The sequence below is a fragment of the Castor canadensis genome, chromosome 12 (assembly GCF_047511655.1).
Source record: "Castor canadensis chromosome 12, mCasCan1.hap1v2, whole genome shotgun sequence".
Classification (NCBI taxonomy): Eukaryota; Metazoa; Chordata; class Mammalia; order Rodentia; family Castoridae; genus Castor; species Castor canadensis.
In genome coordinates, this window is record NC_133397.1 from 49181966 (window position 1) to 49254054 (window position 72089).

Here is a 72089-nt window from a genome sequence, read left to right on the forward strand (position 1 = left end):
ATCACTTCTGTTACCTCCTCCTACCCTGAAATTCCTTAACACTTATTATCAGTGCCATAAGTCCAAGTAAATTAATTAACTGATTGATGCAACAAGCACAAATATCTTCTATGACTTAAATGCATGAATCAACATTACAATTCCATTAAACATTTAAGAAACATCATTTGTTCTCTAAAAAGTATGAGCAATTATAATAGCTATAATTCCCTCCTTTGGTGCTAATGAAAGGCAGCAGGCCATGCACTCTTCTGAACTAACTAAGCTTATTCTGATTCTCTTTGAGGTAAGATATACTATCAATAAGCTTCTATATGGGTTCTTGTATTTCTTGCAAGAAATATGGCAAACAGTCAAAATTTTCTATGCATATATAGCATGTTTCAAACTGCCTGCTCATCTCACAGTTTTAGTCAGGGTTTATTGGACTCTTATCTATACATTTGTTTACCCAAGCTTTTGGGATTAGGATATACCATTAGTATTTTTTTTATCTTCTTATGAATTTATTTATTTTTCATTTTGGATAGTACATCTTGTTTTCATTCCACAGCACAGGGCTTGGATCAGAGAGCTCAGGTGATGATAAAATGTAGCCTCTTTATGACCAGTTGGTTATTAATATAACTATTGCCACTTGATTTTTCGTTATATTTCTCTTTACTACCTGCAGAATAAAATCTTGAGCTATTGTTTTCTGTAATTTTTCCTTATATGAACCTGGAGAATTTGAATAAATGAGATTTACTAAGAATACCTAAAATGATAGTATTTTTTTCTTATCTTGTTCAAGATTCCGTGTTTAACTCACTGCTAATAACGTGTGTAGGTATGCAAATGTAATGTTGATGTGCCATATAAACTCATCTCTCAGCTACAAGGTCTCATTGGCATAAATAAGTGTAACGCTGCATTGTTAGAAGTCAGGACCGGGACAGAAAGATGATAATAGAAGCTGTTTAAAATGAGGTCATGCACTATTAATTTTAAATGCTCTCTGTCAGATAGGTGACACTGTTTCTTCTTCCTGACAGAGGGAAGAATATTGATAATATTCTACATTTTCCATGTTTTTAAAAAATGAGAGTCATCATTGAATGTACTTTCTCCATATTTAATAATTTCCTTTCTCAGCTCTTTGAAAAATGACAGCAGCCAACTTTCATTGGGAAAATTTATTCCAAAGTGTATTTGAATTGATTGGATCATGTTTTTGAATAAATGACATATTTTATGTATTTCTTCCATAAAGTACTCATTAACTTTTCTCTAGCAGGAAAAGGTCACAGTAGGAGACTCTAAAATTTCTTGGAGATACAAAGGAAATTTCTGGAATAATTACAGATCACATTACTCTGATTGGTAGCTTCTGCACTCCTGACTACAACAAAGTCAGGAAATGCATTACTGTCTCTTCAAAACTATGAAGCTGTTAGACTTTTACATAGAGTAACTATGGCAGGTCTGATCCCATCGGAAGAATTGTCAGTAGTAAACAAAATGAATTCACTTATCTTGACTCCAATAAAGAAGCCTTCTTAGAAATAGTCTAATGTGGTCTAGCCACCTAATTCAAAAGGGTCAAAGACAACTAAGAACATAGGAAAACACAATCATAGAGAGAAAGCACTTGTACAAAATGTAGAAGCATTGCTTTGGTGGTCCCATGCATTCTAAGCCTGCTCTTTTGTCTTCCTATTTGTTTAATCTTCTTGTGCTTAGAGACTTTGCCTTGTGGTTGAAATTAGTATACTAAACTTTGGTCTCAGAAAGTAAAGCATAAAAGAGGCTGCATAGAACAATGGTAAGATTGCTTGGAGAGAGACAGTTTAGGATCAATTCTGACTCTGTCATTTACTATCTATGTACCCTGAGAAAAGTTTATTACTTCTCTGCATTAGCTTATTCTTCAGTTCAGTAAACTGGTGGACTTATAGAATTTTGTGATAATTAACAGATTAATCCTTTTGAGGGTTGTCATATAAATAATAAGTGTGCAATGAATGTTAGCCATTTTTCTTATATCTGTCTTTTATAGATTATGAATTTGTGATAAATTTCTGCAGGATATAGTGATTTTAAATCTTACCTTTAATGGTGAAATAATTTGATATTTCCTTAAGCATCAAGGAACTGGGAGTAGGACTGTTTTAAGAGAAATACCTTTCTTGGATACCATGGTATGACAATCATCAGTTTTCAGGTTTCTGTGATTAAACATACATTAATGAAGTGACATAGCTATACGTTTCATTTTGTTTTCTCAGGATCTAAGTGAATCATGAAAATAACTCTTGTATGTTTTCAAAGAAAGCATTGTTTCCATTAACTATAGGCCATAAGGACTGGGGAAAGCCCTCAAAAGCATTCAAGTTGGTTATCATTTACACAAATTTATATTCCCTTTTGCTACTGTCTCTATGATTACTGTCCATAAATTCTTAGTTATATCTCTTCCCCCTCACTATGTAACTGACTTCCTGCTGTTCTTAAGAGTATTTAAGTTCCATATTTAAATGGTGAAACATTTGTTTGTGACAAATACCATATGTCCAGAATTCTTGTACCTGTTTCAGAGAGGCCTTACAGGACCTGACAGGTGGCATATCTGCATATGGGTTGTTCTGGCATGATCACTCATAATGATTCTCAAAGGGAGTGTGAGCAATTTACATATCAAAGGTCTTACTTCAGGACTGTGTCTTAAATAAGAAGCTCAGTATTAACTTTCAGGCCATGAATCTTCTTCAGGGACCATATCTCAATTTTAAGAACATATCTTGTGAAGACAAGTAATAGTTTTGGATGACAGTATCACCTTTAATATTTGAAGATGATATTGCTGGCTCAGATTCAAACCTTATGAAATCTCATGATAACTGCACATTAAATATTAGGGTTCATATCTCATGTCCCACATGCTGTCCACCCATGTGATAAATCTAATGTGCCATTATCCTACATTGCTTTAAATATGACTCTTCTCTCAGATATTAATTTATACAACACTCATTGTAGACTAAAAGGTCTTGTCCTACTTAAGAAAATGGAGACATACAGCCAATAAGAAGGAGGTGCTTTGTGGTAAAGAAGTGTTTGCCTGTGGCCCTGAGATGAAGAGTGTAGCCTGCCCACTCAGGTAAGATTGACTCCATACACTACCTTGGTTTAGGAATCAGTTTTGGCATTTTCTAATGTGTATTCTGGATAAAAAACAAAACTCTTTATTTCAAACATCTAGACTTCTTAGAACATTTACTATTATTAGTATATATTGTGAGCGTAAATGAAAAAGTCATAAAATTTTTAAGATTATCTAAATTTATTTAATCATGGAATTTTTTTCACAAAGACAAAATAATTCATGACAACAAGAATCTTTTTCTTTATTGTCTGAATTTTGTTGTTTAGCATACCAAAAGCTTGTCTTTCCATACTAAACTTTCAAAATTATGGATTAAGTTGAATAGCAGTATGGAGGATAATTTATAAAGTGAAGCAAATGGTGGGAAAAGCAGCATTTGCTACAGCTGGTTCCTATTGGCTCACTGGAGCCAGGTTTCAGGTTTCTGTGAATTATGAAACCTATTTTTAAGCATAGCCAATATTAAACATTCATTTATATAAAGTTATAATTAAATAATTGTAATTAAATATACCAACATTTATTTAACTCATATTAAAAACAAATGAGGCAACTATTAAAAACTCCTTACTTCCTAATTGTTTTACTAGGTGCTGACATTTTATATGATCAGAGATATTTATGTCTGCTCTGTCCGTTTGGTGAGAATATGCAACAGTATGTGATAGTGTACCCTTCCCCTAACTCCATGATCAGGTTAGTTGCTTAAAATTGGCTATTGTGGGAAATTACCATACCATGGAAATCTGCAAATGCTAAATATTCAGGCTTGATTTATGGTTTTACTGATTGTCTTGATCATAAGTTGGCACATTTTTCTGTACCTGTGTAGCAATAAAACCATTTACCAAAAACAGGGGACTGCCTAGATTTGGTCCATAAGCCAAGGTTTGCTGGTTTCTTGTTTTAATTTAAAAAAGTGAAGGTAAACTCTTCATAACGTATTTCAGTGTATCTTGTCTTATATGTGTAACATTGTAAATAGCAAAAACAAAAATCAGAAAATACTATTTGAAAACTGTTACACAATTTAGTGACAACATCATGCTTACCATCCATGAATGAGTTATATTCTGACATATATTTTCTTTATTTTATTTTTCATGTTGCTCACTGATGTAAATGAAAATATTATACAACATTTAGGTTGTTGCTAGCTTGTTAGTCAGTTAAATTAATATATTGCCTACAGACACAAGAATTTGGCAAAAATTAGCCAAAATTTCTATGAGAATTGGGTGGTTACACGGAGTTATATACTCATTATTATTATTATTATTATTATTTATAAATGATGTGCTTCAGATCTTTACATTGGTAAAGGATTTTGTGTACATGTATATTTCTTTTTCTGAAGTTGAATAAAGAAATCCCATGTGAAAGGAATGAAAAGTAGCAATGGGAAAGGAAGTAGCTGGGTCAACTTCTGCAACCCTCAAAGGAGGAGGGTGTTTAGGACATGGGTCTTGCTGTTTGGACAAGAACTCACTATCCCTTTGGATCGAGGTGAGCATGTTAAACACAAAAATGTTCAGGATACTTTTATATGTTTATTATTATTATTATATTATTGTTGTACCGGGTTATCTTACAGCATATTATAATTGAATTCACCATGTCCATTATTCTCCTTTACCCTCTCCTCCCCCATTTCCTAGAATAGTTTCAGCAAGTTTCATTTTTCCATTTTCAAACATGAGTACATAATATTTTCACTACATTCACCTACTAAACCCTTTCCTTATATCCTCTCCCCTCCCACTGGTACCAACCTCCTGACAGGACCTGTTTTACCTTCCTATTCTCCATTTTTGAAAAAATGCTGGGCTTTCCACATGTCTGATTATCACCCAGCACTTTATAAAACAGAGCCTGTGTATCTGACCCTTTTCCCATTCTGTGTCATAACATTTCCAAGTTCAAAAAGAACCATTTACTATTCTCTCTGCACAATTTTCAACTTCTATGTTGCTAGGAGTGGCAATGGCAGCAGCCTTCTTCTGTAGAGACATGGTAAGAGCAGTTTTGGAAGTGTGAATGGTGTTTATGTAAGGTGAGTAAAACAAAGGGTGCTTTTTGCACTATTATTGATAATGAAAATAAAAATTTTCTATAATAATTTTATTTCTAGTTCAATGAATGACAGTACATATAAATGAAACACTGTGAATCATAATTTCAAATAAAATTTAAGCAAAAGAAAAAGTAATCACAATATAATATTTAGTGAAAATGGAACTAAAGTATGAATAGCTGATCAAAATTTTATGCTTATATCTATACATCATATATGAATAAAATGTTTAAAGACACATTAAGTCGTTATTTTTTCTGACAGGGGTAGGATTATGGGTGATTTCAAATTTATGCTTCAGTCTTTTACGTACAGTTCAAATTTCCATGTCATTCATGTCTTATTTTTTAATAGTTAGAATTCAAAATACCATTAGTACAAAAAATAAAAAGAAAATGCCTAAATTAATAATGACACCTCTCCCCCCTATATATATACTTATATTTGCTAAATGTAAGAGGAAGTCTGTTGAAATTATTAAAATTTAATGTCTGTGTTAAAACTATGGATTATTTATGGTGCAGAAAATCACTTCTAAGTCTTGAAGATATAGAAATGAAAAGGAGGAAGAATGGAAGATTATGAAATATTTATAAGGTAAATGCTATTGGACCAATTGGTAAAATCTCTGGAAAAGTATGGGAACATTAAAGTGAGCTATGTTTATGCAGACCCAGCATTGTGACTAATATATGTAAAAATAGAGCTTAGTCCATAATCATGAAGAACAAAACCTTCCCAGCACAGTCAGAAATATTGCTGGTATTCAGAATTTGGTGCTATGGCCATGATGTCTTTTCTCCTTTGGCCTCTAATTTCTTTTCCTCCTTCTCTCCTGTCACAGTCCTGCTTTATCTTACACTTGTGCTCAATCTTGCAAATCGTGTTTTCATGCCACATCATTTGAAATTGCATCACCAAGTCTCAGACTGTTTGATTGTTCACATTTTTCAACATACAGTAAAAACATAATGAAACCATAAAGAAATATCTTCCTTAACAAAGAGGTACATCAAATAGCCTTGCTTGTATTTACCATTATGCTGAAAAAACTCTTCTGAGTAGAGACAAGGAGGGGAAAAGTTGAAGAGAATAAAAAGAAAAGGGAGGTCCATTTTCCCTTATTGACAACCTCATGTGACCATAGAAGTGGGCATTTCATTGCTTTTTAATTGTGTGAAGCAGAGATATGAAAATGGAAAAATGGAGATGAGGATGGGGTGATGTCTGCTATCTTCAGCAACTCTAGTCTTAGCTAACTCTTGGTGTGGGGTGTTCTTTCCTCAGGAAGAAATTATTTTCTAGTAATTTTTTATTTTTCTTTTAAGAATTATCCTGTCCTTTCTTGGCAAGCAAGATACATTTATTTCTCAAAGACCTTTCTTTGAAAAGCATTTGATATTATTAAAGACTCTTTGCTGCACTCCTTATTTGCACTAATTTCTTAGGAAAGGCTTCTCTACATGGGGTTTAGAGACCACTAAATATCTGACAGCAAAAGTGGGTGATGTGATAGTAAATAAATATATACAGGCTTTATAATTCTCATTACATGTGTGTAGTTATTTTCAATTCTGGGGATTGTACATATATATATATTTATGTGTATATATATGTGCATATATATTGTTTATGTATATGTGTATATATGTGTATGATTTCCAGTCTTAGCTATAGGTCTCCTGTCCCCATCTGCTTTTCTAAAGACCAGATTTTTTTTCTCTCATTTTTAAATATCCCTATATCTTTCTTTGAATTTTTGTTGTTTTGTTTTGTTGGGGTGACCTTAAATATTTGTTTGCAAAAACTCTAAGAAAATTATATGAATACATCTACAAATATCTTAATTTTGTTTACAGTTGAATGCAAGTTTTAAGTTATTTTCCCCAGAAGACTGAAGATATGATTCTGTTGTTCTTCAGTGACTACATTATTGATAAAAATTCTGATGCAAATTTGATTCTCACGTGCCCATAGTTTCTATTTTTTCTCCAGGTAAGCTGTAAACATTTTCTCTTCAGTTTTCTGAAGCTTCATGATGGTGTGCTTTAGGGTTGGTTTATTTTACACTTACCCTACCAAATTTGTGATTTTATTTAGGTCTAGAAAGCTGAGATTATTAGTGCATTATTTCTTCCTTTCCATTGTCTTGGTATTTTCACTCCAAAGATTGTGCTTGACATGGTCTGGATCCTCCTGGATGTCATTTCCTTGTTTCTCAGCTTTTCTCTCCTGTTCTCCTCTTATAGAGCCTACCTTTGTGCATTGTGCGAGAAATGGGTTGTGTGCCTGGGATACTTTTCTTCCTGGTGTGAACACCGTAGGTTTGATGGGAAAATCTATTCTGCTTCTTTGTTTCCTGAACATTCTCCATGTTTGAAGTTCTACTTCACAGAACAGTGTTTGTAGTATTAGTAGGAAGATAGAAGTAAGTCTATCCGCTCCTGTCTTGTCTTTCAGTGTCCAGGGGCAGACATTCCTCTCATCTGTTCTTCAGGTTGATAATTGGAGAGCTCAAGAAGCCTGCTCTGCTCACTTTGTTCCTCATCTTGGTATTGTGATGCCAAGGTATATTATTTTTCCTTTGCTTTTTTTCTACCAATCTTATCTCATTTGCTTTCTGACTTTGAATTTCTAACATTGTAAAGAAATGAATGGCATTAGATATTATTTCCTTGTGATGTTACAGAGTGTTTTCATAGATTTTGTTTGTTTTAAAGTGATTTTAGTGGCTACAAACATTTGGGCTTATTTCATTATTCAGACCATAGAAATTCCAAGACAACCAGTTGTGTGTTCAATGAGCTTTTCTAGTATTACCACCTTGACTGAAGGCAGACTCAGGGTTGAAGATTTGCTCCCAGAAAAATCACTGTTGATCTCTCTCCCAGAACCTGGTTCTCAAATCAAAGTTCAGTTGCTTTCCTGGATTAAAAAGAGAAATGTCCAGGTGGCATTAAAATTACCTAGAAATTTTTGTCCCTAATGCTTTTGCATTTATTTTATCCACACACTTCCTGAATTGTAGAGTATTGCCATTTCTGTTTTGTGGGAGGGTAAATTAAGACCCAAAGTGACTAAACATCTTGCATTCATAAGGTACAGGAGAAGATTATACATAGAACTCAATTATCCTCATAATTAGGCCAATGACTCTTGCTGTATCTGTAGAGCAATACAGGGGATAGATTAAGCTTCCACATTAACCATATTTCTCAGAGTTTCCTAAAGCACTGAATTAAAACTCCACTCTGACTTTATATTTAAAGAGCCTATTAGAATATATTACAGGGTGCATTAATTTCTATAGTAAGATAAATTACTCTGTTTACAAAATGATAGTGAACATGTATTGAACACTCACTGTCAGGCAGGGTTTTGGTGCTTTCTCCGTGTTAACTAAGTAACATTCATAACCACCTAATTAGGATGGGGTGAACTAGTAGCTAAGTTATGGAAACAACCAACATGGCCCACAACTGCTGAATGAATTAAGCAAATGTGGTATTTATATACAATGGAATTTCACTCAGCCAAAAAGAAGAATGACATTTTGTTGTTTACAGGTAAATGGATGGAATTGGAAAACATCTTATTAAGTGAAGTTAGCCAGGTTCAGAAAGCCAAAGGCTGCTTGTTTTCTCTCATATGTGGAATATAGGCCCAATATATATATAAGTAATACTATGAAAAACAGGTCATGCTATGGGGAGGTCATTAATGGTAAAGGGAGGATAAAAGAAGGAAGTTTAGAAGATGAATATGGTTGATATACTTTCCACCTAAGAATTAATATAGAATTTTTAAATTCATTGACATTACTATAAGAAAGGGACGAAGGTAGAAAGAAGAAAGAGGGCATGAGCTAGTTTGGATTATAATACATATATAAGTGGAAATTGTCACAATGAAACTCCCTGTATAGCTATCTTATTCAAACAAAAATGTCTTTTTTTCAAAAATGGAGAACAGGAAGGTAAAACAGTTCTTCTCTGGGAGTTGGTACCAGTGGGAGAGAGGAAGATATAGGGAAAGGATGTAGAAGGGTGAAAGTGATGGAAATATTGTGCACTTATGTATGAAAATGGAAAAATGAGACCTGTTGAAACTATTCCAGGAATGGGAAAAGGGAGGATAAAGGAGTATAATGGAAGGGGTGAATTCAACTATGATAAATGTCAAGAACTTTGGTAAATGTCACAATACTCATTACAAAAATAACAAAAAAAGATTCACCAGAAAAAGGAAGGGGTGAACTATTATAACCATTATTTCACAGGTGAAGAAACTGAGAATCCAGAATCCTTATTCTAAAGCAGACATTGATGAAGTAAGACCTGAGGACTGTATTTGACCAGTGGTTTGTTTTTCTTTTCATTCCTTAGTGCCTATGAACTAAGAAGTGAACTTAAAATTTTAATTATTTACATTTTAATGGGTATAAAATTACCTACATAATATCTTTGATTTTTACCTTTGCCTTACAGAGCCTAAAACATTTACCATCTGGATCATTAAAAAATGTGTGCCAGCTTCAGGAAGTCTAACCATCAGGCTGTAATTCACATTCCTGCATTTTTGTGATTAGTTACAATTAGTTGTGGCACAGCTCTGTGCTTGTGGGTTGAAATGTGTACTTAGGAAAGCTCTCTAGGACACCATATTGGGTTTAGAGAGTAAAATTAGGCAATTTGGGTCTTTTATTGCTTCTGTTGCCCCTTTCCTCCTGCTTCATAAATATGATCTTTATAGGCAGTGCTTGTATGTATGTTCTCTCTTTACTATTAGCATGAATTGGTAAAAATACTCCTTCTCTCTTCACTGCCTTTTTTTTTATTGTTTTATTATTCATATGTGCATAACAAGGCTTGGGTCATTTCTCCCCCCTGCCCCCACCCCCTCCTTTACCACCCACTCTGCCCGCTCCGTCTCCCCCTCACTCCCTCAATACCCAGCAGAAACTATTTTGCCCTTATCTCTAATTTTGTTGAAGACAGGGTATAAGCAATAATAGGAAGGAACAAGTGTTTTTGCTGGTTGAGATAAGGATAGCTATACAGGGAGTTGACTCACATTAATTTCCTGTGCGTGTATGTTACCTTCTAAGGTTAATTCTTTTTGATCTAACCTTTTTTCTAGTTCCTGGTCCCCTTTTCCTGTTGGCCTCAGTTGCTTTTAAGGTATCTGCTTTAGTTTCTCTGCGGTAAGGGTAACAAATGCTAGCTAATTTTTTAGGTGTCTTACCTATCCTCACCCCTCCCTTCTGTGCTCTCGCTTTTATCATGTGCTCAAAGTCCAATCCCCTTGTTGTGTTTGCCCTTGACCTAATGTCCACATAATGTGTCGCATGTATGATGTTCATGGAATACTAATAGCTGTTTGGCATTTGAGAGGCAAGGCATCTGCGTGCTTCAATAAACTTGAACATTTTTCAGTTAAATATATTACTTGGTCAGAAATTCTCCTAGAGCTCATCATATGTGAGTGTCTATTTTCAGTACATAAGTAGAGTATATAGCTTATATTGTTTCCTAAAATTACTAGATGATAGAAATTTTTTGGCTTTAATCAAATGACTTGTACTCCAGGGAACATAGTCTGGGAAAAACTAACCCAATGTAGTGTTCATTTCCACATTAGGATAGTTTTGTGCCTAGTGACCATTGATAAGAGTCTGAGCACCATTTCCCCTGGATAATGCAGAGCATACTTGTAAATCCCCATTTGCCCATCCCTCTTTCCCATTTCAGTTTCCATGCAAACCCCAGCCTTCTGTGTGTGACATAATACTATTCTTTTCCATTCTAACACAATTTTATAACCATACAATTTTCAAGTTGACAATTTTTTTCCTCATTGTAACTCCTTTTGATTTGTCTCCTGTGTACTCAAAGAATTTCGTTAATCAACCTGCTATCTCTAAATCACAATGTAAAAGAGTGACGGTTAATTCCAACAAAGGTGGTGACTTTCTGCTAACTTAGACCTCAGAGGTCTTCTGTAAATCACTGGTTTGGTGGTTTATAACACCTTACAGGGAGGGTGTGAAACCTTTTGGCAACTCACCACATTGTTCATCCACAGCCTACAGTGTCACCTAACAAAAATACATGGCTCTTACTTTTGAAGTTCTATTTTATATTCTGCTCAGGTATTGCCTGAAATGAATTTTAGTGGTTATCTTTTTTTTTTATAAACAATCTTCAGATGAGAAAAAGTTACTGAGTTCTCTAAATAAAGATCAGTTTCACCTGCCCTGAAAACCTTTGGCAATCCTGTCCTCACCACTCTGTGGCAGAAATCAGCATTCACTGTTTACAGCAGAGCTCTGAAGAAGACAGCAATTTCCTTGTGCACACCAACTTCTCCTGAGGATGGGCAGCCAGCCCATTGCTATAATCAGATCTGTCAGCTCTTTGCAAAAGAATTGGAAAGTGGCCTTACTCATGTGGAAATCTAAAAGCAAGTAGTTGTCACTCTTTGGCAGCACAGTCCCAAATATCAATGTGGAGTCTTGTGTGAAAGTGGGGCAGTGTCCTTGCCTGAAGATATGTGCTGACTTGTGCCACTTTTCTCCCTTTTGCAGAATTCATGGTCTTCACAGAGGTGTCCTCAAGAGTGACTTTAAGGAAATGAGGTTGCCAAGTCCTGGGTGTTTTAATCTGTTAGTTACAAATTCTAGTATAAATTTTGGTGTCTGGTATTCACACATTAAAAATTAATGATGATAATTGAGGGATTGGTAATAAACCCACTATGGTTTATCCTGGTTCTGTGAAAAATATTGGCATTCTGTTGTACTTAAGTGTTTTATCTTCCTTTATCATTCTGCTTCTGAATGAGCAGTAAAATTTTTTTAAATGAATTTGAAAATATTGTCCCATCACTTATTTTCTCAGACACTAGATATCAACTTATTGATTTTTAAGCTTTAACTTTTCAACTCCATTATGTTTTACACCTCAGTATCTTTTTGTACTTTTTCTTGTTGGGATATCAGGTTTCTAGCTTTCAGTAGGACTACTGAATATATTTATAACTGTTAAACACAGTTGTTAAATATTGCAGTCATACTGTACATTAACAGAAATAAATTTTTCAACTAAAGCAAATCTCTGAATGAGGGTGGTGTATTTTCCCTAAAAGGAAGGGTTAAGAGAATTGTATAAGCAGATCCTGAGGAAATGAATTGAATTTTCTATGGAACAGTTGAATTATGAATCAATCTTTCTAGCTTTCTCAAGTGCCTTAAAAGTAAACTACACTTACTACAAGTTCAAAGATGGAAGGAACAGGTAATAGATTTTGAAAAAAAATGACTTTTGTCTGATAGCCAGTCAGTTGTCATTGGTCTAGAGCCAAATGCAGCTGGAATCCTCATTCATTTCTTCAAATCAGGAGAGAAAAATAAAGTTGAAATATATAATGTCCTCAAAACAATTAGCATATTTTAATTAGCATGTGGATGGATGGACAGATCTTACAAGTTTTGAAATACTGAATATTATAAACTTTTTGAAAAACTACATCGACTACTGGACTGTTGAAAGAGTACATTTTAACCTTATATTACCTGGTTTTCTCCTCTTTTTCATTCATTTCTACTCAAGAGTCCACTTTAGTAGATTTTAATCATTAGTTACATTTTATTATTAGATAAACATTTCTTTTAAATTTATATTTAATTTTATCTACATTTATTAGGCAAAAAATTCTCAGTGGTTGACTGAAGTGAATTTTGGTGGCTTTCTTTGTAGAGACAAACTAAGAAAAATGTTAAGCTTTATGAAAGACTAGATTACTCCATTCTTTCCTATTTTAATGGAGCAATAAGTCTAATTACCATGTATGTCAGACATTAGATATTATACCCAAAACATTATTTCTACTCATAATCATAGAAAAAAATCTCTATGAGAGGTGCTGTATGGTGTTAGTTCTGCAGTGAGCCGACAGGGTATCCAACTGAGAGTGAGGGTAATTTGGCTTATAAAGTCTTTTCTTGTAGATCTGGCAGGAGGATAATCCTGTGGAGAGTTCTCATGTCAGAGACATAGTCTAAGTACTCATAGGGATGACTAACTCCACCTATTTCCAAGCTATATGCTAAAAGTCCAACAATGAATGATCTGATTTGGAGGAATAGAAAACAAATCCCTTTTTAGACTGTACCATAGAGACAATTGTAGTGTCACACAGGTTAAATGAAGTGGAAGAATCTTTGTCTACAATACACAAGACCTATATCTTCAGAAATAGCACTGACAGAAGAAAGATGGAACACACTGACCTTTGAAGACAATTAAGAAACAGAGAAGTATTATTACTTTCCCGAGGACCAGTATTCTGGAGGGAAGAAGTGCTACAGAATGGAGAAGTGTTGATATTTAGGAGGCTCTGGCACAGGACACTTAATATAGTTTTCGAAGTGAGTGGGAGCAGCAAATACCCTGATGCTTAATGAGATTTCTGTTCTATTAATTCAGGGAGTATCAGTTTGCCAGGTAAAATATGGTATAGCCAGTTAAATTTTAATTTCATATAAAAAATGAATGCTTAAAATTATTACTATACCTCAAATATTATATGGGATATCCTTATTGTAAAAAATATTATTTATCTAAAATTCCAGTTTAATTTAGCATCCTGTATTTTTAATTGTTCAGTCTGCTAACCATCAGTTGGTAAGGGCCATTGCCACTGTCTATTGACATTATTACTGGTTCTGTGAAATTGTGTGCAGCTTACTGCAAGCATTATTCAAATGTCTGAAATCAAGCTAAGATTGGCACCTATTGGACCAAGCTTTTGGTCACATCACTTAAATTCTCTGAGCCTTTGATTCTTATTAGTGTGAAGTAAGGAAATCCACTCAATGAGAGTAATGTCTGCACTACCTTGAAAGTCAAATGTTATAACTACACAGGATTTTAGTTATTTTCTACCTAAAGCTCTTATTTTTACAGAAGATAAGACCATCCTAGAAAGGTAAGGTGATTTTTCCCATAACCCCAGTTTCTGCCTGTGATGACATGACCATTTCTGGAATGTGGGGATCCAGCTGCTCTGTGCAATGCTCCTTTCCTCTGCATTGCACTGTCTTCTGAGACTATGGGAAATCATGTACATTAAAGTGTTTTATACACTTTAACATGCCAAATATAAGAATATAGAATGATTGATTCTAGGCTTATGTCAGATCATGGAACTTACCTTCCTAATAATGCTGATTCACAATCCTACTTTTGGAAAAGTGATCAGTTACCAGCTCCTCAACAATCCAGTCTTAAACTTCTGGGATTCTCTCTGAAAAGCACAAGTGATAAATGAAAAGTAAAGTTATCTAAATAAGTCACCCATTCTAGATCTATTAAAATTCATCCCAGTGAGAACAGACCATAACTATCTGAGGAAGGCAAATATCCTTAGAGGCACACTAACTAGCCTTTTGCTTTTCAGAATTGACAACTCTGGCTTGATGTACAGCTTGTGCATTGCTGTTGGCCTGTCAGGAGGCAGATTTTTTATCGCAAGGCAATTCACATCCCTGCTAACATTTATAAATGCTCTGTCAATAGGGTGATGAGGACAGATACCTCACAGATGCTTGCTCTTCCCCATTTTAATCAAGAGTTTGGGTGGGGTGGGAGCATGGGGTGATAAAAGATTACTGACCAGGCAGTTAATGCAAAAGAATCATTTAGATAAAGGAGGGGCTAACTTGAGCAGAGAAAGAAATAGACCAAAGCACTGAATAAGATCAAAGTCTCTTAACTTTTTTAGAGGTCCCTCCTGAGAGAGGAGAGATTAGAATTTCTTTGGTTGTGCTACTTATGTTATCAGCATACACTAGACCCTCACCTTCCCTGTAACTGAATTGGCTCAAATTTGGCTAATCTTGGGAAATTCTAGTCTTATATTGAAGTGTATAACTGCTTGGTGATACAACTGGTTTATTTTCCTTTGAATGTGTTTTCCTCCTCACAAGTGATTCTGGGGAGCTGGGCTTCTTTATATATTGCTGAAGGCTGTATTACATATGTAAATGAAATTTTGGTTGAATACATTGTAATGGAAGTACTTTAACAAATGTAAAACTTCTAATCCAACAAATTATTTTGGAAATAAAGGAATCTTTCCTCCTGCGTGCTTATTGTTTGCTCTAAATTATATATGCCTTACATAAATACCAGGCATATAGACTTAAATAGTTTGTGCATACATAAGTAGCCCACAAAAAGACTTAAGACAGTCCCCAAATTCTTCATTTCTTACAGAAAAAAATTTAAAAGCTCAATTCTGTATATTCTCTTGCATACAACAAATTGTTTTTATAATTCACAGAAGTCTAGACTTTAGTTTTGATCTACATTGCCTTGAGTGGTAGTATCTCATTCTTTAGAAGTTTTCAAGTAGATTAAACATTACTTTTCCTTACCCTTTAACAATAGAGGAGCTGTTTTCAATTTTCAAAATTATATGCATATGTCTTCCTCTTTAAGTTACCAAACCCAGCTGAAAATGACTAATAAAAGTTTGCTTTTCTGAACCCAACTATCTTATTACAAAGAATATCTTGACTTCTGAGCTGAAGAATGTTTTGGGATGTACTCCTTGAGCCCTATTCAGAGCAGAGGCACAGTCTACAAGCGTAGCTGCCTGGTCTAGTATCTTTGGTCAATTATATTAAAGTAAGTGTGTTAGAAAATACAGTTAAAGAAAACTTATGTGTACTTGCAAATACATGTACACACACACACATACACACATAACCACTCAACTTTCATCTGAAACAGAAACAGTTTGTGTCTGTTGGTTTCATTTTATGGCTATAAACACTTACTTTATGCAAGCCACTGTATTGAATAACAGTATTTGAATTGATCAAATGCTTTGCTTGATTGATTAAAGTCACCATCTATTCAAAGTTTGATGACTTTTATGGCTCTTTATCGAGTTGGTAGACTAGAATTATATTTAGAATATTAACACCTTAGGAACTTGAAAAAGCATGTAAGTTCTAAATTAGTTGGGAAGAGGTAAGGTATTACTCATCATTTAAAAAGAAAGGAATGGAGCTGCTGTTTAGCATTTTATGGATTTGTTCCTCTCTTCTCCTTCCCTACCTCCATCCACATTTTGAACTGTGTTCACCTGGATCATTGCAAAATCACTGTTAATAAATATCCTGCAATTATACCCCTAAAATCAATCAAATAAATAATCAATCATTCCTTCTCAGGACTGTGATAAAATAATGGATAAAAGTTTTCTCACAATTCTTCCCGGGATTTGTGAACATTCCTTCCACATTTTTTAGAAGCAAAATGAACTAACCTTTCTTATCATAAAAAAGCACTTAACAGAATCTCGGAGAATTCTCGGGTTTCATGGAGTACTGACTTTTAAATTGCATTCTACAAACCTCCACAGCAGGACACCTTAAAAACTGATGTGAACATGTTGCGTGTTCATTTGAACCTAGCCCTGACCACAGGGGAATTCGGGCTTCCATAAAAAGTTTTAAAAAAATCACTACTAACAATAAAGCTGCAAATCTCTGTGTTAGTTGACTGAGGTATGATAGAATTGTCTTTATTTTGCTGATGAAAATGCTAAGAATTAGTATTATTTATTGTAAGACCTTGTTAAGGAGGGAAAATACACATTATATAATAATGACTAATGCAATGTAAGAGGAGTTATTTTGGCATAATGATAATATGTTTTTCCTTTGCAGCTTTGTAACAGTTTTTTAGCTATTAGTTAACTTTGTCAACAAAGTTACATTTGAATTGACTTCCAAAAAAATTAAAACAGCTCACTAGTTTTGTTCCATTTGTAAAAGCAACCCCTAACTTCAGCTTTCAGTGAAAATGATTCTCCCTACATGTTATTATTTACAATTGCACCAAAATCTGCACAGTTGCCCAAAGACCCCTGGAATCAGTTTGACCACTATCCAAGAAGACTGTCGGTCTTCCTCTGAGATTTCTTTTTCATCTGTTCTCTCCCTCTATCATTGCTGCACGCAAGCTCAACAAAGCCCCAGTCTTTCCTTGGCTGCATGGTGCTACAAGCTCACCACTATCTCCTTGCCTCAATTATCTTGCACTCCCACTTATTCCCCACATTATAAGCAGTGGTTTTTCTAAAATGCAAATGCAAGCCCTTCTGCTCCTCTCCATTCCACCTCCCTCTAGCCCTTCATCTTAAGTCTAAGCTCCTCAGAATGTTATGTAAGGATTGACAGGTTTGTGTAATTGCTCATCTCTCTGGTTTCATTTTTATTCACTTATACTTTTATATTTAGGTCTATGGAACTATTTCTAGTTTCAACATTCTGTCCTGTTCCTGTGCCTTTACCCAAGCTGCTCTCTTCCTGAAACCCTCTTGCCCAGTTCCTTTGTTTCATATCCCCATTGACCTTGCTAATTAATCATCCAAAACCTCTCATGTATCACCTCTTCTGGGAAGTGATGAGTCATTCTCTCCTCTGTGTTGAGGTATATCTTTTTTTTCTTTTGAATTCTTTAAAAAATTTTTTATTATGATATTATTGTTGTACTGGGTACATTGTGAATTTACAAAAGTGCTTACAATATATCTTAGTTAGATTCACCCCCTCCATCATTCTCCATTATCCCCTCTCCCCTCATTCTTAGAACAGTTTCAACACTCATTTTTCCATGAACATGACTACAATTCTAACTGAAAATGTAGAAATGATAAATTATAGAAAGTCTCTGTCCTTATGGGAGCATAATCTATTGTAGGTGCATCATCTTTTTTTAGTTAACATATAATAGTTGTACAGGGGGATACATTGTGACATTTACTATGTGCTTACATATATTTTAATTAAATTCATCCCCTCCATCTTTCTCATTCATGCCTGACATCCCCCTTCATAGAACAATTTCTATAGGTTTCATTGCTTTAGTTTTCAAACATGAATGCAAAATACATCTACCATAGTCATCATCCTTCATCCTTTCTTTCTGCCCTCTCCCCTCCCACTGATACCCACTCTAGGTTGTTTTATCTTCTTGTCCTTCATTTAAAAAAAAACCAAAAACATTTTGTTAGTATATGATTGTTATACAGGGGATTTGATTGTGACATTTTCATATATACCAAATTGGTTCATCCATCCATTATTCTCCCTCCAACTACATTCCCCTTCTTATAGTAACTTCAACAGATGTCAATGTCCCATGTTCATACTTGTGTAGAAAGTACATCAACTATATTCACTCTCCTTTTTTCTCTCCTTTTATCATCCTCTGCCTGTTAACAGAGCTGGTTTAGTCTGTGATGAGAAAACTTCCAAATTCTTTGTGTCTCACAGGAAGAATCCATAGCAGGACATATGGGTGTAAATGGAGTTTATTAAAAGTTAGGAAAGGAAAATACAAAGGGGAGCATGTTGTGGCACAGATGGAATCTGGAGACTGGGAGAGAGAACTTCTCTTTCTTTGGTACTTTTAAAACTTAATGCTAATCTATGAGAAGGGAGGAACCAAATCATTCTCATTCAATAATCAATGAGTGGGAAGGGGCATGGGTGGTTCAAGGCCAGTTGAGGGTCATCCCTGATCCAGACATGGGCAACCTAAATATACACAAACTTTCCCTACTTCTAGCCTGCCTCATTCTCACTATGACTAAGAGCAAATGCTCTGATTAAGAGCCAGATTGCTTTGAATCAAATCCTAACACCATTCTGTTTCTATTTTCTTTATCAGTACTGGTGCTTGAACCCAGAGTCTTGTACTTGCTAGGCAGGCACTCTACTACTTAAGGTGTGCCTCCAGCCCATTTTGCTTTAGTTATTTTATAGATATGGCCTCCCAGTTTTGTCAGAGTTGGCCTTGGACAGTGAGCCAGTCCTCCTACCTGTACTTTCACTGTAGCTGAGATTATAGATATGTAATGCCACACACAGCTTGTTCTTTAAGATAAGATCTTGCTAACATTTTTGCCCCAGCTGGTCTCAAACCATGGCCCTTCTATCTCTGCCTCCCAAGCAGTTAGGATTTCAGGTGTGAGCCACTGTGTCTGGCCTATCTACTAACACCATTGTCCCTTCTATAAACTATTTTATTTCCCTATGCCTCAACTGAGACCTTATTTTAAAGATAATAATAATATAATGCATACTTGTAATATGCATTATAATGCATGAATACACATGAATTATATGCATGAATAATGTATAACTCACTGGGTAGTTATTAGGATTATAATAAAAAATAAGAATGCTAGTAAAAGATCAGTGAATAGAACTATTATTATTATTACTGTCAGTAATTTGTGTATTTAAGTATTATCATATTTAAGACTAAGTTATAATTATTTTTCATACTCTGGTATCTCATACTAGCATTTAATGGTGACATTGAGGCAAAGGCAGAATTTTATTTGTGTTTGTATCTTCAAAAGTTGCTGTTAAATCAGAAACCTAGTAGACATTGAATAGAATCTTGTTTACTATGAAGTATTTTTAAAAATCAAATATCTTGATTACACCATGAGGTAGAAAACACAAAGAAAATTCAAAATTAAAAATATCTTAAGAGGAGTTAATAGCTGGTGGAGTGGCTCAAGTAGTAAGAGCACTTGCCTAGCAAAAAAAAAAAAAAAAAAATGAGCTACAATTGATATTGGTTTAGATTTTAAGATACATATTTTTTAGGCTAATATCAAAATATGATTACATTTTTGAGTTACATGCCTCTAATAGTAGGAAAAAGTAGAGTGTTCTCCTGAGTGTGTCAGTAAAACAAAATCAATGTATATTTTTGTGTTAGCTAACACAAAAAGCCAATGAATTATCCCCCAAAACTCCAGCTGCTGAACACAGAGCAGGAGTTGTGCTCCAAGTGCCTGGCTCCCATTCCCCCTCTCTCTGGCTCCCTCTCACACTGCCATTGGTGAACTGCATCTGTGAACTCATAGGACCAGCCGGGAAGGACCCCCGCACATTTCCACCCTAGCTCCAGAACATCCACTTCTTAGATTCTTTCAGCCCCTGGTGGTGACCTGTATCCCAATTTTCCAGAGTCCTTTTCTCCAACCATGAATTTAATTTGTACTTCAAGTGGGGTTGGATAGAAGCAGGAACTACATCTAGAATTACAAATAATTGAGTTTAAAATAATTTTTCAAGCTGGGTACAAAGACTTATGCTTGTAATCCCAGATACTCAGAAGGCAGAAATCAGGAGGATCTCAGTCTGAGGCCAGACTCGGAAAAAAGTTAGTGAGATCCCACCTCAACACATTCAGCAGCACATGCTTATCATCTCAGTTATGTGGGAAGTGCAGGCAGAAGGATCATGGTCCTAAGCATGAGACCCTATCTGAAAAATAACTGAAGCAAAAGGGGGCTGGAGTCGAGGCTCACATGGTAGAGTGCTTGCCTAGGAAGTGCAAGGGCCTGAGTTCAAACCCCAGAGCACCAAAAAAAAAAAAAAAAAATTTGAAAATGTTTTGCAAGTTGAGCATAGCCTATCGTACTAAATCTCTGTAAACTGATAATTGAAAGTAGATTGTACATTTTTGGAATGTATATTTTTATGCAAGCATATAAAAGCCAGAAGAGCATAGCTCCTTTTTTCAGACACGATTTTGAAAACTTTGTGCATTATCCAAGTAAAAATATGGAAAAACGAATTCCTATTTGAGAAGATAAGAAGAGTTTGGAGTAGGGATTAAAATTAAATGAACACGATTATAAACAGTCACCATGAAACTACAGAAGTCATGCTTGGTACTTTGAGCTCATTCTAACTTTGAGTCTCAATTCTAATATCACATTTTAGGAATGAAATTGTCAGAGACCATGGGACTGAAATCTCATCCTACTTAAAACTCTCTATGGGGAAGTGAGGTAGTTAAAATGGCTATATCAAACATCTCCATGAACAAATATTTCTTGAGTATTTACAAAATAGACTGAGATGGCAGTGGTTATTTGTTTTTGGGGCAGGGAAAACTACAGGAAATGACTTTTTAATGCAAACAACAATAATAATGAAACATCTTAATAATTCTATAAATTCTACATTTTTTTATTTGCTCCAAATAGTGTTAACAATGTGAAAGTAATTTTATCACTTTAAATTAGGAGAGTGAAAAAAATCTGACACTTTGCTATTGGTCTAGAACATTCCTAAATTCCAGGCTGAAGTTGGACTTTCCCTCAGGGAGAGAGTTATATCATTCTGAGTGTGAAATGCTGTCCAATGCATTGGCTGTGACAGGATTGCATAGACAGGTATTCAATGGCTAATAAAAAATTTTGCAGACACAATGGTCCTGTTTCATAATGAATTGATGCAATTTTCTGGCTCTGTAATATGAAATTCCAGTATGAATATGGCAAATGATAAGTAGACTAAAAACAAACAAGAGACTCCTGTTGACAGTAAGTACAGACAGCATATGATATTGGGGGTGCACATACCACATGGCTGGTTAATCTTCAAGGCTCATTGCATGTCAGAAAACAGAGCCAAATGAGAACAGTCCCTTCCAAATCCAGACAGCCACACAAAAGCCAACAATCCAATGCAATATTGTCTCATTAAGCCAAGCTGTTTTCCCCCAGTCAATCATCTTTGATGGAATAAAATGATGTTCTTTTTGTAAATATAAGATGGGTGACATTCAAGAAAGCTGCTGGCATACAGTCCACTTATGGCATACTACTGCTTCTTCAGCATGAGCTGTCTTCAACAGTAACTGATGCTAATTAATACTAATTACTCATCTTGCTCTTATTTTTCAGTTTATCTGGTCTTCCCACTATGTACTTTTGAAGTTAACATTGGCTTAAGTACTGAAGACTTTTTCCAGCTCAGCCCTAAAGCAGGCTACTTTCCAAACATGCTTTTCCTAGCATAGGCAAGGAAAAGAAGAACAAATGGTCTGTGGTCATTCAAAGGTGGAGATGTACTTAGATTCCAGGGCAGATTATAAGCTTCATAAAGATTTAGCATTTTGTCACAGGATTTATGCCAATAATACATTCTGTATTTGCATAGTTATTACAAACAGGTAATACTGAAGCTATCATTATTGCCATTATCCTTGTGGATTAAAATGACATCTCTCTAGGTATAAAAAACCATCAATGACTGTTCATTGCCCACTGAGTTAAGCATAAAATTTTCAATTTAGGAATTAGGGACTTCAGAAATAATACAGTCCTATCCTCCCTCTCCAGCCTAACCTTACATTATTTCCCAGTCATATCTTGGCTTCCTGCTAACTCAAGATCCTCAGCTTTTGATTAAGAATGCCATTCTTCCCATATGCTTTCCTCTCCCATTTTTAGTTTCTTGGACCTGCCCATTTCTTTAAGAATAAATAATTTCTTTCACTTTCCTACACACATAAGCAGTTAATACTTTTGATAATAGCTAATACTTACCTTATGCAGTCATGAAATTGTTTGTATACTTCTGTCACCTAGGGTCCAGGATAATTTGTCATGTTAAACAGAGGTAAACACTTGGCCAATCAAATTTTAGAACTGTCTTCTACATATTAAAACTTTTATAAAAGGAGATATGTATATATGCTAATGTATTTTCTTAGTTTTAAATATAGTTGTATGGTGTAAAGACTTACATATGATTACAGAATACATGCTTTTCTGGTATATATCAAAGCACATTCTCCTGGAACCTGCATATTTGAAGTTTGTCCAAATGTTGTAAGTGATGCTCTGATCAACTTGAATATCATATCATGGTTTCCAGCATATGTCCAATAAGGGACTGTTACATTAAAACCAGACATTTGACAACTGTATTGGAATCTCAAGACTAGGTGGAGGACTTCATCCCAACAATTGTGCAGCTCCACAAATGGCCATTTGTATCCAAATCAGACTACAAGCTTGGCTTTTTCTCTGTTGCATACCTGACATAGGTGGAAACTTTATCCAATGTGTCATAGACAGGAATTTAATGGTAATGGAAACTTCTTATTTTGTTTTCTCAACCTGTAGTGTTTTATCTCCTTCCCCTAACATCTTTCTTTTTGGTAGGACTGGATTTGAACTCAGGGCCTCCAACTTGCAAAGCAGATGCTCTACTGCTTCAGCCTCTCCTCCAGTTTTTCTCCTAACATTTTTTGAACAAGATACAGAACATATGTTTTATTTTGATATCCTCCTTAAATTAAACTATTCAAGACCTACCTTATTTTAGTTTCTATATTAAGTGATTTGAAACACTGTATCCTTTGAAGAATCACTAAATAACAATTCTATGTTAGTCATTAGACTGATTTACATGATGAATTGAAGTTCCAATTTAAGTTAAACCATGTGGCCAAAGATACATGATACCAAACACCAAATATAAGTTAAAAATACCTATATACCCAATGCCCTGATAAGAAATGTATGACCTTTATAACAGATTCTGTGCAGTGACTTCAATGGAGGGAAAGTAAATGTTTGGGAGTTCACAAGTATGGGTTCCTGCCTTAAGGGAGACCTCAGGTTGGTGACAGAACAGAAATCCTATTCTTTGCTTTTTCCCATCCTCTAAATACTTCCAGAGAACTAAGAATTTGTTGTATTGAAACCTTACAAACATATGCTGCATTCCTGAGTTACATTTGTCATTTTATTATTGAATTTGGGCTGTTCATCATATAAATGCTTTTATGATCATGGAGCTTTATAGAAATTAATTCACCTCCAGAATGATTGAACAGTAAGGACAGAAAGACTTCTGTTCCAGACCCCATCTGTGGTTCACTTACTTGAGCCTTTGGACCCCATTGCACTGAGAAAGAATTTATTCTGGGAAGAAGTGAGATAATGAATCATTATGAGATGATTCCAAGAAAGGAATTAAGCAAGGTAATAACTTTCTTTGCCATTTGTATTTATCCAGAAAGCCATTTGGACTTTTAAAGCCAACATCATCAATGTCCCTTAAAAACAAACAAAAAGAAATCATGGGATGATGTACTTCCCTACAGAAACACTGCCCATTCTTTGGGGAGTGCTAACACTTAAAATGAGTTCTTACCATATAGTCTGACAGTTCCCAGGATATTTCTAACAATTTTCTGGGTGGCAGTTTACATTTATCAGTGGTTGCTATGTGAACTCAAAACTGAGAAAGGCATAAAATTAGAAATATAATAGTTCTCTTTAGGGCTAGTTTGATCAAACATATTAGGAGTCATAAGTCATGCCTTTTCTTCTCCAACATATACAAGTTTTAGGAAAAAGAACAACTAATGAAACAAAAATGAAAACCGTAACAGTTCCAAAAGTTCTTCAGAATAGGAATGAATTATGCCATAGCACATGGAGTCAAAAGGGTACATAGAGTACTGAATTATAGTACATGGAACTATTTTCAATAAGTCCAGGCATGCCCCAGCAAGTAAAAGAATCACATTAAACAGTGTTTGGTAACTTTCCTTCTAGTAGGTTTTATTGGTATTAAAAAGTGCAAGATAGAAACTTGGGATAAGGAACAAGGGATTCAGCCTCTTAGCAGAAACTTGTGGTGTTGAAATATAGCAGAGAATCTTCATGTGAGCTTTATAGTCCCAGAAATAAGTTTTTCCCAGGCACACAGCATGGTCACATGGGAACAATGATATAAACTAAATGAAGCTAAGGGAAACTAATGGAGCCCAACCAAATGATGTACAAAAAGCAGTAAGTATTCCTTTTCATGGAACAGTTATTTATGTTTACCCTGTAGGAATATTTCTATAAATATTAGAATTTAGAGGAAGCTAATTCAGTAACCAGAAGTTGGCTATGTCACTTGAGATAATTGTTTTATGAGCTATTTCATTTATTTAAGGAAAATAATAACAACAGAGTCTGATGAAATTTATTCTCATCCTCTTAAGATTGACATCTCAAATTAGAGTGTGCCACATTCAAGATCTCTTCCCTCCTCCACCAATGAAGGATGAATGATGAGGTAATCTGAGCTTTTTTATTCTCCTTTTCTTAGGATGTTTACATATGTCCAATATTGTGTTAGTGTTAAAGACATCCTTCAAACAGAGTAAATCTCCCTCCCTCCCTTCCTTTTATTTCTTTCCCTCTAAAAACTGTGCTTGATTCTAATTTTATACAAAATAATTTATGAACTATAAGAAATATGTCTATTATCTACACCTTCTAGTTAAATAAATTACAATATTGTGTTGTATTTGTCATGAAATGTGGATTTGGGGTAGTTTTCCTTTGTCAGGATGAGGAAAGTACTTATGAGGACTCTTTTGCTAACAATTTTTATCCTGAATGAATAAATCATTTTTTCATTTCTGATACTGGAATTTTGTGAAAATGGATTATTTTTAGTTATCTGATAAATTTGACTATTCATTGTTTAGGAATTTATCTGCTACTTCATAAGTGAGAGTAGTGTGTTTATTATATATCTTTGTCCAACTTTGGTTTCAGGTTATATTTTGTGATACTGTGAGTTAGATACTCTTGTTTTGTAGTTATTGAAACAATCTGTATCACATAAACCTAACTATTTCTTAGAGATTTATATAAAAAATTTATTAATGTTATGTGGCCTGAGCATTTTGGGTGGTATATATGCATGTGCATTTGTTTTACATATAAGAGAGTAGAGGACTGAGTGAGAATGAACCATCATCGGTAATAAGTTTTGAGAAATGGCATTTCATTTACTACCTTGACTTCTTAAAGAATTGTTGGTCTATTTTTATGTTTAAAATTCTTCTAAAGTCAATTTTATATTGCTTATGACACTTAATTTTATCTAGTTTGCTAAATTTATTGATATATATTGTTTATATTATTCTGTCTTTAAATCTTTACTCTGTTAAGTCCCAGATTTTGAGCCATATATGGTTATTTGTACCATTTCTCACTTTATTAGCAACATCCATTTTTGTACTAATATTAACAAAGAACCAAATTTTGCTTATATTAATCTTCTCTAGCGTTTCTCTATGTTTTCATTGGTTTCTGCTTTTCACTTGTTCTCAAAGTCTGCTGTGCTGAGTCAAATGCCTGATTATATTAATTATTCTTATTATATAATGAATGAATTTAAAATTTCATATTACCTCTGATTGAGATGTCAATTAGTCATATAATTATTTCAATTCTGCATAGGCATTTAAGATCCAAATATGTGATGGTTTATTTTATCAATTTCATCACTTACCTAGGTATTAGGAGTTATTTTTACAAAATTAAAAAAATTACTAATTTCTAATTAGTCAGTCAAAAAATAAAGTCTCACATTTATTCTTCAACATTTGTTATTTTGATGTTCTTGAATGCTATTGACCAGCAGCAGATTTAAAGTTCTCTGGATAGTAAGTGAAATGACAATTCTGCTGCAAGGTTAACATAATTTAATTTCTAATCCAAGCTAGAATCCAATCTTTTCTTCTATTTAGGAAAAAATACTTTTCCAGGTTTTTTTGCTTGCTCTCCTGCAGCCTGGGAATATATGAATGTGATAAAGAGAACTGTCATAAAGAGAGTAAAAGAATGAGCTTTAGCAAAAGACAGCTTTGGTTTAAATCCAATTTTGACATTGACTGTGAGTTTGGGTAACTCTAAATCTCAATATTTGCTCTTTAATTTATTATATGGAGATTTTTGTTTTTAACCATTATCGCCTGCTCCTATGGAAGTACACACACTACTCCATTCTCTGAAAAAACTGTGGGAAGATGACTTTACTAGATTACGAGATAGAGCTATTTGCTGCTTTGCCGTCTTTCTTCGTGTGACTTCACAGTGCCATAAGAACTCAAAATGGCTATTTTTCTAGAACAGGTAAAATTTGCTAGGAGAAAACTTTAATAGTCAATTTTCTTTCCACTTTGATATTCAAATAAGCAATATGCAGAATTCAAGCTTTCTCCTCTTTTCCTATAATAAGATAGTAAGAAATGAGTCTGGTCTTGCTTTTTTTTTTTTTTTTTAGCAATCAGGAAATTAGCAAGATTTGGTCATGTATGAGGCAGGATATTTATTGCCCATTAGCCTTGGTTTTCTTTTGTATCTATTGCTATTCTGGAGATGTGATTCTTTAAACCCTGGTGGGCATGTGCCTGTAAGTTCTAAGTCTGAGATGCTAGTTGCATTTCTGTGAACTGAGGAACCTGGAAAACTTGCCAGTCCCCATCCAGGGCATTCAAAACTTACTCATTTCTCCATGATACCTGATATTAGATTTGGTCTAAGACAAGGAGCCCTCAGCTATGACTGATCATCTAATATATTCCCTTCTGCTCCTCCAGAGTAACTGAGGTGGGTGGAAGCATGCATGGTAAAAATTTGGGTGCATGTTATATATTTCTCAGTGCCCTCTTATTGAGAAAACAAGGGAGGAGGGTGGCTGACCATGCCAACCCACAATACATCACTTTATATGAGCTACTTTAAGCTAAAGGTACTTAATGACTAACGGATCAAGGTGGCCATTCTAATATTCCTTTTTCTTCCTGTAAATGGGAGATAAGAACTCCTACATGAAAGATGTCCTCCAAATATCAGGAGAAAATAAACATTCTTCAATGGGAAGTCCCAGAAGAGACTTGGTAATCTTACCTTCCTTTATATTCCCCATACAATTCACTTACTCTATCAACTATTTTCTCTTTGTTCAACTTCATGTAAAATCATGTAGGTTTTCTACCTTTCAGGGGATCTTTGTTTTCTTACAAGGGTTCAATGTCACATATAATTTACATTCTTCAGTCAATCTCTTTTATATCAATTTAATTCTCAAGAACAGCCAAAACCCTAAGGATGGAGGCAAAATTTTGCCTTCTTGACAAGTGCAAAATGAGGAAGTACTTTTTTTTCTTTTCTCATAAGCAGCTTTATGCTGGGCTTAGAGTCTAGGAGTAAGGAACAGATTTCAGTGTCTCAGAAACATTTAAACTATGAATTTTCTGTATTGTGTGGTTATTTCACAATTTTTAAAGTTTGTAGAGCTTTTGCTTTTCTAGGCAGAGTAACATCAGTAGGCATCTATTAATGTTGATAATAACTTAAAAATAGCAAGACCAGCAACGTTTGAACTCTTTTCTAACTGATATCTTAATAATGCAACATATTTAGAAATACAGTTGCTAAGGTTTTCATAATATTTTTAGGAACTTTTTTTGGAATATAAAGAGCAGAAATCAAGCAATTTCCGTAAGATAAGGATTTATCTAGCTAGAATTAAAGTAATTTTTAATTCTCAAGAAAGAGCAACAAGAGCAGCAAATTTTGGGGACCCCTGTAGAGGTTGTGCCCAAATATATCTTCATTTATTAAGTTGTTTACATGTTTATAACAAGCCTGGCTCATAGCAGCAGAAAGAGTCCTATTAAACCAAATGCTGCCTTTGCACAATCATTCTTCGCTTCCAAGTAAACAAAAGGAAATTACATATTCATTCAAATTTGTTATTTGGTTTACAGCAACTGGAGATATATTCAGCTATGGATTTTTAGGTCTATGGATTATTAAAAAACTGTGTTTTGCCAATCACTAGAAATGTGGAAAAAAATGTCGAATGTGAGGAAAGTACTAAGCTATGAAAGACAAGATGAGGGAAAGTGGAAGGAAAAAAAGAAATGACATTGTTCCCTGTAGTCAGTGCATTTGTCTTAGAAGAAATAACTCAGAAGAAGGAAAACGTGGCTTCTCGTAATCACATGAAAGGTACCAGATTTTATCTAATATTAAAAAGCATGACATGTGTCATATGGCTGTCAGGATTCTGAGATAATATTAACTTTCATTTCATGGCAGTACTCTGCCACTGCTGATTTTACATTTAACACACACCACATTTCTTCATTTCACCTTTAAAGCTGGTGAATTCAAGACTTATTGATCTGTTGTCAATCAAATATGCTTTATTTCCCAAGCCTTTGCCTTTCCTAACTGTCTGCAACCTTTTGGAGAAGGAGACTGTAAATACTGGGGAATGTGTATGAAGGCCAGCAAGTGATGGAGGAAAAATTTAGTCTGGTTGTTTAGGTTGGAGCATTAATGATGACAGAGAGAGTTCTCGGTCATTGTGCTTCACCTGCAGGGAGAAACATCAGAAAGCCATGGATATTCAGATTATAATGCTCAGAAAAAATGACAGAACTCCTTTAATTTTTTGGCATTGCATGAATAAAGTGAGCATAATTTATTTTATAGAAGTAGTCTAATTATTTAGTGATTTTCAAATACTAATAGTTGAAAAGATACATTAAATGGGAAGATAATGAGATATAAAAATTAAATTAAAATTGCATTCAATTATAAATTTTTGGCCACTAAGTGACATTTCAGAACTCAGCTATTTGCTGTGACTCCAGTCCTCTCCTTTCCTGGGACCACTGAGATTACTTGTATCTGCATCTTCCAATGTGGCCAGTCCAGTTGGTCTTTGGTATCTCCCTATCACTTAACTACTGCTACTACTTAGTAGCTTGACTGCTCAGGCTGGATGATCTTGTTTCAGTAGTTTTAGTTTTCTTTGTCATCCCCAAAGATATGGCTGTGTACCTAATCTCTCCTCTCCTTTCCCAGCTGAGGTATCTGACTATACAAATGTCTCCTGCATTCACAGACACCCGAAGGGTTTTGAGTGGTGATAAGATGGAGTTGGAGGGAAGGATAACTGAAAAAAGAAGTCAGGAAATTGCAATGCTAAGTGATAAAGAGTAATAGGAATTGGCAGAGATGTCAAATGGCAACTGGGTAGGCAGGGAAGCAGCAGAAGAGGCTAGTGAACTTAGCTGTTTACCAATATCTCAAGCATTTGCAAGATCACAGTAGAAGTACCAGTGCTTCCATTTTTAAAAATAGTAAGACTATTGATTGGTTGTTGATCTTGACTGAACATCAAAAAGCTTTATGAATTCTGAGACTTGGGCTCCTTTCCCCCTGGAGAAACACTAATTAAATCAATCTCGGTTGGTGGTCTATCATTAACAGCTTAAAACTCTTTCCAAGAAGTCCCAACATGGTGCCAGGTATAGAACTACTAGGAAATACTGGGGGTTTGGAAACCAGTCTCATACTCAGTAAATGGGAGCTGCAGCTGTTCAGGCACAGTGCTAAGCACTTTTATCACCTTTTTAAAAAGTTCTATTTTCATAGTAGCTCTATGAATTGGGGAGAGTCAATCCACTTTAATGGATGAAGAATATGAGGCTTAGGGAGGAGAAGCAATTTGTCCAAGGTGATACTGTTTGTGGAGGTGAAGTTTGCACTTTGGACAGTCCCACATCTGTGATTTGTCTTTGGTACTAACTTTCTTTTAAGGCATAGTTGTAGCATGCAACTCATCACATACCACTTTGAGCCTACATTCTTTTATGCCTTTTATCTAGGAATAAATAAAAAAAACTATGTGTTCTAATTACTATAATGAGTAAGACTGCATAAAGTCAGAGGTCAACCAAATTTTAACCCATGATCTATTTTTATGTAGCCTGAGTAAGAATGGTTCCACATTTTTTTGAATTTTAAAAACTTCAATGTCATCAAGAGATATAAAATCCCTTTTTATTCTGGACAGCATAGACACAGAGGATGATGCAAGCTTGCTGTATTGGTAGCAATTTAGTTTTATAATCTGATAGTTTTTCTTGATATTACATTGCATGTTACTTTTATATTGTAAAAAAACAGTGGTTTTCATCATGATTAAACACATATACATCAATGTACTTTGATCTGATTCACTTCCCTCACCCTCCTTTCTCCCCTTTTTGCACAGTCCCTCTCCCAAAATAGTCCTCTGTTTATTTGTATTTATAAATCTAGATTCCATCTGTGAGGGAAAACATAATTTCTCTTTCCCAGTCTGGCTTATTGCTTAACATGATGATCTCCAATTCCATCCATTTTCATGCAAATGAATTTCATTCTTCTTTATGGATGAATAATACTCCATAATGTATATATACCAATTTTTCTTGATCCATTCATTGGTTGATGGGCATCTGGGCTGATTCCGTATTTTGGCTAATGTGAATAGAGTTACAATAAGCATGGGTGTGCATTCCTTTGGATATATATCCAGAAGTGGCATAGTAGGATCATGCAGAAGTTCTAATTTTAGTTTTTGAGGAAACTCTAAACTAAATTCCATAGGTGCTGAGCTAATTTATATTCCCATATCCAATGTACAAGGGCTTCTTTTTTCTGCATATCCTTCCCAGAATTTGTTGTTGTTTGCTTTCTTGGTGATAGCCATTCTGGCGTCATGGTTGAAAAAATGTCTTAAATTGTTGAAAACAATTTCATTGCCTATTAACATGATATAAAATTCAGATTTTTTTTTTTACCACAAGTAAAGTTTTATGAAACACAGTCACACTTTTTTATGGTTGGTTAATAGCTGCTTTCACAGTGCACCATCAGAGTTAAGTAGTTGTGACAGAGACCTTAAGGCCAAAATACTTAATCTTGTTCTTTACAGAAAAAGATTAAATCCTGACAGAGAAATCTGAATCTGCAAAGATTACAGTGTGGAGATCCTGTTCATGATAAAATATCTTTGAAAATGCCAGACAATTGACATTTTTTAATGGTACTGGCTTCCCTAGTGTCAATAAGTGTTGGTAGAAAACTCATTAGGTAACCCTAGTGCTCTGAGAAATGTAAAGCCAAAGCACCATGAACCATTATTTATAGAAGATAAAGTGTAGAAAATGGTAAAACCTTTGCAAATGACATTACTAGCAATTCAAGATTCATTGTAATGGCTTCATTCATTTTACTTTTAGTTATAAATTAAGCAAAACACTGCAGAGTTCTGTTTCCATTTTGACATAAAATACATTCTCCTAGATTGCTGTTTTTTAAAAAAGATACTGGTTTATGCAGAAAAGCACTGATTCAGTAACATGCTGTTTTTATGAACTCAACTTTCTCAGATTCTCTACGGGTTGTTTCTTGGCTCACATGTAATGGAATCCTTAATGCTAATTTTTTATTTGACATAAAAGGATACATAATTTATGAGCTACCTGTGACATTTCCACACATTTGTGTAATGTTCAAATCATTAAGTAACAATATTTGTCTCCTCAAACATTTATCATTTCTTTGTGGTGCAAACATTCAAAATAGGATGCTTGTTTTCAAAACAGATTCCAAGACTCTATCTCAGATGTCAGGGCTCAAGATTCTGCCTTCCAACAAGCTTTCCAGGTTAATTTTACCAACTTTTTGACAGAGAATGCTATCATGTTTGCTCTTTTGGATCCACTCACCCTCCTTCTCCACCTGTCTTGTTCTTTCCCAGGGAAGACTGAAGTGTATGCTGTTTATCAAAAGGAACTTCTCTCTAGCTTCTAGTGGGAGTGGTCAGTGGGGTTCTCCAAAAGGAGACTAGAGGGAGGGAAGAGAGTGGAGCTTCCCACTCTTTTTTGTGGAGACAACTCTGGCTATCTGTGTCTTTGGACTAAATGTCATTGTTTCACTTAAGGTTATCTTTGCAATTCAGTGATCACTGTTAGATTCCATAATACTTTTTTGCTTACCATTTTAGGTATAAGGATGGTAGTTAATGCAAGGTTAACTGCCAAATTGTTTGTGTTCTATAAACTGCCTATATGTTTGTAAATTTTGAAGAGTTCTTGAATTATCCTAATTTGACTATGACATCTTTTTTCTGTTTGGATCCAACTGAAACAGTAATCAAATGTTACATTTTGAAATCCAAAAGGAGAAAGGGCATCATTTCCAAGGGGAGCAAGATATAGTATTTCAAATATGACAAGCTCCTTCTTGCATTTCAGCCCTCACACACTCTATTTTTATATCCAAGACCCTATTCCCTCCAACTGTTGATCTAAGTAATTCCTGGTCATCTTTAAAGTCTTAATTTGAATGTGAATTTTTCAAAGATGCCTTAAGTGTTCTCTCAATTAAAATAGTTCTATATTATACTATCTCATGCCTTTGTTGTATGTGTCCATCTTGTAAGTAATTTTCTTACATTATACTTATTTCTCACATTTGACTATAATTTCTAAGAGATCTATGACTTGTGTATAATGCCTGTCCTTTAAAGATGCTTATTTGATTTTTTGTTGAAAATGTAAGATGAATTAAATGGTTACCTTAAGATTTTTTACTAAGTTGTGCTTTTTCTTTGAGAAAATTTACAACACATAATTTATATAACAGGTTATTTTCTGTGCTTTTACAAACCCATACCCATCATGTGACCAGTTATGCCAGTGTTCAGAAAGTCTTAGGTGAATGGTAGTTAATCTGCTTGTATCATTGAAGCTTGTTCACTTTATGACATTTGCTGTAATCATTAAACAAACTGGCAATAATAAATAAGAAGAAGCAAGAATAATTGACTAGTAAGTATACATTAGAACTAGTGTGACCTTAGTGAGTGGGCATTTACAGTTTACTAGCTAATAGTGAAAAGATCCACTGGATCATCTTATTTCTTTTCCTACTTTCAATGGTATTTCCGATCAGAGACATTAGCAGATCTCTTTCTTTAAACTCAGGACTTTGCCCTTCACTGTTTGAGCCATGCCTCCAGTCAGTTTTACCCTGGTTATTTTAGAGATGGAGTCTTTTGTGAACTACTTGGGCAGAACTGTGTTCCTCCTGATCTCAGTCTCCCAAATAGCTAAAATTACAGGCATGAGCCACCAGTGCCTGGCTAGCAGATATCTATTTTAAATGAAAGGCTTACCGTTCTAGAATAGGAGGTCTGTAAGTTTTTAAGAGGTAAATTTAGCAAAACTGCAAGCTTTCATTTGCTGTAGGATTACCCTCCTACTTGGTAATAATTTCTGAATGAATTGCCTGCACTAGAAGAAGAAAAATGAACAATCACTTCAGATACTTAGGAGTAGCTACTGAGAACTCCTTTACAACTGTTCCATTTCTCCATTCCATGTCCTTATAATGCAAGTTTCTGTTTCTTCATAGTAAGGCTTTGGGTGAGCAAGATACATGGATGAGTAAGTTGTCCACAGATTGTTAGGGTATCAGTCTTTCTTCCATTTTCATTTCCCATTTCATTCAGTCACAGTCCCCATCCCACATTTTTTTCCTTCATAGAGCAAAATGCCCAGGTCCAGAGGGTTCATCTTTTTCTTTCTTGAAGGACTGTAGTCAATGTAGTTTTCTAACAAGTTGCCGTTCCATGGCAAGAAATCATGCAGGTAACGATCCTTCACTGAGTCATTATTAACCCAGGGTCAATCTTTCTGCATTTCACCTAATACCATTGTGAAGAAAAAGAATCAATCACAATTTTCGGCACTTCAGTATGAGCTGGTCTTGCTTTGTGAGTGTTTTCAGGTTCAAGAGAAAACTATTCAGCTCTCTCCACAACTTTGCTAATGTTTGAAATTTGAAATTCTTTATTAAAGTCGTAACTAAAGCTCAATATTTTAAGCTTGTTTAAAATCAGTTCTCCTGTGTGAGGTAGCACATTGTTAACCAGTTAAATTTTCATTCTATACAACTGTCAAGCACATTTTGGAAGTAGATTTTTTAAAATAAGGAATGATGGGAGGGGCAAGAAAACAGGAAGACCTTGTATGTATACTTTTTCTTAAATGAGCTAAAACAATCCATGACTCAGCATTATCCAAGGCAGTAGGATTTACAGGCATATAAGAACACAACAATAGTGTTACTTTGTAGCATTACCTTCCAAGAAAAGCAAACAAGGAACATTTATTTAGAACTTCAAAATTTGTACCTCCATCTAGTGGTAGCTTACAGAAACAACATGTTTTTGAAACATCTTTGATTTTTGTAGACCTTAGGAAAAGATAAATTGAAATAGTTCTTCATCAGCCAGCCTTTGTTATCCATTCAGTTTTATTTTCATGCAGGATGGAAAGTTCATAGCAAAGACAGATATTCAGTAGGCAAAGGGGAGCCAAGGGATATAACACATGAATGAGGACTAGGCCACAGTTATTCAGAATGGAAGATGCCAGAGATTCATACAGTATTTATTTTTGAGAAATCTCATAGGACAGAAGAATGAATGGTTTATTTGAAACATTGGAGGCTGGAAAGCCTCCAAGGCTTTCCAGAGTCAGTCTCCTCCATGTCAAAGAATGTCTCTGAGAGAGTTTACTCTGTGATATGTATATATATATTTTTTAAAAAACTCTTTCCTTTAGTGTTTCATTTGAAATCCTGAGTGGAAATTTCTATAAAATTACGTTTTAAACTGATATAGGAGAGAAGAATATCTGTCCAGATTCCGAGGCTGCCAAGGAGAACCTCTTAGGAGAGGAGCTTGTACATGTCCGCCATTGCAAATTTTCTCTGAGTCCTTTTCACATGAGTTCTTCCCAGGATAAAGCAGAACAAGATCCTGAGAGAGACACTCCGAGGTTGCATTTGTAATATAAGACAGACAAGCTTAGCTCCGTTTTTTAATATGACAGAAGAAAGGATTGTGTAGATTTACAAATACCACAAGAGCTTTCATCCTATGGATGGAAAAAACAGTAAATTAATAAATCTCTGATTATACCATTTATAGATTCACATAATTTACATGAAGTTCATGCCTTTTATTGTGAGTTGCCTCAGAACCATGTAAATCTAACAAAGACCCCACATGTGTTTTCCTTTAGTCTTTGCTTCACCTCAGAGGACAATCACCTAGAAAACCCATTCTTCAATGATGTCACTTCACATTCCATGGACAACTAGGAAAAGTTTTATATGTTAATTTTATCATTGAATTTCTGATTTGAACCATGACTTGACCTTGCTTAGTCCTCCTTCCTAATACAATAATGGTATTGACAGTACCATCTTCTCTTGACTGTTTCATTAACTTACTCATTCACTCATTTCTTCTGATTTGATTAAAAGGATTCCTTCTGATTCAAATGAAATTTGTTTATAGCATATGGCTTTGCTGTCCATGCATTTATTTAATAAATGTTCACTCATATGTTAAATATAGCTATCATATCTAGAATTAGGTACTACAGATACAATTATTATTTTCAAGTAGGTAGGAGGGACTTTTAGATGTTATTTCCTTGTAAATGTTTATGCCAAACGCCAAAGTTATAACGACTCATGCCATAATGTTTGTCTTTGATGACGTATTTCCTTCTCTTTATTCTGGAGAGGTCTATGCAATGGGCTAAACATTTTGTGATTATAACTTACCTTCCCTAAAGGATTTGTCTGCTATAGAAGCAAAACTCTTCTGCCAGCCTCTACCTACTTAATTCTGTCCTTGTGAGGATGGATAACTCTGTCATAAAGACTCTTGCAGTCCTGAGATCCAGTCCAGGGGACTTGTTGGTAGAGGGCTCTAAAGGAACTTAGGCACCTACACTAGGGTGTCCATATTGCATCTGAGAGGCTATCTGCAGTGCTGGACAAAGCCAGGATAGAAAGCGAAAGTGAGTGAGCAGCAGTCCATTAGCCATGATATGGTAAAGCTGAGGATCTTTCAAAGGTAGGAGGGTAGAAGATATTTTATTTGGCTTTCTAATTGATCCAGTTACAACTGTTACCTATTTAGTTGTAGGTAGTGTTGGCTGACTCCCTTTGTTCTCTTGCCCCTAGTCTTGTAAATGTTGAACAAGATTCCATAGTTGCTCCTTAAAATGCTTCTGCTCTGCTTCACTCTACTGGGTGCCATTGCTCTCTCCAGTTGTTCTGGGCTGCTATCCTGTGGTTAGGATGCAGAAGGATACTCCAGGCACAAAGGTACTCTTTGCTCCACATTTGTCTTAATGTTAACATCTCTGATGCATTGTATATTCCCTGATATTTAGAAGAGTCATTGAGCGAAATACCTCTTTATATTTTTATTTACAGAATTCACCAGAAATAGGTATGAGTCTGGTAGAGAAAGGAGACAAATCCTCAAAGACAGAGAGATCAAAGTTAAGTAATTTGCCTCAAGTCATATAGAAATAGATGGCAGAACCATGCTTAAACCCATGTCCCTGACTTCAAATACACAGCTCTATGTGGAATAACAACACTTAATTATTGTCTCTGGAATTATTCAGTAATTGTTTTACTTATGTTTATTTGCCTTGTCTTTTAAAACTGTAGACATCTGAGGGCAAAGTCAAACATTGTCAGGGCATTCTATCTCCCATGGCACATAGGATAATATTGAGAAAATAATAGCTGCTCAGAATAAATTATTGAATAGAATAAATGTGGTCCTGGAGGATAAGGTTCTGCTATATCAAAGATAAAAAGGCTTTAGAGTCAAGGAAAGTTATATTTAAGTTCTTGTAATATGACTTACTATTTGGGAGACCTTGGATAAATTGCTGAATCTAAGACTTTGTTTCTCATCTTTAAAATGGGTGTAATAAAATAATTCACCTAATGGAGTGACTATGATGATTAAATTATGTTTTATAGGTAAAACACTGACAACACAAATCTCTTTCATACATATGTTAACTTGCATCATTATTACAAGAACTCACTTTGGTGTTGGAATATGTGTGTTGCTGTTTCAATTAACTTCATGATTATTTTGGAAATGTTTATAGCTCCAATGGTTCTACTTTTTTATTTTTATTTTTATTTTTTTTTCATTTTTCTTTTATTATTCATATGTGCCATAAAAGGCTTGGTTCATTTCTCCCCCCTGCCCCCACCCTCTATTTTTTCTTATTAACTTTAGAGATTAAAGCCCAGTAGATACTAAGAATATGTTGCCCAGGGTCCTATGGATTATGACAGGTTGAAGCATACACATTTCTGGGAGTGGTATCGTGGCACTCAAGTGACCAAACTGGCATGAACTGGACAATCATAGCCACAGCCTTGGCTGTAAAGCCCACTAGGTTTTACAGGCAGCACCTTAAGCAATGCCACCTCCATTATTTGAAGCCCTGGGTCACATACCTCTCTTTCCCATGCAACAAGAATAAAACCACACTCCTCCATGATCTAAGAACTAGTCCTTATTTCTTCTTTCTGAGAGAGAAATTTTTAAAAATCATTTTAATATAAAGGGGACACACAGAGATCTATTTTACCACCTCATCATTACTCTAGAAATTAACACTGCTTATCATGTCAGAGTCTTAAAAAAGAAAGCATTGCATAAAGAGAAATTGTCAAGCTTGCCATGGTGGCACAGGCCTGTAATCATAGGACTTAGGAGACTGAGGCACAAAGAGTAGGAGTTTGAGGCCAGCCTTGGCTACACAGGGAGACCACAAATAGATAAAATAAAAGAAAAGGAAAGAAAAAGAAAATGTCTTATACTTCCTCTTGTCATATTTATTAGTGTTATTTGAGAGTTCTTTGAAAGTAGAAACCTGCCTTGTTCTCCATTGCTTATAGCTCAGTGCTAAATAGTTTCACTGAAAACCACCTTGACCCCTTCCCTCCATCCTTGCCTATTTCTACCAAAAGGAGGATGCCTCATTTTCAGTACAGGCCACAGAGGGGCCACTCACCAGTTGAAGAATCCTATTTAAAGAATTGACTACATTTCAACATCTATCTTTCAGCTCCAGCTACAGATGGTTTATTTTGCAAAATAAAAGGCTTGAGTATTTGGCTGACACTGAAAGTAGAAATCTTTTTGTTTGTTGACAGAAATAAAATGTGTCTTGTCATTGGTGTTGATATAACATATTAATCCCCCCCTGCTGGGGAACATGGGTACCCTGGTGCAGTGTGCTATAAATATTGATATGATCACCCCAAACTGGCAGGATGCCTAGGAGGCCAGGAGAGGTATAGATAAAGGATTTCCATAAAGATGTGATCAACTGCTTTCTACCTCCTTCACTCTGATTTGGAATCTACATATCTTCAACTAAGTGTTTCATTGTTCAATCTCCAAAGACTGGGGGTAAAAAAAGAAGAAACACTTCAGGTATTCCTGGGATATGGTTGAATCCCTTTTGTGTTTTCAAGTAATCCCTTTGTCTTTTACACTTTATATGGTTTTAACTGCAATCCATAGCTTCCCCCCAGCAGGCTGCCTATATGATGTGGTGAAAGGTTGCCTGGAATCTGCTTCTGGCAAGGAAACATCCAGGCCATTTCAGCTGCAGGGTCAGAATTTTGTGCTGTGATGTTATTTTCAGTCCAGGGGACAGTTTCCAGTAATCAAGTTGACAGCCTTTCTAAAAGTCACATGCCGATCAGAAAATTGTTCTGTTTCTGAAGATGGAGCAAATGCTGATGCTTGCGATTGCAAATTGCCAGTTATCTTGTGGCAGATTTGTTGTTTTGTTACTGTTTAGTAATTCTTGCAAACTTCAAACATAGTCTGAATAGTGACCAGAATGAAGGTCAAAATAGGATCTTATTTCATCATTGGCTACATTACTTCAGCAGGCTACATTGTAGACTATTTCTGCTATAATGTATTTCATTCTTTTTTTTTTTCATCCAACAAATGTTTTTATTGAAGCATTATTAATTGGCACAAAAATTCTACATCTTTATGGGGTACCCTATGATATTTTAATACATATATGCATTGTGTAATATTAACATCAGCATAAACATATCTGTTTCTTCATTTATTATTTCTTTGTGGTAAAAACATTCAACATCCCACCTTCTAGCTTTTCTGAAATACATAGTATATCCAATATATCAGGATATGGGGATAAGCAAGTGCAGAAGACTAAAGTTCTGAAAAGAACACCTCCAAATAAACAAAGAAGGAAAATACAAATTATAAAGACTATTGAGAACATTTAGAATAAGAAACTGGGTAGTTATAGGGGGTTGGGGTCTGAAATGTAAATTTTTAAAAATTTGCAAGAGTTTACAGATGGGAATTATTCCAGGCAACATTAATTACTCACACAAAGATTGTAATGTAGAGGTGTTTGCATTTTTGAATAGAATGCAGAAGCCAAGCATAGATAACATCTTTCACTATTTTCAAATAGTAAATGACAAAAGGCAAAACTGAACATATGTGGAAAAAGAATGTGAATGGAAGCAATTCTTTAAGAGTATTTCCATAAAGAGCAGCCTTAAGTCTTTGCAACAAAAGTCTTGGCAACTGGACCAAAAGCAGACAAGATTACCCAGTCTTATCCAAGGTCAGGTTGTTGATAAGCAATTCTGTAATGGCCCTCCATAGGGTTCTGTCTCAAAATGTGGTCTGAACACCCTTACTTTGGCTAGAAACCCATATGTCCTGAGAAGCAATAATAGATGATGGTAGCCAGTAAGCCAGGTAAAGAAATCTGCCTTTTTACCTCAACTTGGAAGTCAAGATGAGTTGGAAAGCTATGTGGGATGTCTTTCCTGATGTATAGCATTTCTGAAACACTTAGAAATATATATATCTAAGGCAGCCATTCAATTCACAATACTGCATAAAATTGCTCTAGATGCTCAGTTTTCAAAATGTGGAAATGAACATACTACAACAGTTGTTGTGACTAGGCTAACTTAATCTGAGTTCCTTTTGTGGTCTTATAAATATGCTTATTCTAGAAGAACCAAAGATTTTTTTTTATAAGGTACAGCAGAACATGTTTTATGTTATTATCTCAGGGAAATGAAATGTACATTCAAAAACAGATCATTTTGTTCTTCAGTATTGGGATTTTAATTCAGCACTTCACACTTGTTAGGCAGACATGTTAATGCTTGAACCACACCTCCAGCCTCAAATTGATTACATTTGTCTAAGTTTATTTATATAAGCAGATTTTATTCAGGGCAATTTTTTTTTTTTGGATTTAGATATTTTTCTTCTGAATCTAATCTATCACTTTTCCCAAAAATTCTACAGGGAGCATAACCATTAAATTGGGAAGTTTCTTTTTAGAGATGGTCTGAGATATGCAATTAGGTTTTATAGGCAGAGAAGCTTAGGGAATTTTCTGTATTCAAGATTTGATAATGACTGTTAAAAAACTGTTCTTATATTTAAATGACAATTGACAATTTAAGAAAGGCAGGTTGGAACCCTGTGTCTATCTTTAGAAGCTTAAAGTTAAAGAGATGAAATAATTCTGACTGAAGGCAATACTAAAGAGACTGGCTAATATGGGAAATAGATTATAGAGTCTGATCACAGGCTTTATACAGAAATTGGATTTTATAGATATAATGTGAACGTCACAAAGAAATCCATCCACCAGGGGAAGGACTTGACCGTACTTAGAGATTTCATTTTGAAGAGTTTCCAAATATTGGGTATTTCAGTTTATTTTAAGTGACAGATAAATGGGAGCAAGTTAAATATTTGATATTAAGGACTCTTTATTGAAGTAAAATTATATTATAATACTTAAAAACTCAAAGACTTTGGAAAAACTATAGGGCTTTTGGATTAATTCTATTCTTTCCAATGTTTACTATTTCTGTTCTTGATTAGTGAGGTAGTGAACATTTGTGAATATTTCCAGTCTGTGCTGAATTTTGATTGAAAAGAAAAGAACAGACATTTCAATATTTATTACATCTCTTTTTCTTGGGTCTTCTGACCTTTCCAAAATAGAACTGTCAACTGAATTAAATTTTTCATAGAATACTTCCTAGCTCAGGAACTAGTACTTCAAGAAATATGACAAAATCAGTAAGACAAGGTCCCTGGCCTCCAGCTGTTCAATCTAGAAACAGTTCTCTTGCCTGTTGGTTATCACTATCTAGAATTTCTGTATCATCTAAATTTAATATGTCCCAGACTGAGTTTAACACCCCGTTTTCTATAATTCTCACTTTGGTTAATGTCATTCCTGAAGCCTCTCTTTCTCTACCCTCCACACCCATTCTATCATCAAGTTCTCTCAAATATACTTCTTCCATATGTCTTAAAAAATGAGTTTTTACTCTCATATTGAAGGCCATAGTACATGTTCTTTAATTAGCTCCCTATATAATTCCTGTGCATATATATAAAGTTATCAATCATTCTTAAAATGACCCTTTTATACTAAGATTATATCCTCCTAATTTTAGCTAATTTTAATACTTTCTTTAAAAACTAATGGTTGATTAGTTTAAAATAAAAACTATTATAATTTGTTGAGTGTTTATCACATCATGTTTTCCCAAGGCTTTATGTATATTCTTTCATTTATTTTCACAATAACTCCATCAGGTAAGCACTACCCATATTTGTATTGTAAACTTAAGCAAACAGTGTTTAACAGTTTAATTCTTTATGTTAAAATGTACCATATTTTATGAAAATACAGCTTTTATTTTTCTTAATTGGGTAAGTTAAATATTTTGGGTCTTCTAGGTTAAGTATAATGGATTGGCTAATTAATCAAAAGCTAATTGAAATACAAAGTCAGACAACCTCTGTTTGACATTTTTTTTACTTGATATGTCTGTCATTTATAGAGATAATCTTTTAATAGTTTGTTTATACAATGCTTTATTGAACTTTCTGCTAATTGGCAGGTGCTCCCTAAGTTTCTGCTAATATTTGAGGCTTGAAAGACTAATTTTTATGGTATTATGTAGACTTCAATAATATCAGATATTACAGGCTCGTAGAGCTATAATGACCCTAATTTGAAGTTGAGGTGTTTAAAACTTTGGAAATTTAAGAAAGAGCACATAGAAAAACAGTGATGTTGTAATGGTACAAAAGGATAGGAATTCTGGAAGATATGCTAGGGTGGATGGAAGCTTTGGACATTTGAGTCTAATTATACAATAGTTTTGTGTGTTTATTAATTAAATATTTAATGATTACTCTTCTCTTCAAGCAATTAATGTAGGTTTCTCCTATAATTTTTATGTCATTTCTAGTCTTGTTGCACACCTTCTATACCTATTAAATGAAAGCGCTCATAAAAGTGATTTAAACTACCATCCATTTTTATGGGGCATTTATATTTCAAATCTACTTTTTGATTGTGGAATTGTACTAGTACACATAACAAATTACTACAAATGTTGTGACTTAAAACAACACACATGTTAATTCAGAGTTTCTATAGATCAGAAGTCTGGGCACAGTTTAGCTGAGTCCTCTAATAAGGGTAAGACGGCCAGGTCCTCTACTAAGGATAAGACAAGCTGCTAGAAAGGTGTTGTCTGGGGTTGGGTTCTCCTTTGGAGGCTCAATGAGGGAAAAATACATTTGTCTTCTTGCATGGCTGTTGGCAACATTCAGTTTCTTATGATTTTAAATTTCATGACAGCTTTTTGTTTTTTTTTTCAAGGCCAGTAAGGAGAGTCTGTGAGCAAGACTAGTCTTTTTATAAGGTAACATAGTCTCAGGAGTGAAAGTGCATCTCCTAAACCATATAGCTGTCGGAGACAAGGCTCCCTTTGTGAGCCATTCTGTCTTGACCTTGCCCTGGAACATTTTGCGGTTGTTTGTCCCAACTTCTCCATCTCCAGCACAAGATGGCGCCGTCCCTGCTTCTCTTCCGGGAGTTTACCTTGCCGCCGGCGCGAACGTGCACCCTATCAGAAGTCCTATAGCAGAACCAGCCAACCAGCCTGCACCTCGTCATACCCCTCACTCCCTCAGCACATAAATACCCCTGTGTGAAAAATAAAATTTTGCAGCTTGATCAGAACTCCTGTCTTGCTGTCATCCTTTGTGTCTCTTGTCCCTTCATTCTTCCCCTTCTAGGTTCGCTACCCACGCTGATGTGTCCTGCTGGACGGGACATCTGGCGCCCAACGTGGCTGTAGCTATTCCTTTGATTGCGGGGAGAACACCGTCCTCCGGGAAGGCTTGGCGCCAAGCGGAGTTCGCGATCGCCTTGGCAAACGCAACCGAGAGACAGATCCAGGAGGAGAGTGAGGACGGCGAACGGTGAGTGACCCACCCTGGGACAAGCAGTGTCGTCACATGATTTGTTTCTTTCAGGCCTCAAGGAGGCCCTCAAGACACGAGGGGCGCATGTTAAGAAAAAAGACTTGAGGTCATTCTTTTGTTACATAGGAGATTTATGTCCTTGGTTTCCTCTCGAAGGAACCATTGATGGTAAAAGATGGCTCCGGGTCGGAGACTGTTTAAAAGACTATTATGAATCTTTTGGCCCCGAAAAGGTCCCTGTGACTGCCTTTTCTTATTGGAACTTGATTAATGACATTCTCAAAAGTGCACCCTTTGATAATGGTACTTTAAAACTTGTTAAAATTGGGCAAAATGCTATGCAGCCGCCCTCCTACAGGGGTCTCTGATGGTGGAGGACCCACGGATGCTGTCAAACATCTTCAAATAATCGAGCTTTTAAAACCCCAAATCCCCAAACTCACATATCACCCCTTAATGTTGCCTAAATCTCAGATTCCAGATTTAGATCTCAATACATTAGATATTTTGGGAAGTACCTTCTCCTTGCTTAACACTTCCAACCCCACCCTTGCTAAGGATTGCTGGCTTTGCATGACCACAGGAGCAATAATGCCCATGGCAATACCTGTTAACTCCACCGTAAATAATCAGGATACCTGCCAATCTGGACTTCCCTTTAAAGTACGGCCTATGGATGCACCTACAGTATGCCTTCAAGGCAGGATGCAAAATAATTCTTATGATATTGACGTTGGGGTTAGTTCTTTTGGAAATTGCTCATCAGTTCTAAATTATTCCTCATCCACCCCAGCTCTTTGTCCCCCCAACGGTACAGTTTTTTTGTGTGGAGGAAACTCAGCCTTCCCCAGGCTTCCAGCAAATTGGACTGGTGGCTGTGTTGTTGCCTTATTACTCCTAGATATTACTGTTGTCTCAGGAGATGAACCTCTGCCCATTCCTAGCTTAGACACCTTAATTAAAAGACATAAACGGGCAATATAAGCCTTACCGCTCCTTGCCAGCTTTGGAATAACAGCAGCTATAGGCACAGGTACAGCTGGCTTAGGCACGGCTATACACTCTTACCGTCGCCTATCTCAACAACTTATAGATGATGTACAAACTCTATCTGGAACCATTAAGGATTTACAGGACCAAATAGACTCCCTGGCAGAAGTGGTCCTTCAGAACAGGCGAGGCTTAGATCTGCTAACAGCCAACCAGGGAGGTATCTGCTTGGCCTTAGGGGAAAGATGCTGCTTTTATGCCAATAAATCAGGCATAGTACGCACCAAAATTAAACAGCTTCAAGAAGATTTAGAAAAGAGACGAAGGGAGCTATTTGAAAACCCCCTCTGGACTGGGCTTAATGGAATTCTACCCTACCTTCTTCCACTATTAGGCCCCTTGCTAGGTCTACTTTTAATTGTGATCATAGGGCCCTGCATTATAAACAGGCTGATACAATTCATTAAAGAACAAATTAACACCTTAGCCTCTAAGCCTATACAGGTCCATTATCATCGCCTGGATATGGAAGACCGTGCTCCTGAGACTGAGACCTTCCTTTCAATAGAAACTCACTAAATGCTCCATCTGGGTTTCCAAATTTTCTCTCTGCCACTCCCTCTTCTTATATAACATTCTTGACCACTCATCGCCCATTGGGCCCTCCTCCACTGGGCCCCTCTGCTTGGGGGAGGCAGCACCCAGGGAGAGTGATCATAAAGGCTTTTCTAAACGAGGGTGCAGGTAAGACTGCAGGAGGGTGGATCCTAGGATCCCCAGACCCAAGACCTCTGTATGACATGCCCTGGTGCATGGTGGTTGGCATGCTCCTAAAAAATCCGCCTCCTCAAAAAACATGCCAAGGAGATTCTCTTGAGAACTTAGCAAGGACGCTTGCTTACAAAGCAAAAATGATCTCCACCCTGAGTAACTGGGCCTCTGTCATCCCCTCTCAATAAGCCAACATATTCTGGTCATGTTTGTATAAGAATAAGGGGGAAATGTCGGAGACAAGGCTCCCTTTGTGAGCCATTCTGTCTTGACCTTGCCCTGGAACATTTTGCGGTTGTTTGTCCCAACTTCTCCATCTCCAGCACAAGATGGCGCCGTCCCTGCTTCTCTTCCGGGAGTTTACCTTGCCGCCGGCGCAAACGTGCACCCTATCAGAAGTCCTATAGCAGAACCAGCCAACCAGCCTGCACCTCGTCATACCCCTCACTCCCTCAGCACATAAATACCCCTGTGTGAACAATAAAATTTTGCAGCTTGATCAGAACTCCTGTCTTGCTGTCATCTTTCGCGTCTCTTGTCCCTTCATTCTTCCCCTTCTAGGTTCGCTACCCACGCTGATGTGTGGACGGGACAATAGCTGTTGGTTGGAAGCAAGGGTAGGGGATTTACAAGGATGTAAACAGTAGAAAAGAAAACAGGGATCATGGAGCTGTTTTAAAAACTGTCCAACAGAAGATCAGAAGAATTGAATATTTTACCGTAATTTGAAGTATTTTTCAAATTGCTTCTCAAATAAACATATCAAAATTCATTAATCAGGATTTAATATTATTACTAACTTTCTGCTATTCTAGTAATGGCAAAATGTACACTGTCAAAAATTATTCACTTTATTTGTTCTTCTAACTCAGTTCTAGGTATGGTAAAAATAAACAAAGAAAGCAACAACCAACTCAAGTAAATCAGAGCCAAAGCAAATAAAAAGGAAACAAGCAAGTAAACAAAACAGAATATAAACACCTACTGTTATAAACCTAACTTGCTTGCTTGTGTTTTATCTGCCAAGACTGTCTCAGCATATTCCACTATTCAAAGTTACATTACATATTTGTACTATTATGAAACCACTGTTGAAATGAGGGGGAAGGAGTGAAGGTAAGAAAAAGTAATATAGATGGGGTAAATTTGGTCAAAGTACATTATATGCATGTATGTAAATATCACAATGGAACTGTTTTGTACATTATGCTAATGAAAACAGTAAAAAGAAAAAGAAAATTAGAAAAAGTGCCATTTCTAAATGTGACAGAACTCAAAGAAGTATCTACGATCTCAAAGGCTATATTCCTTACATCACCAGTTTATCTACAGATTTTTGTTTTGTTTTGTTTCCTTTTTCCTGAGATTTCTTCTTTAGCATTTGATGTATGGCTTCAACTGTCATAAAGACTGTCACAATGGTAAATTTCACAACTTCTTGTTGTGTTTTGATTTATTGATAGTAACATGAGCAAAATCAAGTTAGTTGTAAAATTTTTGTAGAAATGTTTACTACTTTGATTTTGGTTAGGATTTTCTCTTGTTTATTTGTTCAGGAAAAAGATTTAGGACTTATCAATTAACAAATTGAAATGTTACACAGTGGTCCACATTTTCAACATTCAACTTCTACCCTTTACAACAAGTTTAAAATTTTTGGATCCTCAATGTTTTTTCTTTGGTCTGCAAAACAAAATGTAGAATCCTGTCTATAATCTTTGAAAATTGACTAAGGAAATATTGTTTAAATCCCTAGTATATTTAAAGGATATGAAAGCAACCCTGGAAGAATTACTTTATGGATGAATTTATATCATGGCAAAAATAGCACATGGTGTGCTATGCAGTCAGCTTCTGTGCGTATATGAATGAACGAATGAATGGATGGATGGATAGATATCTCAGAAATTTATTTAATAGTAAATTTAATTGTTTGGATAATATTTCTAACCTGTCCTTTATTAAGTAATTGGTGAAATTCTGTCAGGATGTTCCTGTCATGAACATTTTTGTAACATCTTTTGTTGTTTTGGTGTGACATCATATCAAGAAAGTTTTCTGCATAAAGGAGGGTGAATATGGTTTATGTATTTTCTACACAGCTATGAATATGGAACATTGAGACCTGTCAAAGTCATGTTAAGAAGGGTGAGGCAGGAGAGGAGAATAATAGAGGTGATAAACCAAATCAGGGTATATTGTATGCAAATATGGAAATGTCATGATGAACCCCACTGTAAAACTATTATATACTAATAAAAATGTTGAACAAAGGAAAGTTCCACCCTGATAGAAGCTGGGTAGAAAGAACCATTGAAAATTATATTCTGTCTCTTTCTGCAGTTACTTAACTATATTATTATAGTTCTACCTATTATATTGTCTAATTTTCTATTTGGCAGGTGTGAGTTATTAGAAGACAAGAAATTTTCTTTCCTCCAGGATATGATTGGGAAAAGAAAATGTCTGCTCCCATAGGTAATTTCTCTGTGGCATTCAGACAGACATCTTAGGTTATAGATCTTTGTATTTTTTAAGGAGATGGAATCTCAATTAAGTGTTCAGACAAAAAGTCTTTTAATAGTTATGAACATTAAATCTCTGTTCCCATCTTGGTTGCCCATTAAATTACCAAGGTTTTGCTTTTTACCCAATTCATTCCAATGTGTGTGTGTGTGTGTGTGTGTGTGTGTGTGTGTGAGAGAGAGAGAGAGAGAGAGAGAGATCTTCAGAGGTTCACAAAATTTTCAGACAAAAGGAGCAAATTATATAAATATTCACATATGTTAAGAAATGAGGCACTGTGAAAATGAAATCTGAGATTTTGAATATTTGCACCAGAATTCATTTCTTTGTTCATCCTTAATTCTCAGACCTACCCATAAGTCATGATCCTCCTCTGTATATGGTGCCTTTTCTTTTAACCTAACTTTTCTCCTTGCTACCTTCCAGATAAAATATAGCTCTCTGGACACAGACAAATTTTCACCTTTTATATTCCATCCAGGATTGCCATCTTAAAAAACAGTATTGGAAATGATTACTTAAAGGAGATAGGCTAGTGGAAGGTATGTTTGGAGGGGTTTCTTAGGATTATTGACTTAAAATTAAAATGTATTATTTTAATTTACATCTAATATTGTATAAGAGAGAGGTTGCTATATTCTCTCAATAATAAGTCAAGTGTGGGTAATTACAAGTTAACAATCACTGATGTAGAGAATATTTGCTTCATGAATACCAGATTAAAAATCAGCTTAATACCTAATTTTCTTCTTTCTAAATAGTTGCTTTGCCTTATACACCATTGAACTTCTGAAAGAAGAAAATTCAGCTCTATAATAAGAAAGAAAAATGGAGAATATTAATGAGACATAGATAAAAGTTTTAGTAAATTCTTTCCCAAATTTTCATACTCTAAAATGATTGTGCTCCACATAGAACTTACACTGGGTACTTTTGATTATATTGAATGGACCCTTAGGTTAAATGTGAAACCATGGAAATAGTATGGTATAATTAGTTATTAGCATCAATTGAGTTCTCCCTCTGTACAAAAGAAAAAGAAAGTGAGATGCAGGCTTCCTTGCAAACTAATCATGAACTGGGGAGATATAATTCATAAAGTAGAACCTGGAACTGAATTTCACTGTGTAGATATCAAAAAGGCTTATGTAATTAGGCCCTATATTTGCATAACACTTTGAAATCTCTAATGTGGTCTCATACTTAGTATCTCTTAAGATCTCTTAGGTTTTTCTTTCCTCCCAACAAGAAGAAGACAGCGCATCAATCAGAATTGAACTCTGTGACATCCTGGACCCCTAAGTTGTGTAAAGCTTCCCTACACTGCACCATTTCTTCCCACTGGCCAGTTCCAAAGCTGCTTACATGAATCTGCAGAACAAACAGCTGTCGGGCAACCTAGCTGCTGCTGGTGAAAACAACAGCTCTGACCACCCTACACAAACTGGCAGTGAGTTACCTCAGCTTCCAATTGCCACTTGCCCTGTGGACAGAATGAACCAAATACTGCCTACAAGACAGTTACCTGGTGAGACCACATCAGAGCTCCCACTTGTATGTCAATACCAGGATTGGGTGCCTAAGGAATAACTCCAGAACTTTCACCAAAAGACTGAAACTTTTGTTATTCCTGCCAGGGACATAAAAAGCACATCAACCTAACTAACAACCAAGTCAATCACAACACAAAAATTAAATCAAGGAAAAGAAAACAGGCAATTAAAACCACCAACTAGCGTATCAAGAACATAGAATGCTGAAAGTGCCAGATGAGCTCTACCACTTGGTCACTTGATGAAATTATTAATGAAGCATTTGACTCAGGGTGCTAAGGCAGAGGGATTGAAAGTTTGAGGCCAGCCTTGGCTACATAGTGAGTTTCAGGCCAGCCTTGACTATATAGGAAGATTGTCTTAAAATGAAAAAGGAATCTGTTTCATGTTTCTTTATAATCATGAAACAGATAGAAAAGAGACAGTTCATTCTTACTAAGAAACAAGATTGAGAAGTAAATTTCTTGTAGTAATAACAAACTGCAAAGTAAGAGTATATACATATACACATATATACGTATGCGTATGTATTTACAACTTTTTACTTTTTTTATTTCCATGCCAATAATGTCATGCTCGTGTCTATGATTATGTTTTTCATTAATTATATGTAAAGCTCTAATTGATGCTATTTCCTTAAATCAGCCTTTAATTGCATCTAACAGCCTTGAAAATCCTGTGCAGTATAGCCAGCAAGTCATGTCCAGCCTGGGGAAAAAAGAAAATGGCCGTATCTCTTTTTTCTTTCTTTCTTTCTCTTTTCTTTTTTTCTCCCCAAAAGCAGAAGACAGAATGTCAATCAGAATCAAACTTTGTGACATCCTGGACCCCTGGCCAGTGGAAAGTTTCCCTACAGACTGTAAAAAAATGGAGCCATTTCTCCCCACCAGCCAGCCCCAAAGCTTCTTGCATGAAACTGCAGAATGAACAGGTAAGCATCATGCACCACACGTGACTCTCTTACCCACCTCCCCAGGGAAATAATCCTACACAGCCACTGGGCACACTGACCCCCCCAGCAAAACTGAAGAACATAAACAGCAAACTGCAATCTAACACCAACAGCAGAAGTGGAGTTAGACCACTGAACCTGCCCCAGAGAACAGGGGCAGGGCAAGAAGCCAGACTCTCAATGAACTAACACGGGTAATCCAGCAAATGCTGAGAGCAGGGGCAGGGTGACAAGCCAACCTCTGAGAGGAGCCATCAGCACTCAGCAGAGATTAAGATAAGCACAAAGGCTGAGAGTGGGGTGAGGCTACAGACCAATCACCCAAAGCAGGGCAGGTGGTAGATATTGGAGCTGATCTCTAGGATAGAGGGCAGCATTCAAAACTGAATTGCCCCACCTTGCTGGGAGAGGTGCCGACAAAACAGAGCTGCAGCGAAGAGCAACACAGCTGCTGCCTGGTGAAAAAACAGCTCTAACCATCCTACAGGAGCTAGTAGTCTTACCTCACCTCATAATTGCAACTAATCTTGTGGACAGAAGGACCAAACACTACTCACAAGCCAGTCACCTAGAGAGAGCTTCCACTTATATGCCAATACCATGATTGGACACCTAAGAAGTAACTCCAGAACTTTTATCAAAAGACTGAACTTTGTGGTCTCTGAACCTGGTTTTTTTTTTAATTGTGTTTCATTTTTTTCTCTTTTTTTATTCCTGTATTATTAACTTCACCATCACTATTCTCTTATCCCTATTATTACCCTCTTCACTTTTCCTCCTTCTCCTGTTCTACAATCCATTGTTTTCCCTCCCAACTACTCTTTCTACCCCTTCTCATCCATTCTTACCCACCATCTTCACCTCCCCCTCCTATCTTCCCCTAACCTGTCACCTTGCTACCCCTCCATCCTACACACCTACCACCTGCTTACTAGCCTATGTACAAACTATAGACAACCCTAGCCCCCTGCAATCCCTGACACAAGCATGCTCCACTACAACAACAGAACTATACCCAAACACACACAAGGGTCACAAAATGAAGCTACCCCCATACCTCTCCCCCCACCCAACCACCCCTTTCCTCACCCCTTTCTTTTTAGTGCCACCTTTACTATTTTACCCAAATCTATAACTAGCCTAATAACCATAATGCCTGCCCCCCCCAACTCCTACTGTTTGTAGATATTATCTTCAAGGGGTTTTCTACATAATATGTAGAAAACTGGCCTGGCATTGAACCTGTGAATTTGTTATTGCTAAATTACACCTCCAGGCCAGGGACAGAAAGAGCACATCAACCTAGCTAATAACCAAGTCAGTCACAACACAAAAATTAAATCAGGGAAAGAAATCAGGCAATCAAAACCACCAATTAGCCTATCAGAAACACATTTGCACAGCAACAAATGGAGTGATAAGAAGAAGGGATGGAAATCATACACCTCAAAAAAAATAATTCAATAAAAGATTCAGTGGGAAATGAAGAAAATGGATACCCAGTTCCTGACCTCAACAAAACAATGATAAATATCTCTAAGGAGCCCAGTGATAACCACATAAACACCCTCAAAGAAGAAATCTTGAAAGTTGTCACTGAGAAATTCATGGAGAAGATACTAGAGATGGTTAACCAGAATGTACAAGATGCCCTCGAGAAATTTCAAGACACCAAAAATAAAGAACATGAACATGAGAAGACACAGAAACAAATGAACTCAGGACTTCAACAAACACCAAAGTGAAACAAAGGACACTATAAAAGAGAGCTATATGAATTAAAGATGACCAAAAAAATTATAAAAGAGGAGTAGAACAAAGATATGGAAAACCTCAGAAGAAATAATCAAACAGAAGTCCTGGAGATAAAAAGTCCCTTTAGTCAAACAAAAAACACAGTGGAATGCCACTCCAGTAGACTAGAACAAGTAGGAGACAGAATCTCAGAGTTCTAAGATAAAATATAAATTAAAGAAAAAAACAGAAGAAAGTTTAGTCAAACAAATCAAGAGATGTGAAAGGAATATCAAAAGACCAAACTTGAGAATAATGGCATTGAAGAAGGAGAAGAGGTACAAGCCAAAGGGCTACATAATATATGCAATAAAATAATAACAGAAAATTTCCCAAATCTTGAGAAAGTTTTGTCCATTCAGGTACAGGAAGCCTCCAGGACACCAAACAGACTTGGCCAAAATAGAACATCCTTATAGGAGGTTCATTAAAACAAGAAGCACAGAGAACAGAGAAAGAATACTGAGAAAAAATAAATAATGTATATAGTTAAACCCATCAAAATAACCGCAGTTTTCTCAACAGAAAACTTAAAAGCAAGAAAGAAATGGAGGGAAGTATTTTGGGCACTGAATGAAAATATTTTCAACCCTAGAATACTCTACCCAGCAAAACTACCATTCAAATTTGACAGAGCAATAAAAATCTTCCAGGATAAACAAAAACTACAATAATATATGACCACCAAGCCACCACTACAAAAGATTCTACAAGGAATTTGCAAACAAAAATGAAAGCAAACAAAACCACAAGAGGACGAGATGTATGAAACTACAGGAGAAGAAAAGACAAATAATCAGAGAGCAGCATTGATTTGCCTGAACATAGTCAAATCCTTAAATAATAAAAACAACTAGATGGCAGGAATCACCACATACCATATTAACACTGAATGTCACTGGACTCAACTCTCCCATCAAAAGACACCATTTAGCAAACTGCATTAAAAAAGAAGATCCAACAATGTGTTGTTTACAAATCTTATTGACAGCAACAAACACTGACTTAGGGTGAAAGAGTGGAAGAAGATTTACTGAGTCAATGGCCCCTGAAAATAGGCAGGAGTAGCAATACTTATATTAGAAAATGTAGATTTCAAACTTACATTGGTTAAACAAGACAAAGAAGGACACTTCATACTAATAAAGGGGGCAATATATCCAAAGGAAATAACAATTATCAACACATATGCACCCAATGTTAGCACACCCAATTTCATCAAACACACATCAAAGGAGTTAAAAGCACATATAGACTCCAACATAGTGGTAGTGGGAAACTTTAATACCCTCTGTCACAAATAGATAGGCCAGCTAATCAAAAAATCAACAAAGAAATCCTCGAACTATATGACACTCTAGATCAAATGCACCTGATGTCTACAGAACGTGTCATATGACAACAGCACAATATACATTCTTCTCAGCAACCCATGTCACTTTCTCCAAAGTAGATCATGTCTTAGAGCACAAAGCAAGCCTCAGCAACAATAAGAAAATAGAAATAACCCCTGCATTCTATCTGATCACAATACAACAAAACTAGAATTCAATAATAAAAGCAAGAGCAGAAATACACAAATAATTGGAGGCTGAATAACACATTGCTCAATGATCTGAGGGTCATAGAACCTATTAGAGAGGAAATCAAAAGGTTCTGGGAAGTTAATGAAAATGAAAACATGAACTACCAGAATCTATGGGACACAGCAAAGGCAGTCCTCAGAGGAAAGTTTATAGTCATGAGTGCATACATTAAAAGGACAGGAAGTTCTCAAATAAATGACCTAATGCTACATCTCAAACTCCAAGAAAAACAAGAACAAACAAAACTTAACCCGAAGAATATTAGACACATAAACAGATCTATAGCACATAATGAAATGGAAGCAGTAATTGAGTCTCCCAAAAAAGAAAAGTCCAGGACCTGATGGATTCTCTGTTGAATTGTACTAGACCTTTGAAGAAGAACTAATACCAACACTCCTCAAACTTTTGCAAGAAATAGAAAGGGAAGGAACACTGCCTAGCTCATTCTATGAAGCCAGTATTACACTCATCCCAAACTGGACAAGGACACATCCAAAAAGGAGAACTACGGGCCCATCTCCTTAATGTACATTGATGCAAAAATCCTCGATAAAATAATGGCGAACTGAAGCCAACAACATTTCATTAGATCATTCACCAAGACCAAGTCAGCTTCATCCCAGGGATGAAGGAATGGTTCAATATAACAAATCAATAAATGTAATATGGCACATTAATAGAAGCAAAGAAAAAATCCTTGATCATCCCAAAAGATGCAGAAAAACCTTTGATAAGATTCAACACCATTTCATGATAGAAGCTCTAAGAAAACTAAAAATAGAAGGAATGTTCCTCAACATTAAAAGTCTATATATGACAAATCTATAGTCATCATCATACTTAATGGGGAAACACTGAAACCATTTCTCTTAAAGCCAGGAATGATACCCACTCTCCCTACTCCTATTCAACATGGTTTTGAAATTCCTCCCCAGAGCAATAGGGTAAGAAGAAGAAATAAAAGGAATACAAATCAGTAAAGAAATAGTCAAAGTATCTCAATTTTCAGCCAACATGATCCTATACCTCAAAAACTCAAAAAACTCTTCCAAATAGTAATAGACATCATAAATAGGTTCAGCAATTTAGCAGAATACAAAATCAGTAGCTTTTCTATATACCAACAGTGAACTAATTAAGAAAGAATATATGAAAATAATTCCATTTATAATAGCCTCAAAAAAAATACCTAGGAATAAACTTAACAAAGGATATAAGTGATCTCTACAAGGAGAACTACAAACCACTGAAGAAAGAGATTGAAGAAGACTATATAAGGTGGAATTATCTCCCATATTCATGGATTGGCAGAATCAACATAGTAAAAAAGCTATACTACCAAAAACAATCTACATGTTCAACACAATTCCCAATGGCATTCATCACAGAGATTGAAAAATCTACCCTAAAGTTCATTTGGAAACACAAAGACTGTTAATAGCCAAGGCAATACTGAGCAAAAAGAGCAATGCTGAAGGTATCACAATACCTGACTTCAAACTCTACTACAGAGCCATATCAATTAAAACAGCATGGTAATGGCACAAAAACAGACATGAAGATGAGTGGAACAGAATAGAGGACTCAGATATGAATCCATGTGGCTACGCCCACCTTATTTTTGACAAAGTCACCAAATGTTGCTGGGAAAAGTGGTTATCTGCCTGCAGAAAACTGAAACTAGATTCATACCTATCCTTCTGTACTAGGATCAAAACTCAAAGTAGAGTAAGGGCCTTAATATCAGACCTGAAACCTTGCAGTTTGTACAGGAAAGAGCAGGGAATACTCTGGTAGCCATAGGTATAGCCAAGATCTTCCTCAGTAGAACTCAAATGACCCAACACCTAAAAGAAAAGATGGACAAATGGGACTATATGAAATTAAAAAGCTTCTGCACAACAAAAGAAATGTTCTCTAAATTGAAGAGACCACCCACAGAGTGGGAGGAAATATTTGCTAGCTACATATCAGACAAAGGACTGATAACAATAATGTACAGGGAGCTCAAAAAACTAAACTCCCCCAAAATCAATGAACCAATAAAGAACTGGGCAACTGAACTAAACAGAACTTTTTCAAAGGAAGAATTGCAATTGGCCAAAAAAAAACACACAAAAAAATGCTCACCATCCCTGGCCATAAAGGAAATGCAAATCTAAACCACACTAAGATTCTACCTTACCTTTGTTAGAATAGCTACCATGAAGAACACCAACAACAAATGTTGGTGAGGATGCAGAGGAAAAAGGAACCCTTATACACTCCTGGTGGGAATGCAAGCTAGTACAACCACTTTGGAAAACAATGTGGAGGCTTCTTAAAACACTAAGCATAGACCTGTCATATGATCCAGCAATGGCACTCCTAAGGATATACTTGAAGGAATGAGACTCAAGTTATTACAAAGGTACCTGTACAACCATGTTTATTGCAGAACTATTCACAATAGCCCACTATGGAAACATCCAAGATGCCTTACTAACAACAAATGGATTATGAAAATTTGGCATTTATGTACAATAGAATTTTATTCAGCCACAAAGAAGAATTAAATTTTTTCATTTGCAAGTAAATGGATGGAACTGTAGAACATCATCTTAAGTGAAGTTAGTCAGCCTCAGAAGACCAAAAATTTCATGTTCTCCCTCATATGTGGATTATAGACCTAAATAAATGCAGAAATATTATTGGACATGGGTCACACACTAAGGGGAGGCCATGTGCCGGAGGGATAGGGACAGGAAAGGAAACCTGAAACTTGAATGTAGTTTATGTGCTCACTGTATAGGAGTGAATATAGTAATTTTAAACTGACAGAAGGCACTATGTGAAGGGGACTAGGAAGTAGTGAAGAGGTCTGGTAGAGATGACCAATTTGGGTTGCAATACACATGTGCATGGAAGCAAGGCTAGGAATCTCTCTGTATAGCTATCTTTATCTCAAACTAGCAAAAATATTATATCTTTATTATTTCTTCTGTTTTCTCTTCAACAAAATTGGAGAACAGGAGGGCACAACAGGTTCTGCCCTGAAGGGGGGCAATCTGGGGAGAAGGGGCCCAAACAATGTATACACATGTGAGTAAATGTAAAAACAATAAAAAAAAAGTCTAAACATTTAACTGTAAAAAAAAAAAGTTAAATAAAAAATAATCTCTTAGTTTGCTGGAAAACTGCAGGGTATAGTAAAAGAGACTAGACTTTAGCTTCAGATGAGGCAGTTCTGAGCCCTGCTCTGCTTACTGGATTTACTTAAAATCTGTGTTCCTTCGTTTTTTGTTTTTCATTTGTATAGTGGAACTAGTAACGTGCTTTTCAGAGTGGTTTTGCAAGTTTTAAAAGAAATGGATGTGATGCATTGTGTAGAGTGATGGCAATGTAGTAAGTGACTGATAAATATGTTTTCCTCCTTTATTATACTCAGTTTTCAGGTGATGAAAGTGAACCTATTGCCTACTTCTATGTTTTAGGTGTCCTGAACCAAATAAGGCACTTGCTCATTATACCATACTGCTGGATTATCATGTGTGCTCAGGAGCCTGAAGACTTACCCTAAAGCTTAAAGAACATCTTAATTCCAAGTCTGTGCCAAGGACTTATCCATTCTTATTTTAGGTCTTCTCTAGATTGCATCACACTATGCTTCATTTGTTAGGAAAAAAAATTGCTGCTTTTGATAGAAGAAAAAACTCCACAAATATAGTTTCCTATACAGATCAATTTTTTGGTACTTGATAAGATGTTTGGTCTTTTCAGAGAAATACTAGGAATTCCACAAATTTCATCTTGCACATCTTATGCATAGTTAGTAAGTTTAATTGTCCTTTCTTTGTTATGTATTAATAGGGTGGGTACAGGAGAACAGTGACAGGATAAAACTATGAAGTAATAGGAACATGATGGGATCCTACAGTGGTCAGACACATAGGAAAAAATAGAAAGAAAAATATGTATCTGTCAAGTCTATAGATGTGGCCAGATTATTCCAAAATACGCACCAACATGATGAAGGAGTGGAACTAACAGTGCATAGAGAAAACAAAGGGCATGTGAACTGCCTGGGAACATCCCCAAATGTCCCTTCCCAAATATGTTTTGTTAGGATAATATTGACAGCTTTTATCAGACATATTCAGTATAGGTACACTGAATGACATTGGAGTGGGTACAAGGTCTCTAAGTATTAGAAAAATAGTGAGCTCTGAAGTTATTAGAAAGTGATTATTTTTGTTCATGTCCAATTAATATATATGGAAACTAGGAAGAAAAAAATATATTTTCTACAAATGAATTTGTCTTCCTGCATAGGGTCAGTTGGAAAGGAGGCTTTGTATCGTCAAATAACTACCTTATGATATTTAAAAGACTTTTTCCCAAATGTAATATACCAAAATTCATCAAAAGTTTTCCACTGGATTTCAAATGAACAGATGTCAGACAGCTGTTAATGAACAAACAGATTTTTATCCTGGACCATAAAAATGATTTACAGTTTAATTTTCCATCATTCATGAATTAGGAGACTTTACATTCTAGTTTAATAGCAAGCTCATTTTATGAAATAGCTAGTTCTGAAGTCTCTCTGGGTTGAGTGTAGATACTCAGTAGTGTTTCTCCTGCTGACCACTGCTTTGAAGGGAGCTGCTGTATTTTAAAAGTTCAAATGCTCAACTGGGAATATTTGAGATTGTGAAGCTTTAATAGTAATAAAATATTCCAAAGTGAGAAGACAGAGATGTTTTTAAATACCTGTTAAGCTTTATACTTTTCCGCAGTCATAGCTGTCATGCTTCAACAGCAAAGGATATTAGAATTAATATAACTAGATGTCATTTGTCTCAATTCCAGGCACTAAAAATGATAGAAGTGACACCCAAAAATGAAGGTGAATGACCAAGAGCTAATTATCAGTAAAATGAATCATGATCAAATCTTTTTACTTTTTCACCATAATGTATATCTTTCTTTGAAAATAAATATTTGAACGACAAATTTCTTTAGAAATCTAGTGATTTGAGAATTAAAATGCTGAGGAACATTGATAGTTCAATGAATGAAATAAATATACAATTGCCAAATCATCGGATAATGTTAGTGGCTTTCATTTTAATTACTTGTAGAAAATACACTTTATTTTCTTTTTCATATATGGAAATTATTCAACAACTTCTTATTTTGAGATTTCTTTTATAAAAGGGGAGGATGAAGGAGAATGGTGGAGGGTGTGAATTCAAATACTGAATATTTGGTATGTTGTATAAACTTTTGTAAATGCTACAATGTACTTCCACTCAACATAACAATAAAAAATAAAAAATAACAATTCCAGACAGAGATTCAGTTTTCCCTCTGGCATCATTCTAGGAAGAACTCTTTTTAACCAATGAGAAGCCAAAGTGCCTTTGTTCTAGTCCCTTGGTATCCCCTACTAGCACTTCCCAACTACCAAAAGCACAAAGGATTTGAAACGAATTTATAGTCTACACAAGTGCTATACTGAAATAATCTCCTTATATGATCAAATACTTTAATTGCCATCACTTCATATATTTTTGAACAACAAAAGAAAGTTGGTGACTGAGTTATTTCAGGAGACATTTACTACAATTATAACAAACTGAAAACTCAAATGCAAACACATGTCATAGCTCTTTCACTCTGCATTTTTAATATAGGCTGCCTTATAAAAATTTAATTGGAAAATTTACCTTCTGTATTTCTGTTGAAAGTTGCTAGGATGTGAAAATAAAGAAATCCATTTCAAATTGGACTGTAAAGAAAAGAATATAGAGTGGACATTATGTGAATTATGTGAAGGGCTTGCTTTAGAGTTCACTTCTTAAATACTTGTATTTGAGTTCTTCATTAGAATAATCTCTATTTTATATGTAAATTAGTGCCTGCATTTATTTCTGGAATTTTTTGAGATTTATGTGTATGTCTGAGTGTGTGTGTTTGTGTGTGTGTATATGTGTGTGTGACAGGGTCTTGCTCATAGTGGCTTTGAGCTTGTTCATGAACCTGCTGCCTCAGACTCTCAAGTGCTGAAATTGCAGTTATATGCCATCATACCTAGTTGACAATTTGCTTTTATAATTATAACATGACTTTTCCTCTTGAGTTGAGTATACTCCCATCTGTAAAAATGGAGATTATGGTAATCCTTACTTCACTGGAGTTTTGGAGGAAAAAAAAAAAAAAGAAAAACTCATGTACTTGAAAACATTTTACATCTTTTCAAATGTATTTGGTTAATATAATTTTATTCTATTAAGGATGGGAATTTGATGATATGATATCATTTCATTTCCAGCTCTCAAGTTTTGCAGCATTCATTATTGAATGCTTATTTAGTTCTTCCTTAAAGAGCCAGTCCATTTTTCTCAGGCCAGTAAAAATTCTTTTCTCTCCATCCACTATGCCCTGTCACATGTTATTTATGACATTCAACATTATTCATCTTTGCATCTCCAAGCAAGTGCTAGCTCAATGCATACCATTCACTCAGTAAATAATCTTATTGCTTCCACACTAGGAAAGCGAGACTTCTCTGCAGCTATGATGGTACATGTGATGAACTCATACAAAATTTCCCTCCCAAGAAAATGTCAGAGAAATCAACATAGATAGCTCTGTAACTGCCAATTTGTAGTTTTCCCAAAAAGAACAGAAGCAGGAAACATCACTGAGCAGGCATGAATTGGCTAGTTCTTTCCATTTTTTTTCTGCCTCTACCCCTGAAAGTGTAACTTGGATGGGGATCTCAATTATTTCTGGCACTGATCACGTTTTGAAATCACTCTATGTTGGATCTGTGAAGCAAGGTTTAGTTGTCATATCTGTACACCTGTTCACCCATATCCACTGAAAGCAGAATGGCAATAGTTAACCATCTATCTGCCTCCTGTGGGGACTTTTGAGATAATCTTTGCAAAATTCTTTGAGGCTATTATGAGAGAGACACTCCAAACACACAGTGTTATGTTCTCTTTCTAAATCTCAGTGCACATCTGAGAAGTTAATATTTATTTTGTGTGGCTTTCTAGGGGATGGTATCATAAACCGTCAGAACAGTTTTCAGTACCATGTTATCAACTCCCCATGCCTTTTATTGAAGAAAGAGGAAAACATCCACATTCATTGAAATATTGACAGTAACCTCATTGAAGTAAAGATTTTTAAGATAGTCTCTCTGAAAAGATAACAGAAATGCAACAACAGTACTAGAACATAAAGTCATTCCTAGAAGTTCACAAGGGTCATTTCCTGACAATGACTATCTCATCTCAGAATTCTGATGTTCTTCTACTCTTATTGATATGGAAGCTCTAACCATTTTTCTCTTTGGAATAGAAAGGAAAGATTCTCATGTGCTTTGCTATCCTGAGTTAAGACATATGAAAAAAGAAATACAAACAAGGTTACTGTTATGTCTCTCTTGTCTCAATTATGATATTGTCATTTATGGTGTATATAATGTCAATGCCTCCCAGCACATTCTCTCATCCCTTATTATTATCTTCTCTTGTAATTCTTTGTTTTAGTGAGAAGTTCAGTCTTTTAAACAACTTCTGAATATGCTCCTCCATGACTCAAAAACCATCACCCACACCCCTGCCACATAAATTCAAACCTTCTTAGTCCAACACTCAAAGCCTTCCTCAAGATTTTACTTCATGAATAAAATAAATTCTGAACACTTACTGTGTGCCAGGATTTGGTAAAGAGCACAGTAGTCTTTCAGCTGGGGAAGGGGGTAGATGACACCAATCAAGAGGAGAAAAGTGTTCCTAGGGGGGCCTGGGAGGCTTGGGGGAGAGGATTGGGAGACCAAAGCACTAGAACCAGCCCCATCTGCTAGAGTGAACTTCCAAACAGGACAGCACAATGCAAGGCCTATCGCCAAGATTTCAATCCCTTCCACCTATACCATGTGGCTGCCAGGAAGCCCCTGCTCTTCAGATTTCCTAATGAAAGAGACAAATCTGTTATATAGGGAAGTGGCAGGAGGTGTCTACTCCACCAGAACTTTTTACAAATCATGATGGTGTGCCTGGGACTGGTTATACTCTCCAGCTGTAACAACTAGATGGTGGACAAGACATACAGCTGTTTTCCGACACTGATCAGCCAGCATGCGGGACTGGAATTCAGGAGAGACATAAGCAGCCTCCATTTTACCATGGGGTATTTCTCTAGCCAGTGGTACAAGGAGAGGAATCCCAGGCAGAGACAGCACTCGAGTCAAGGAGAGGAAGGAAAATAAAGTGGTGTCTGGTGCCAAATGCCTGTAATCCGAGCACTCAGGGAGGCTGAAATAAGAAGATATTGAGATCAAGTCCAGCCCGGGCTGCCCAGAAAGCTCCTGTCTCAAAGAACAACAGACAAATACACAAACAAACAAAAAATGAAAAGAAAAATCCAAAACCAAAAAAAGAAGAAAAAGAACTAAAGGACAGATTGCATGATAGGGAACAGAAAATGTACAATTGAGGGCCAGGTGTTGTCAGACTGTATAAAAAAGCAAGATCACAGAATTCAGGAGGCTGATGCAGGAGGATCACGACTTCAACCTGCGCTACATAGTGAGAACTTCTTTCAAAAAAACAGGGCTGGTGGCATGACTCAAGCAGTAGAGCACCTGCTTAGCAAGCTCAAAGCCCTGAGTTCAAACCCCAGCACCGCCAAAACAAAACAAAACAAAAGGCAAGACCTAGCTGTAGTATGATCTATAACAAAGTACCTTAAAGTACTTTAAACACAAAGACATACTGTATTAGTTCTCTGGCACTGTGACAAAATACCTGAGATAAATCAACCTGAAGCAGAGAGATTTCTTTTGGATCACAGTTTTAGAGCATTCAATCCATGGTTGATGGGCCACACGGCCTAAAGTTTCCACCAGGTCCCACAGCACCGCAGGCTGAGCCCAGCCATTTTCATACGGGACTTTTGGAGACATTTCAGACACAAAGCACTCCCCACACATAGGGTAAAAGGCCTTATGCTTGCTAGAGAGGAGCTCTTCTGCTTGAGCCATTCTTCCAGCCCTTGTTGTATTGGTCTTGCTTGATGTCTGGGAGAGCCTAGATCACAATCCTCCCAGTTATGCTTCTCTGCATAGCTGGGATGACATGTGCAAACCACCATACCCAGCCATTGGTTGAGGTGGAGTCTTGTGGACTGTGATTTTCCCTATCACAGCCTCCTGAGTAGCTAGGATTACAGGTGTGAGCCACAGGCATCTTGCTGACTGAGTACTGTCACTTTGAAAACAATGCCAGCCCTCTATGAGTTATCTAGATCATTTTGGCCCACATAGTGGTAGGAATCAAAAGAGCTAGTTTTGATTGAAATATGTGACACTGTAAATTGTCTATTATAATTTTTAAATTATCTGTGATCAATTCCATTGAACACACAAACCAAACCACTTCAAACTCAAGAGAAACTAACATCCTCAGAACTGACAAATTCAGTGTCAAGTTCCACCAGAAATTTCATAAAGAACTTTTTTTCTTTTGGAGGGTTAGTGGTGGTGCTGAGGGGTCAAACTGAGGGCCTTGTGTACCATAAAGAGCTGTAACTCTCAGTTCACAAATAAGCATTCATTAAAAAAAAATACCATCCTCAATATGGTCATAATCCCTTTTTCCCAGTCATTACCTCTCATTTTTCTCTATAAGAACTAGTAATCTACATAAACTGTTTTTCTCTGTGTCTGCTTATCTTGTTTAATCTTCCATTTTCTAGATTTTGGCTGTTTCCTAGCCTCTGCTCTTCCTGTTACCCATATTCTCAAGACAAGGTTAAATCCAATTTTCTTTTTCCACTCCAGGGGTGGGGAAGTGGCCCTGACATCTTTGAAAACTCATTACTACTTACTATAACTACTATTGTTGGTATTATTGTTGCTTTTAGACATGTCTTATATCTCTCACTGAACTGAATGCTGCAGAAGGCAGAGTCTGAAGATCATCCACCCTAATCCTCACAGGACCATATCCCTATTCTGTGCTCACATGTTTATTTACCTAAAGATAACCTAGCATTATTTTTGATTCCACTATAGTTGGTAGTGTATGCCCTGCAACTAAAAATTTTAATATGTTTGTGTTTGTCAGTTTTCAGTTATGTAAAAACGACTTGAAATAAGCCAGCTTGTAAAGAGGAAAGGTTTATTTTGGAGGTTTCAGTCCATGATCCGTTGGTCCTGTTGCTTTTGAGCCTGTAGTGAGGGAGCATATTATTGTGGGGAACAGGCAATGAGACAGAGCAGTCTACCTTGTGGCTAGGATGCAAAAGAGAGAGGAAGAAGTGGCTGAGGTTACACTATCCCCTTCAAGACACATGCCTGGAAAAAAGCCCATTTCTTAGAGGTTCCACAGCTTCCCAATTGCTGGGGATCAGGCCTGGGCCTTTGAGGATGCTTATTCAGAACATAGCAGTGCTTTTTCATTAACTTAATAAATTGTCATGATGACACTGAAAATAACTACCTTTACTGTTAATTTCTTTGTAAATAAAGGAAGTAAACCAAGGTGTAGGCAAAAGGAAAGTGAGTTGTTAAGGTTATAAGGTCATAGTGTTTTTGAACAGGTTTCTCTCACCTTAGGAACTCATTCCACTAACGTTTAGATAAGGATTCTAATATTAAAAACAAATAAAAACAAAATTAAAATACTTGTGCAAAGCTGGCCAGGCTTGTTATGAGACTATGGCCCTAATAACTTCTCAGGTAACCTGATTATAGTGCATATCCAGAAAGAGACATATTTCATCCATACCCCTTTGTCTTGTATCATCTAAATGTGCTATATTTGCTGTCACATTTGAGTCATGTCTCACATAAGGAAAGATGTGGGGCTTTTGCTCATTATTTTGCTTACAGCTGATGTATTTAGGGTCAGCTGTAGAACAGTTGGAAGGGAGAAAAAGTTAAGCTCTGTATGCTTTTATGTTGTTTCTGAGGCTTGAGACTTTCTGTCTCATATGTTCCATTAGCAGCTTCTATTGAGATCCACTTTCTGAGCAAATGTTAATCAAGAGAATTGAGAATTAACCCCCATGTCTTTGCTTTATTAGCTGGATTGTGATTGCTATCTTGCTATCTCTATCATTATTCCCATATCATTCATATATATATATATATATATATATATATATATATATATATATATATATCAGTGTTAGTGTGTCTGCTGTTTCCTGTGTTTTTCTTTTTTGCTACCATATATTAATTGTATATAATATATACAATTATATATATACAATTTAATGTATAAAATTGATATATATTAGTATATCAATTTATAGTGATATTTACATAGATGAATATAATGAGCTTTGATCAAATTCACCTCCTCTATCCCAGGTCCTTTGTGCTGTCAGGATATGTCTTGGCATACTTGGAAGAAGTTTAGATGTGAACATGGGAAGTATAGACTACACTATAATGAAAGGTGTGCCAAGGGTATAAGCAGTCAAGTCACTTCAGGGCAAAAAAAAAGGAATAGAATGAGAAACAGTTCTAGTATGGGAGCCAGAGTGCTTGCTAAAGGTTCTAGACCATAGGAGTAAGGAAATGATAAGAACTAGGTCAGAGAGGAGACTCTTAGAGTAAGGAAAGAATGGTCTTTGGGAACCCAGGACATGTTCAGGGATCAGAAAGATCATGTCATTAGGTAAAGTTCACTAATTTTAAAAGCTATGCCACTCCTTAGAGTCCCTGATTCCCTTTCTTTAAAGTGGTCATTTAAAACAAGTTGTGTATGCTATTTACTTTATTCATTCAAAAAACATACTTATGATGTACTCCATTAAAATAAATTATCAATTCAACACAGGGAATATAGTATTAAGCAAAATAGAGCATTCAAGCTAGTAGGTAAAACAGACATGAATCAAATATTCACATAAGCAATTAATAATTATAATTTTAAAAGTTAATGTGAAGGAAGAACACATGGAAGACATTTCTGAGGAAGAATATAGCAGGTGGGACTGAATATGATAGTGTTACGCTAATCCCTAAAGGAGGGAGTGCGCCCCTCAGGCAAAGGAATCAAGAAAGGCCATAGGTATATGGTATATTTGAGGAACAAAGAGAAGTCCTGTGCCAGTGTTGCACAGTAAGGGGCAAGTGAGATGGTCAGACAAGACCTGGAGAGGTAAATGAAAGCAATTTCAAATGATAGCAACTAGCACTTATGGAATGGTTAATGTTTGTCAAGTATTGCTTTAAGTTATCCTGCAGTATTATTGTGAACTAGAATCTCTCTCTCTCACACACACACACACACAAGCACTTAATACAACAAACATCTAAGGTAGGTGTTATTACTATTATTCTAGTTTCCAGATGAAAAATACAAGACTCAAATAATCTAAGTAACTCTCCAACTCACATAGCTAGAATGGGGAAGAATCAAACTTTGAATCTGGGATTCTAGCTATGTTCATAACCATTAGGTAATATGCCTTTATCTAGTTCCTGTAAACTATATTAGTGGTTTAACCTTAATCCTAAAAGTGATGGTGAATCCACTGAGAAGGTTCTGCAGTAGAGTGGGACATTCAAGATTCTCTCCCTCTCCTCCCCCCAGTCCCCTTGCTTCCAGGCAGAACCTGTTCTGCCCTCTTCTCCAATTTTTTTGAAAAGAAAACATAAGAGATAATAAGAAAGTCATAGGATTTTTGCTAGTTTGAGATAAAGATAGCTACACAGAGAGATTCCTAGTGTTGCTTCCATGTACATGTGTATTACAACCCGAATTGCTTATCTATACCAGACTCTTTACTACTTCCCGGTCACCTTCCCATAGCGGCCTCTGTCAGTTTAAGATTACTTTATTTGCTCCTCTACAGTGGGCACATAAAACACTTTCAAGTTTTGGGTTCCCTACCTTTCCCTATTCCTCCTGTATGAATTCTCCCCTTAGTGTGTGTGTGACCCATGTCCAATAATATTGGTGCATTTGTTTTAGTTCTAAAGTCTGCATATGAAGAAGCCTTTTGAGCTTGGCTAACTTCATTTAAGATTATATTCTCCAGCTTCATCCATTTACTTGTGAATGACAAAATTTCATTCTTCTTTGTGGCTGAGTAAAATTCCATTGTGTATAAATACTACATTTTCTTAATCCATTTGTCAGTAGGAGGGCATCTTGGCTGTTTCCATAACTTGGTTATTGTAAATAGTGTTGCAATAAACATGGGTGTGCCTTTGGAATAACCTGAGTCACATTCCTTTGGGTATATCCCTAGGAGTGGAATTGCTGGATCATATTGCAGATCTATGTTTAGTTTTTTAAGAAACCTCCATATTGTTTTCCAAAGTGGTGTACTAGTTTACATTCCCACCAGCAATGTATGAGGATTCCTTTTTCTCCTGCATCCTTGCCAACATTTGTTGTTGAAGGTGTTTTTGATGATAGCTATTCTAACAGGAGTGACATGGAATCAGTGGGGTTTAGATTTGCCTTTCCTTTATGGCCAGGGATAGTGAGCATTTTTTCATTTTTTTTTTTTTGTCAATTTGGATTTCTTCCTTTGAAAAAGTTCTGTTTGGTTCAGTTGCCCACTTCTTTATTGGTTCTTTGGTTTGGGGGGAGTTTAGTTTTTTAAGTTCCCTATATATTCTGGTTATCAGTCCTTTGTCTGATGTGTAGCTAGCAAAGATTTCCTCCCACTCTGTCAGTGGTCTCTTCAGTTTAGAGACCATTTCTTTTGTTGTGCAGAAGCTTTTAAATTTCATGTAGTCCCATTTGTCTATGATTTCTCTCAGTTGCTTGGCTGCTGGAGTTCTATTGAGAATGTACTTGCCTATACCTATTGGTGAACAACCAACAAATAAAGAAAGAAAGATATAATTTGTGTTAAATAATACAATAAGAGGAAAAGAAGACATGTAAAAAACAGGTAATGAATAGTGTTACATAAGTGGATGATCTAGAAAAGCCTTTTTTGAGAGGTATTATTTAAGGTAATATTTGAAAGCATATGCTGGAAATTTATGAGAACAATTGACTACCTCTTTGTTTCTGGTCTACATTTGACATCTCAAAGGGCTATAAGATGGAAATAAAAATATAACTTTCATTGCTGACAAAATTTACTTTGAAGAGTGACTTGTTAAAGCCCCAAATTAAAGACTTTCTTTGGGAGTGGCAGCATTATACACTCATAAGCCTCTCCTTGCATGTAAAGAAGCTCCACCCCTGAGCTTATGGTGTGGCCCAGAATAGGACATAACAGGCAGAGAAATCCTAAAAAAGATAACAGAAAAGAGTGGGTCTTTATATTTTGTTCCTGCTCCAAGTTACCAGTCAGATTATTCCCTCTTTATCCTGAGAAGAGTGAGCCAGGAGATGGAGGATAGATTGTGATATTATGGAGATCCTACTTCATTGAAACTAAACATAAGGAGAAAAGAGGTTTTCTTATTAGAGATGAGAAACTACTAAACACTGGACCAGCAAAGGATAAGGTGAGAGTGTCTAATACATGTCTACTCAGATTACCAGAAGTAGAAATGGACAGAATGGAATGAGAATGGTCCAGACTGACAAAAGAAATATGCAGAGGAAATGCAGTACACGACAAAAGAAAAAAAAAATGAATCCACACCAAGACACAGTCTAGTGATCCCACACCACTTCAAATACAAAGAAAATATTTTAAAATGCATTTAGGAAAAAAGACTGGGGATTGAACTCACAGCCTACCACTTGCTAGGCAAGCATTCTACCACTTACACCACACCCTAGTCCTTTTGTTTTCAGTTTGTTTTGCAGATAAGGTCTCACATCCAGTCTGGGTCCCTAATCCCCGTACTAATGCCTACCAGTTATTTGGAATTACAGGCCTGTACCACTATACTTTTCTATGACAGACAATGTTAATGAAAGATAATAAGATAGAAACTAGCCCATTGACTAGCAGAAAAGGAAGGCAAAAGTGAAATAAAATGTTTATCTTAGAAAAACTTACCCTTTTAAATGCATATATTTAGAAAATAAAAATATAGACAATAACCTTTATTTCATTTTAAGAACTAGAAAATGAAAAAATTAAACTCAACGTGGAAAACAAGGACATAATAAAAATATGAGTCAAAGTTAGTAAGGAAAAAAAGACAAAGGCAATAGAGAAAGCAGACATATAGAGTTTCATTCTTTAAAAATAACAAAATTGACAAACCTGTACCAAGACTAATGTAGAAAATGAAATGTGAAAAATAAATCACCAACATCAGAAATAAAAGATAATACTATAAATTCTACAGGGATTAACAGGCTAAGAAATTGGAAATTATGAACAGCCTTGTGCCAATAAGTTAGAGGAAGTGGATAAATGCCTTAAGTCACATAACAGCTAATGCAAGAAAAATAGACCTAAATATACCTACATCATTAATTTACTTGGATTTATAGTTGAGCACAATGACCTTTCCCCAAAGAAAATTCCAGGATTAGATGCTTTCACTTGTGAGTTCAACCAAGTATCTAATAAAGAAATAATAATAAGTCTTTATATTTTTTTTCAGAAAAAGAAGATGAGGGGAAAATATTAAACTTATTTTATGAGGCCATTTATCTGTGAGATAAAAATACAGACCAGTTTCCTTAAAAAAATTTATAGACTGATATTCTTAATGAATATAGATGTAAAAATGCATAATAAAACTTCATTATATTTTCAAAAGCTAGATTTTGAATCTTTCACCATAAAGAAATGAATAATGTTTGAGAAGACAGATATGTCTATCCTGATTTACACACTCTATGACATACACATGTATCAAAATATCCACAAATATGGGGCATTTTTAAATGTTTTTAAGTATCAGTTAAATAAATTTAATAATAAAAAATGAAAAGAATATACATTGAAAAACTTCAGGAAATTAAACCTAGAGATATATAAAAGGAATAATAAATCATAACAAACATGATTTTTCCTAAGAATGCAAGGATATTTTAACATAGAACAGTCAACTTAATTCACTATACTAATATACCAGTAGAAAAATCATAATTTTATAAATTCATAAAAATACTTGACAAAATGAAATACTAACAAATGATAAAACTATTAGTAAAGTGGGAATACACAGAAGACCTGACACAGCAAATTCAACATAGAAAGAAAATCTTTTTTAAATAGTCACATGAAAAATGTTGATTTCTATTTCACAGTATGTCAAAAAATGAATTTAAGATAGATCAAAGGCCTAAATCTAAAAGCCAAAATAAAATAACTATTAAGAAAAAGAAGACATAGTGGAATGCTTGTGCAATTTTTAGGTAATCAAGTTTTCTCAGGAAATAGAAAAAACCATGAAAGTAAAGATGAATAAGATAGACTTCACAAAATCTAAAAGCATTTGCTCATTAAGAGACAGAGTCTTGAGAGTAAACAGCAATCATCCAGGAGGAATGGGGAGAGGTGATCAATGAGACTAAGCTACCATGGGATATGAGTAAGTTCTGATATGTTATTGCACAGTAGAATGAGTATAGATAGCAATAATGTACCGTATATTTCAAAAAGCTGGAAGAAAGAATCTTGAATGTTTTTTCCCACAAAGAAATGATCAGTGTTAAAGAAGACAGATATACGTTTTCCCTGATTTGAATATTGCACGATGTATATGTGTATTGAAACATTATATGGCACCCCATAAATTTTATGTGTCAATTAAAAATACAAAATGAGGATTCAAGTTGGTGGTTTGCAGATATCTCTGAACTCCAGATGGAGTGCCACAAACCAGAAGGAACATGAAAACTGAGGGCCCTGAAAAGACACGTCCCAGGACCCACAAACAGCAAGAAGCAGAGCTCTGCCTGACTTGATTGAAGCAATAGAGTACACAGAGAAATGTTTGCATGTTTGCATTTCTTGCCATCCACAGGAGTTGAGCAAGGAGCCAAGAACTGGCTCCCCCAACAGGGCTGGGAGAGCAGAAACCTTCAGCATGAGAACTGCATAGAAAAAGTCTGCACCCAAATAACAAAGGCACTCAGTGGTTAAGGAGAGCTAAGGGATCAGGTGAGCAGAAGTAAAGCCACACCATGCTTTGTCCTGGAACAAAAGCGCTCTCTAGAGCCCAAGGTGAACTTCCCTGAAGGGCATGTGTCTACTCAGGAGAACAAGCAGTGCCTACTGCTGGCCGGGAAACCTCCACTTAAGTATGAGTGACCACCAGCAGAAGACCTGTAAGGAACAGGTATCAAACAGGGAAAATTTACTGGGACACACCAGCAGCCCACAGAGGTCACAGGGAATGGGTCATATTGTGGAAGCAATACGCTGCACCTCCAATCCCAACAGAGGTTGGACAACATCTGGACAAAACCCTGTGCTTGGTGCATAACTGCAGTCTGTAAGTTTTGGGGATCCTGAGTGATGGGAACAATGCAAATGTGAATGGAGTCAGGCTAGCCAGGGGTCAGTACAAACTCCAAAGAGTGAGGTCTACAAAAACCCCTTTCTCTACAGTACCATTCACCAACCCAGAAGCAGACATCCAATTTAGCCTGCCATCTAGTGGACTGAAAGACTGAGACACAAAGGGATGGGAGAAAAGTAACAACAATAGAAAATTCGCAATTTTCACACAAAGTTTATGCCCACTGCTGCTGAAACTGTGGGGTAGAAATCTTCCTCACTTACTTGTGGCTATATTTTTCCTTTTGTTTCTTCTGCAAATTCCAACAGTAGTTTTACCTTCTTGCTCTTAAATTCCATCTTTTGACCAACCTCACATAAACCACCTTCACGTTTATAACCCTAGACCTCTCTTTTTACCACCCCCTTTAATTCATACTTTCTACCTGTCAACCACCAGAACAATTCCTTAGCTATCAATCTCTTTTCTGTTTACTTACCCTCCTTCAATACCAATAA